Source organism: Anomalospiza imberbis, chromosome 1, assembly GCF_031753505.1.
Source record: "Anomalospiza imberbis isolate Cuckoo-Finch-1a 21T00152 chromosome 1, ASM3175350v1, whole genome shotgun sequence".
Classification (NCBI taxonomy): domain Eukaryota; kingdom Metazoa; phylum Chordata; class Aves; order Passeriformes; family Viduidae; genus Anomalospiza; species Anomalospiza imberbis.
The window spans coordinates 3,982,394-4,052,957 of record NC_089681.1 but is presented as its reverse complement, the minus strand read 5'-3'; the positions used below and the strand labels follow the sequence as shown (position 1 = coordinate 4,052,957).

Sequence of the window (70,564 nt, the reverse complement as noted above, 5' to 3'; positions counted from 1 at the left end):
TGGTGCAATTCCTTGGAAATTGATGGTGAAAACAAAACTGAGTGTGAGGACACCTCAAATCTCTCTCTAGGCTTGACCCAGTATCCTACTCTTCTATTTAAGAGATGGGAGGGGGCTCCAAAGCATGCCTAGGAAAGGAGGTGCTCTCAGAGGTCACTGTGGTGCTGTCTTGACATATCAAAATGGGAGTGAGAGCTTCCATAATCACACAGCATTGGATGTTAGAGCTGGCACTGGGGAAAATTATAGTGATTCCTGGTATCAAGCATGGGATTTTCACTGTTCAGACTTGTGCTCCTGGCCTGTGCTGGATTGGAGATGCATCTATCCAGTGGGGACAGGAGAGAGAAGAGTAATGAACACCAGAGAAGACCCTGAAGTGTATCCAGCCAGAAAAAATGTAAAGAAAGGCAGGAAACAATTTTTTTTTTTCTTTTGGCAGCCCCTTCTGAAGTGCAGGATGTTTAACTCTGAAATATGTCTCTGTTGCACTCACATGGAGTAGCCTTGGCAGGGTGATGGGAGCATATGGGGGACAGGAGCTGTCTGTGGCATTTCTGTCAGCATCTGGGCTCTGTGGGCTGGTGCAAGTGGCCGGGGGGTGGAATTCACTAGTCTGGAGGCAGAAGGAAAGCTGAAATGCAGCACAGTAAAGATCATGCCTCTGAGGCTGATGTTTCCCACTTTGCCTCATGTAGCTGTGGTGCTTTAGGGCACCCTTCTGCAGCCATTGCCCCGTGGTGTGAATGGGCCAGCTCAGGCTTAGCCTTCCCCATGCACCCAGAGCAATGCCCAGCATCACCTCCAGCCAGGCAAGACACCCAGAAGACCTCCTAGACATCAGACTCCTGGCAAAAACAAGTATGATGAGTTCTGGGCATGCACCAGGCCTTGGTGCACCTCTGAGCCTGGCCCTGGGCCACAGCTCTGCTCTCTGGGTGAGGCTCGTCCATGCCCTGAACCCCACTGACTCACACAGGGAAAGCCACTGGCTCAGAGGTGGATGTTGCCTCTTATCCCAAATAGTTTGGCATAGGATGTCAGTTCTGTGAGGGATCTATGCTAATCAAACCAGCAGACAAAGGCCTGAAATCTCCTGTTTTCCATGGGCTGCCACCATCCCAGGCCAAGTCTGTGTCAACCACAGAACTTGCCAGAAAAATTGTTCTTGTCTGGAGGCAACCTTTCTCCCTAGTTGCCTCCAGAAACTGAGTCAGCTGGCATAAATCCTTCAGCTCAGGAGCAGATCTCCTCTCTATGTAGCATTTTCAGTTGCTGAGCTGCTGGGTGGGAATTGCTTTAGTGAAATAGGGTGTCCTGGCTTGTAAGATAAGCATATATTCTATTTGCCATCTGTTGGAGGTGGGGCAGGTATCTTCTGTTAAGTTCAGCAGTTTTCTTAGCTCTTCCAAGAACAGTGTCTCCCTCCGAGGAGATATCTTCTGTTAATGGGCCATTGAATGACTCACTGCATGACTGATGGGGTTACATCATCCCACTGTGAGATGCTCCACCCAGAGGGAGGAGCCAAGCATCCCTACCTGCATAAAATCAGCATTTTTTGGGACATCAGAACAGCCTCTTCGCTGGATTCCCAGAGGAGCAGCTTCTTCTCCGCTGGATTCCCAGAGGAAGACCAGGCCCATCTACTCTATCACCAGACCTTCAGAGAGAACTACACCCTTCTACCGGACCACAGCTTCAGCAGCATTTCATCTGCCACTCCAGGAGAAGCAGCCACCACTTAACTGGACTATCACCAACACCCTGACTCCTCAGGGTGTCAGGTTTCTGACTCTATCAGTAGATTTGTTTGTACTAATTAATTTTTTTTTAATTTAGTTTTTTTTTTTCCTAGTAAAGAACTGTTATTGCCATTCCCATATCTTTGCCTGAGAGCATTTTTATTTTGAAATTGTGATAATTTGGAGGGAGGGGGTTTGCCTTTTTCATTTCACAGGGGACTCTTGCCTTCCTTCACAGACTCGTGTCTTTTCAAACCAAGACATAGAGTATCACAAGGGGTGGGAAGTGAGGAAGGCAAAGTTCTGGAGTGTTACATCAGTATCTGATCCTGATCTGTGATAGAGCCATCTGTCCTTGGAGAACCTGGGATCAGTTCATATTATGGATATTAGACAAGTTTATTTAGGGAATGACAGGGAAAGAAATCTCAAGATGTTTTGAGATGGTGGCAAATCCTGTAGGAAGAGATAAAGCTGTCCTGTGGGGAGGGTTGGGGGCTGCCAAGCAGGTGCCCACTCTGTTCTTAGTATTCACAGTATCCTTCTGCTGGCAAGAGAGGGTTTCTGCCTTTATTTCTGAAGTCTAGCTTTTCTTATTATGGTTAGTTTAGAGGACTTGATTTATACCTTTCTCCAGCCTCTCAAAGTCCAAGTGGCTGGTGGATCCCAAGAGGTGCATTGCTAAGTGAAGTCCACACTGTATCAAAACCTTCCCAAACCAGCTCTTAGCTGCTCTTGGGGCACTTTTCCTAAGAAATCCTCCCCTCCCTGCTGAAGGCGGTTCTGAAGGGAGGGGAAAAGGCTTCAGATCAAGGCAGAAGAGAGGAGGATGCACAACTTGGCTCCGGAGAAAGGCTCCTTGGCTTGCTCCCCTGCATTTGGATGGTGCTGAAGTGCCTGAACTCCATCAGACACCTGCATGGGCTGTGTGGGCACAGCACTTCAGTCAGGGTCCTGTGAACATCCAGAGATTGAAGGGACACGAGGAAAACTCCAGCAAGTCTCAAGAGCTTTGACAGGATCCTTTGCAATTCTCTGGGCATGCTGGAAATTGATGTCCTTGCCAGTCAGGAAAAGACAGAAAGAACCAGATCTCCAGGAAAAGAAAATCTCCAGTGGCTCATGGAAAACCAGGAACACAAACTGATTTGCAGCAGTTGAAAACCTGTTCTCTACATCCTATTAAATATTGAATTATGTCCTTCATCCCCAAATTTTCCTTGTCACCTTGGTCAATAATTAACTGCTAAACTCTGCCAGTGCACCTCTGTCTGCTGCCCCTTCAGTGGATCTGAAACACAGGTGCCCAGACCATGGCAGACCCTGCCTTTGTTTCTCACATTTTAGGGATTTCCTGATGTAGAAGTCACAGCCAGACCACTGTGCTAAGTTATCCCAATGAAATCCTCCACAATTTTTAATAAATCCTTTGTAATCTCATGCATAATGTTGGCCTTCATAGCCTTCTTTGGTAATGAGTCCTACAAATTAATTATATGTATTGTGTAGAAGGAAAGCCCTTTCCATTTGCTGTTATCAAACCCTTTGCCTGCCTGACTCTGGACACTGGTTGGGTTCTAGTACAATCAGCAGTCAGAAAACATTTTATTTTTGGCCATATTTGGCCCTAACTGGTTCCCAGTTTGAGGAATTCCACCTCAGAAAGCACAAAGGGCTTTATTTCCAAAAATCTGTAGCCTTCATTCATGATAAAGACTGGCTTTGTCTGCTATCTGAGATAATTTAGACTGAATGGGAGAAACTGAGAAATAGTGTCCTAGAAACCAAGAAATTTATGTGGAGCATTCACAGGAGAATGTTTTAATCACTGAAGTTTTTAAGTCTCCGAGTAATTTGTGTTTATTTTAGCCTATCTTTATCCAATGAATAAATAATGCTGAGAGGAAGGAAGTCTTTATTAAGGATTCAGCCTCCTTTCCCTGTTCAGATGAAGAATTTAGAGATTGCAATAAATATGCCTTTGAATCCAGAAAAGGCTTTTCAGCAGAACAAAGGCAGGCCAACACTAACACTCCTAATCAAGGAAAGACAGACATATTAAAGTCATAAATCCAAAGCCTTTCATGCCTTGTTTCTACATCAGAAAGATTGCTGGGTATAACCTGAAAGCCCAAATATCTTGTTAATGAGACACAAGTCTGCCATGAGTGTCTTTTTTGGGTAAATATTAGCAAATTTGTCTAGATCTGACTGGAATGTTTTCTGATTAATTTTTTGCCCCATAAAAAGTGCTGATATAATTGAAACTGAAACTTTCCATGGGAACATATTCATTTCAATGAAACCTCAGTTGAGAAAAATTTCTCAGGTCTCAATCTGAATTTAGGGCCCAGAGGGGCAGGGAGTTTTTGTGCCATTTTATCTGAGCCTGGAGGATGTGGAAATCTCACAGCACAGGGATCACAGTCATTGAAATACCTGCTGCTGTGAATATCAACATTTAGAAAAATGGAGCAACACAGACCTGACAGTAGAGATTCTTTGCAGTAATGATTAACCCATGTACTGGGCTCTGTTATCTTGGCTGAGCAAGGCTCTGAGTCCAGCTTTGGGAAAGGCTGGTAGCCTTCCAGACAATGGGATTCTGGAATAACAGGAGTAAATATGGTTTCACTTGTGGCAGTGGTTGGAACTTGGTTAGCTGGGTTGGATGAGGGTGGAACAGAGATGTGAACTCTGGTAAGTGACCTGTCTGTGGGCTGGGTGAGACAAAGTAACCACATGAGTCCCATTCCCTCTGATTTTCTGGGGACAAAAATGATGATTTAACTGTTTTGCTTAGTCAGAAGTTCTGAGAATAAGGAAATCATGGTATTACCCATTCCATGGAATAAAAGGGAGAGACAACTCTGTGCAGTATTTACCTCCCAGCTGCCTTCATCCTGCTCTCTTTTCCTTTCATCTCTCTTCCCTGAGCTCTTCCTGTGTTCAGATGTTGCTTATCCTGTCATGCAGGGGATTGACACCACCTACAAACACATCTGCCTGACTGAAGAGATCAGCTGGGTCATGGCTGAATTCCCTGAGAATTTCCAGAAGAGAAAGGTGGATGAATTCCCAGTGAGCTCTGTCTCCAATTTATGTAGCTTGGATCCATAGCTGCTAAACAATGACTGATCAGGGTTTGTTTGACAGCCATGGTCTAAACCTTTGCACATGTTAATGTTAGGACATATTTTGGTTCTGATGCAGAATTCCCCTGGGATCAGGCTGTGCTTGCAGGGGCAAGTGGGTGATGGAAATTTTTACTGGCTGTGACCTGGCCTTTTAAACCATGGCAGTGTAGATCAGGTAATTATTATTACAGTAGCAATGGCCGATGTCACGTCCGAGTGAGGCCAGACTGCTTTCCTCAACCCTGACGCCTTCTTCCTGCTTCCCCCCAGAGTCTACCTTCACCTCTGCCCAGGAGGGTGACCAGACTCCCATCTGAACAGGTAAATCACATTCACAGTCTTGTTCAGGTAGAAATAATTAGTAAAAAAAGCCGGACAGAGATGGGCCAGGCTGGGAAGTTGCATCTTTCAAACAACTTTCAGCCTGTGCATCCCCAGTGTGATAATGGGGCCAGTCCCCTCTTACTGGCTGCTGCTTTTCAGACCAGCATGTCAGAGATCTGTGCAGAAACAGCTCAGTTTTCCCAGAGAGTGTCTTGACAGGTCTGTTTTATGTCCAGCTCTGCTCATCATGCTTTTTTTTGTCCATGCAGGTGTTTCTGTGTGCAGCCCACAGCTCTGCTCATGCTATATCCCAAACCAAGCCAAAGTATTGGCAAGAGATGAGGTACAGAGCTTGTGGCATGAGCTCTGCCTCCCATCCTTTGGGTTGCAGGGCTGTGATCCCACCTGGACAGAGACCAGATGGCACGTGCAGGGTCTGTCCTTTCACCCTGCCAGCACTTCCCATCCAAGAATGAGCTTTGTGAATCCAATTGCTCTTTACTGAGCAGCTCCCTGGCAGATTCTGGGAGCACTGAGAACATACATCAGGGTGGTAAAAATGCTGCTGGCCAGGCAGACTGGGATGGCTGCAATCTGCCTCTGAGAGTGGGCCCTTGGGAGCTGCTGGATGGGAGTCCTGAAAAACTCAGAGACTGCAAAATCTGCTTAACATCACTGCAAAGTCAGTGCTGCAGCATGTGGGGGATCAGAGTTGTGCATTTATTAGGGTTCTGTGCAAGCTGCTTTTAACCCACTGGGGTGGGAATACCTACATGTCTATTTGAGGTCAGGGTGGCCATGGCCTGACAAGAACTCAAGGAGCATTTGGACAACGCTCTCAGGTACATGGTGGGATTCTGGGCACTGTCCCATGCAGGGCCAGGAGCTGGACTTGATGATTCTTGTGTGTCCCTTCCAACTCAGGATATTCCATCATTTTGATTCTACTGGGCCAGGGGACAGGACAGTTTCACCTTTGGCTGCTCAGCTCTGACCTTGCTCTTGACAGCCTCCATCCCTCTCTGCTCTTACTCCTTATATCTAGCCATGTTTTAATACCTGCAAATGTTTCCTTGCCCTGAACACAGTGAAGGCTGTTTTCTCTCCTGCCTGTCTGTTCCCCACAGGATAATGGCAAGATACAGCAGTGAATTCCTATGGCAGCACACCTTAGCAGGAAACATTGCAGTGGGAAACCTGCCTGGCTCAGGGATTTCAGCAGGCATCAACCATTAGCACACAAAAAAACCCCAAACCAAACACTCCAGGGAGACAACCCAGAGTTTGCCTTTTCAGGGATGAAGCTGGAAATGGGCTGGCATCGCCATCTGGTGCAAGTTCCCAGAATTAACCGAGCAGCTCCAGCATGAAAATACCTGCCTGGGATTGAAAAACTGACCAGAAGAGGGGTGATATTGCTGGTCCAACACAGAACTGCTGCACTGAACGGCTCAAGGAGAGATGACCTTCATCCTCAGCATTTTCAGCCTGATTATCCCCTCATAAATATTTGGGACATCAAAGAGCAAGTTGATGAGTGCTGGGATAGAGGAAAGAAAGAAAAGTAATGGGCAGTGGAGGCTGGATCCCTGTTTTTCATAGGGAGCATCTGAGTCTATGGGGTTGCTAAAAGTTTTCTAATTTATCTTTAAGATAAATGATATTTTCTATTTAAGATGGAGAGCTGAGATCACACCAAAAAAATAACCAGTTTTATTTTCTAGTCATGGGGGCAAATAATGACAGAAGTTGCTATATAATATAACTCAGTTGCCAAATAGCCAAATTTTTATTTTCTTCAGTCTCAGTATTTTCATCTGCTTCTTTTCTGTCTAAGGAGAAAGCAAAACTGTGTTCACAGGCATCACCAACACAGCTCAGCTGAAATAAGGATCTGGGGCTCTGTGCGTGTCATGGCACAAAGTTAAAAGCAAATGTTTGGCACTAACCTTATTCAAATAAATATATTTTATTTGAGTTTTCTGGGAAGAAAAACAAACAAAAAATTTTGAATTATTTGAGCAAAACCACAGCTTTTTCTCACAGCAAAACTTGATTTTGCATAACTTGCCTTTCCTGCTGAGCAATTGTTCCTGCAGACAATTCCTACAGCCCTTTCAGAAAAGCAGGGGATCACCAGCTGGCATCTTCTGGGCTGTATGTAGTCAATTAGTTCAAACCAATTAGGCAATTATTGGGTGTTACTAAACTGGAGTTAATTTCAACAAATTGGAAACAGCTGAGGAATTTGGCATCAAAAAAGCAAATCTAAAGGATTTCCTAAACCAGGTACTTCCCTCTCTGCATTCCCTTTCAGAAAACTTACCTGGGATGTTGCCCTTGGCCTTGTGACAGTGAAAGAATATCATCACCTTCCTAGGCAGGAGATCACAGAGGTGTGACTTCATCACAGAATGAGGCAGAAAAGCCTGTCCTGAATACTCTCTGGAAGGGTGGATCAGTTGTCCAGATTGCTCCAGCAGGGTGCAAAACCAGCCAGATTATTTGGGGAGTAGACTGGGCACCCATCTGGACGTTGTTCTAAGAATATTTTCCCTCTAAAACGTTCCCCTCCCTCCCTCATGTGGCATTCTTTCCAAACAGGAGCTGGCGCAATAAAAACAAGAACTGAGACTTGGAAATGAGGCTATCCCTAACTTCACAGTGCAAGGCCCTAAATGGCATAAGTTTTTTCCAAGTTTCTGGGGGTTTACAGAGAATTAAGAAGTTGTCTAAACATCTGGTACTGTTCAAAATACTTCAGGATACCCTACAGATATTTATGGAAGGCCACTACACCCTTCAGACACCCGTATCCTCTTGTGGCAGCTGGAGGTTGATGGGAACACCCCATCTGGTCTGAAAAACCTGTGTTAGGACACTAAATTGCACCCTCAGCATAAAGTAAAGCCCATGTAGACAATTCCATAGCCAGTCCTAGGATATCCTGAGGTGGAAGGGACCCACAAGGGTCCTTGTGTCTAATTCCTGGCCCTTCACAGAACGGTTCAAACAATCACACCATAATTCCTCAATCAAACCCTCTTCAGCTCTGTGCACTCCTGGACACCTCATGTTGTGCTGGACTTGGTCTGGACCCTGGGAAGGTGCAGAGTTGTTCTGGTGGGACTGGAGAAGAAAGCACCCAAAAAGAAGGACTGGGTTTGTGCCAGATCACTGTAAGGAGTGACCTGAAATGCAAGGGAGGTTGAGCTGGAGCAGCAGACAAGCACATGGCTGTTTCCCAGCACTGACTTTGCCCAGGGTCTTCAAATGACCATATGAACAAATCCTACAAGATCCCAAACATCCTCATCTTCCTTCTGATCAGCTGAGAAGTAATTGCAGAGATTTATTTGAACTGAAGTTCGCAGTGGCAGATGTTGGCGACCGTCTCTACTAAACATCCTGTTTCAGGAAAAAAAACCCAATCCTGGCATCCAATAACCTGGTCTGCAACAGGGTCCTTCACCATTCTGTGACCCACTAGGTGGCAAAATATCTGTTGAATGCAGTGGCATGGATTTGAATGGTTGTGAAGAGGGATCTTTTCAAAAGCATACAGAGAGAGTACAAGGGGAGTGACTTTAGGCTTGAAGGACGGTAGATTTGGACTAGGTATGATAGAGAAATTCTTCCATATTAGGGTGGTGAGGCCCTGGAATTGGCTGTCCAGAGAAACTGTGGATTCCCTATCCCTGGAATTGTTCAAGGCCAGGTTGGATGGGGCTTGGAGCAACCTGGGATAGTGGAAGCTGTCCCTGGCAAAGACAGGGGTTGCAACAAGATGATCTTTCACATGTTTCCCAACCCAAAATATTCTGTGATTCCACGAAGGATTTGATCAAATCAATATGTGACTGGAGACAGAAACCTGTGTCTGGTCCCAGTGTATTAATTTTCAAGGGGGAATCACTAGGGAAAAAGTTGTGAAGGTTCACAGTGAAACAGGCCACTAAATATATTCCAGCACAAAGCTGACAACAGCTAGGGCCACATGTGATATGCCTCTGGAATTCTAGCAGGGCTGATTTATCTTGGTGTTAGGCCTAATATACTTAAAAGCCCTTTATAAATAACCCAGGACCTTTTGCACTTGCTGTTTTACAGACTTGCTTTGTTTATTTGACTGGTTGAGCTGGGCCTGTAATTTTTAATGAAAATAAACTCCTTGTCAAGGACCTTTTCCTTTTGGGACCTTTCAAAGGACACATAGAGCAATTCTGTGCTTCTTCCCTGCTTCCCAGCAGTCTCATTAGTGTTTATCTCTTTGGCTTATGAAAGGCAAGGCATGGGGAAAGGAGGGCTCATTAACGGAGCCCCCGTGGGTTGTGTTTCTTCGGGCCCTCAAAGCAGAATCATAAAAATCTTAGAATCACAGAAAGGTTTAGGTTGGAAGGGACCTTAAAGACCATCTAGTTCCCTGCCATGGGCAGAGACACCTTCTACTATTCCAGTTTGCTCCAAGCCACATCCAGCCTGGCCTTGAACACTCCCAGGGGTGGGACATCCACAGCTTTTATGAGCAAGAAGTCTTCTAATTTTGGGTTTGGTTTTTCTGAGGGGTAGACACTCAACATGCAAGTAGAGCTTAAGCTCACTCTGAAGGATCAAGAGGAATCTACAGGGGAGGGTGGGTGAGAGGCAGCCAGGTGACCTTGGTCATGGTTTGGAAAGGAGGTAGGAGGGTAAATCCCATCTGTTCCTTTTCCTAATATCCAGCCTACACCTTCCCTGACACAGCTCCAGCCATTCTCTCAGGTCATGTTGCTGGTCACCAGAAGGAAGGAATCAACTGATAGGAGGAACTATATTTCCTATGTCTTCATTTATCACTGCTTTTTCTCTTCTGCCCTCTAAACTTCAGGTATTCTCCACCTGGGACGAGTTGGTTCATTTTTTGCTATAGAGCTGTTTTCCCCCTGTACTTTGCTTATCTCTGGCACCAGCATTTTTCTTCTAACAGATCCCCGGGATCAGCAGAGGGAGTGCAAGAGCAAGGAAAAGAGAAATGCACACACTGAATGCGAGGGGGTTTGATCTGAGTACTCCATGAGCCTGGCTCAGGGATGAATCGAGCCCTCTGGAGAAGAGACCTTCTGGGCACCTGCTGAGTGAATCCTTCTGCTTTTTCACACCAAAAAAGGGACATCAGATGTTCTCAGTAATCTTTCTTCTCCTTATGCATATGAGAAAATCTCCTGATTACATTACAGCAGCAGTACAAAAAGCAAATCAAGTAAGTCTGAACTTAGGATCCAGGTTAACAGATTTTCATCCAGGTAATTTAGAAATCAACAGCATTCACACACAAACACACACAGAAAAAAAAGGAGAAACTTGTGAAAATCACCTAGTCAGCTACTATTTCACCATTTCAGAGAGAATAAAGGGGATGAAGGGCTTTGTGCTAGTCAGCAACGTGACTCGGTGACCCTTGGTTTGGCAATGACAAATGTTGTCTTTGTTATCAAAAAATCCAAGGTCCTCACATCTAGCACATTTCACAAGGTTGTGTTTAAATGCTACTGAGGCCAAGGAGATTTGAGCACACAGCTGAGAGTGCTCTGCTGAACCACAGCCCCAGCCTGTAAATATTTGTTAACTTAGCCCAAGAGCACAGGGAACACAACTCTTACAGATCCAATGAGTGGCTGGTGTAGCAGTCAAAAGCACTCGACCCTTTCTCTCATTTAACAAAAACAGAAAAAAAATAGTACTTCACTATTCAAATATCTACCCTTCATTAATCTTTTCCCAGTAATTATTAGCCCAATAAGCAAGCACATCATATAGCTACCTATAAGCACAAGGCATTATTGCCCATTCAATTTGCACTGGAAAAAAAGCAAAAAAAAAAAAAAAAAAAAAAAAAAAAAAAAATCAAAAAAAATCTCCCCAGAGCATTTAAAGGGTGTAATTAAGATAAAGCCCAAAAAAATCAAAGGCCTTCTCTCACATCTATCTGCCTCACTGTGTGATGGGACCGTTTTTTCAGCGTCAGCTCCCCAAATAATGACACAATAGTAATGAGTACAAATAACCTAAAGCAGAAAAAGACCTGAGCCAACACTCACAAGGTATCTCAGGGGTTTCAGCTCCCCTCACCCAGTTTGATGTAGGCATCATGAAGATCTAGACCCACCTGTCAGCTGAAAGGGTGCTTAGATATTTTGCTGAATTTGGGGTGCACCCAGCCTAAGCTGTCTGATCCTGACAATGCCTCTTTCTGTACATTACTACTGAGAAATGCCCACCAGGAGACAACTCCTAACTCCTCAGCCTCTGCACTCCTGTGAGGCTGGGAACACCGAATGTCCAAGGTGAGGTGTGTGGCCTTAGTAAGAGGAAAGTGTTCTCAAGATGCTGTGGTTCTTCTCTTGGAGAGCCTCTGGAAGAGCACTCTCCCTGGTACAGCTTCCTAGGACCACTGCTCTGGAGACTGTTGGGCTTCTTAAAAGCCAGGATCCAGGAACAATTTCTTGGGCTGGCTCTGAGAGAGTTCATTCAAGAAGGGTTGAGTCCAGCTGCTCCAAGCAGTGAAGTTATTTCATGAACAATCTCCTGTAATGATTGTGACAGAGATGTCCCTTGCTGTGCACAGGATCTGCCCACCAGCCCCAGGGAATCTGCTCCCCTCCAGGCTGCAGAAGACCTTTCTGCAGAGCAGAGCCCAGGGAGCAGCAAACCTGTGCCCACAGAAGCTTTCTACCCTTGTGCACGGCACCATCTGGAACAATCCTGGGGCTGTTTTTCTGACACCAGCTGGTTTTCCAGCACCAATTTGCTGTGAGTGGCTGCAATTCTCCCAGAGCCTGGAGCAGCAGGCGAGAAACACTGAAGAAAAATCATTGCAAACCTGCTGTGAGTGCTACAGCAGAAAGCTGAGAGCTCTGGAGTGTACGGGGCTGGAAAAGGCCTTGGCCATCCCGATGGGAGCCTATGGAGGGCTCTTGGTTTCATTTTTAGATGTGTTTTCCTTCTCTGATGTCCCAGAGCTGTGGTGCTGGGAGGTTTGTTTAACCACACTGGGGGTATCCACCTGAGCCAGGAAGGCAGGAGATGTGGAGGAGCCTTGTGACATCCCAGCGTCCAGGTGATCAGCCATGGCTCATCCCTGACACCCTCAAGCCACGTGAGTTGTTATTCCCATTCTGAGGGCCAGACCTGTTTTACCACTCCCACATTTCCTGACAGCACAGGGTGGTGGAGGCTATCAACAATGATTGTTTGATGTGTTTAATTGGCCTGCAGTTAATTATATAATATTTCTTTATAAAGAAACTCATGAAAGAGAGCTGCCAACATGGCTGATGCACTTGTCATTCACATGGCCTGCCTGAGGGATGGCCAGGTTGGCCTTGTTCAAGTGTTTTAGGCTTGGCTCAGGAACAGTCCATTCCAGCTGAAGTTACAAAGACCTGCTCCCAGGTGTTCTCTTTTGTTCTATTTACTCTGTTTTATTCTATTTAGCCTTTTATTTCCCCCTGCTGTTTTCTCCAGGGAGCTTTGTGGGGAGGAAAGAAGGAGCAGTGAGTTTGCATTGAATTACATGAATTATATCCCTTCTGCCTCCTTCTCTCCTCTAAGACCACAGAGTTTGCCTTAGGACCCTTCCCTGCTTGTCCCATGTGGGGAAGCCCAGGGTGGGATGGTGCTGCAGGGCTCCTCAAGAGGTCACTGATACCCCACACGTGGCTGGGCCAACGCTGGGCTGGCCTGAGAGCAGCTGGGCCCGCAGCTCTCCCACCCCAGCCACATGTGCCAGCCAACCCCACTGCTCCACTGCCCACCACGGACAAGTGAAACCGTGCTCCAGAAATGAGTCAGGCTGCTCCAAAAGAGGAGAATTGATTTACCAGCAGAGCAGTGGCTGTGTGAGGCTGCACCTCAAGCCTCCAGCCTTCTCTGTCTCTGCATCCATGCCCTTATCTGCTACCTTGTCCTCCACACTGGTGTTTTCCTCCCCAGACTGGTGGCAGGGCCTGAGATGCCTCCAGAGGGAAATAGGTGTTCCCAAATGTAACTGAGCATCATCATGAGGCCACATCCTACAGCTCCTCCTTCCCAATCCAGCATGTATCCCACCCTGACTTAGCCCCAAACCTGAGGCTTCCATCTTCCTACATCCTCTCTCACTTTTTATTACAGACAAGTCTGGTGTGATGGAAAATGCACCATAAACCAAAGCACAACCGTACAAGGCTGTGCAGAGACTCCACAGTGAGGTGCCCCTTTTCTTTTCAGGGGTCAGAGCTGAGAAATGGTCATGAGTCCTTTTTTCCTCAGAAGGAGATGAATCCACAGCTTGTCCACCCTGCACAGCAGCAGGGCTGGGCTCAGAGCAGTTTGTGTAGGTCTGCAGAGAGGACATTGTTCTCCATCACCCCTGGGGCTGGCAGTCCCCAAAAACATGACAGGCCAGTGATGGTTTATGGTCTCCCCAAAGTGACAGTGACAGAGAAGAGTTGCAAGACCCCAGGGAAGGCTTTGCAAAGCCAGCAGGGATGCTCTTGGCACAGCAAAGTGCTTTGACACCACAGCCCAGCTTTTTTTTTCCTTGTTTTCCTAAAGAAGCAAGATTTATGTGAGTAATCCAGGCAGTTTCAACTCAAATGATGCTGAGTAGAAGAGCCCTCAAGGAGATTTTGTTCCCTCCAGATTTGGAGGGGAAAAGCAGCCCTTGCCCTTGGGATTGTGGCACTGAGGGGCCCCTCCTTGTGCTTGGAAGGATGGAGGACAGAGAATCACTGGTGCAAAAATGGGCTGAGCTGTGCCTCTCCAACCTGAAGGATGTGCCTGAGGGACATGGTGCCATCCAGAGGGACCTGGACAAACTTGGGAAGTGGGCCATGGGAATCTCATGAGGTTCAACAAAGCCACGTGCTGTTGCTGCACCTGGGTCAGGGCAATGCCTGTTATCAATCCAAGTACAAGACAGACATGGACCTCTTGAAGTGGGTCTAGAGGAAGGCCATGAATAAGATCAGAGGGCTGGAGAACCTCTGCTCTGGAGACAGCCTAGGACAGTTGAGGCTGTTCAGCCTGAAGATGAGAAAGCTCTGGGAAGACCTTTTCAGTGCCTAAAAGGGGCATATAAGAAAGATGAGAACAGACTTTTTAGCAGAGTCTGTAGTGATGGTTCAAGGGGTAATGGCCTTAATCTGAAAGATGGTCAATTCAGATTTGATATTAGAAAAAGTTTTTTTACAGTGAGGGTACTGTAACACCAGCACAGGCTGCCCAGAGAGTTGGTGGATGTCCCACGGCCCAGAGAGTTGGTGGATGTCCCACTCTTGGAAACATTCAAGACCAGGTCGGATGGGGCTCTGATCAACCTTGTTTAGTGGGGTCTGGACTAGATGACCTTTTAAGGTCCCATACAACCCAAACCCTTTTATGATTCAATGATCCATGGAAGCCTCTCTACCACCTGCCTCTACTCAGCCTCCATGCAGGCATCCTCATCCATGGCACACTGGATTTTAAAACCCCTCCCTGTCTCCTGTGCCAGGCTGGATCAAGGCTTGTGGAGGGGTGGACACTGGGCATCACCTCTCTTGGCTGTTCACAGCAGAACACTGATTTCCATGAATCCCATTTGCAACGGCAACAACCTGTTTTTCAGAAGGGGACAATGACACTGGAGTAAACCATGAGACCAGGTGGTTTTTCACTAAGCTGTCTCTCAAACCAAAGTGGTGTTCCAGGCTCGTAAGCTGGCACTGAAGTCTGTCCTGGAAAACGTGGTTGAACCTCTCCATGGTCTCATGGCATCTCCTCGTGGAGACCTCATGGAGACCTCACGGCATCTCCTTTCACCTTCAGCAGGACAGGGAGGCCTGGACAACCTCTGCTTCCCAACAGGAGGACACAAAGGAAATGCTCCACTTGTCAGGGTTCATTCCCCATCCGGGGGCATTGGCTTACGGCCATGAGTAGATGATGGGACCAGGAAAGCCCGGCCATGTGTGATGGGAGAAGGAGAATTGAAAGGGTAGGACGCTTGGATTCATCCCGCTAGGCTGTCATCTCCCCCCTGGATTTATCACTCAGCGCTAATGAGAGGCAGCCGGTGCTGTGTGATGTGGACAAGCCCCGGCTCCGCGCTCGCAGGCGGGGAGGGCAGGGTTTGCCACGTCCTGGCAAAGAGCTCTCGGATGCTCCAGCTCAGCTCGTGTCCTCAGGAGTTCTCGGGCTGAGCCGGGGGTGGTGGGGAAATGTGAAGGGCAGCAAAAGCGAGACAGGCTCTGCTGGGGCAAGCACAGCCCTGAGCCAAGCTTTTCTTCTGGCAGCTGACTCCAGGCATTCACAGGGGATTATCTTTTCTTTTTCTCCTTTTTTTTTTTTTTTTTTTTTTTTTTTTTTTTTTTTTTTTTTTCCCTCCTGAAGTGTCTTGTATGGGCCCTGGAGGGGAGAAGATTATTTAAACCTGACGTGTCCCCTCTGGTCCTTCTAACGTTGCCAACCCCGCAAGGCTGCGGATGCTTTTCCACCTTCGCTCACTGCTCCGTCTGCCAGAACTGCGGATCCCACCCTCCACTGAGCCAACCCCCAGCACCTCCTTGGATGGAGGAAGAGGAAGCCGCCCACACCACCCCGAGAATCCCCCCATTGTCTTCCTCACTCCTGGGAAGCCCCAGTGACACAGCCAGGGCTGCGACTGAGCCCCAGCAGGGAGGGGAGGAATCTCGGACAGGATGCAAGGAGCGGGAAGGACCCGCAGCGCGGGTTTGGTTTGGCAGCCCCGTTCAGACAATAAAAGGTCAGGCTGCAGAGAAGCTTGTTTTGTTGAGTTTTTTTTTTTTTTTTTTTTTTTTTTTTTTTTTTTTTTTTAAATTTCCCTGGCTTTTGTTCAAGGCTGTGTCCTTAAGGACGGGGATTCTCTACGCCGGTGGCAGGCTGAGAGCACGGGTGGGCGGGCGGCTGGGTCTTTGTCTGGCGGGGTTTTTTAGTGTGCAAATGATTTTGCTGAAGCAGTGAAGCAGCAGCTGCGAGAGGAGGAGGCTGAGCTGGGTGTGAGCTCAGGGAGAGGAGGTGAAACTGCACCAGGATTTGGTTTGGTTCAATATCTGAAGTATCTTCTTTTTCACACTGAAGTTTTAGAGGTTTTCAGGGGACCCGGAAGATCAGGAATTGAAGCACATGCTATGGAGGAAGCTGCATATGTGGAATAAAATGAGGGCAAACAGCCCCCAGCAGAGCCTGAGATGAGGCAACAGGAGGGTCTGTATGGAAATGGTCATGCAGGGTTTGAGAGCATGCTTCAGTGGTCTCAGCAGATCAGCTGCTTCACCTTTTGATTTTGAGTAGGACTTGACGTTTTTGGGATTCTGCTGCTGCTTCTTAATCTTTTTGGGGCAGGATTCCTAAAGCTGTGCATCCTAAAGCTGTGCACCCTCTACTGAATCACTGACCCTGGAAGTGTTCAAAAGACACGGAGATGTGGCCTTTGGGGACATGGTTTAGTGTGAACACAGTGATGCTGGGTTAATGGTTGGACTCAGTGATCTTAGAGTTTTTTCCAAGCTGAACAATTCTTTGATTCTAAAATCACACCCAGCCTGATCCCTGCTGTCCCACAGCCCTAGGGTCAAAGACCACAGCACTCTGTTGTCACACAAAGAGGTTTGCAGGGTCACTGTGGCTGTGCCTCTCCTCCAGCTCAGGGAGGTGAGCTCAGGCCTCACCTGGTGTACCCTGCCAGGCTCCCCACAACCATCAGCTCTCCTTGGCCATTGTGCAAAGAGATACAATGAACCCTCATGAGTTTAGATGCTGCCATAATATCTGTCTTCTGTCTCAGTTTCATACAAACTTAGGGACAAAGTAAGGAAACCGGTTTTTGGATGTAGAACAGCTGCCTCAGGCTCAACCCAAGCAAGCCTGGAGCTCAGATCCTTGGAAGATGCAAAGGCCTTGATGCATGGACCAACATCTTCTCCTGGTCTCTGGTACCAATGCTAACGTGGTGCTGAGCCTCAGGAGCCTGCTGAGTAGCAAAACTGCCTTTGTGGGCCAGACATGTCTAGGGGTGATGTCAGGCTAGTAATAACAACAGGCTGATTGTTAATAAAAACAGTCTGATCTAGAATCTGATTCATCAAAGCATAAATAACAGAAATATAAAAAATGCCAGTCAACGTGGTTTTCTGGAACAGGGGTCTTGTTGTACCAGCTTGATGCCATTATTTTAGATCATAAGGTTGGCCCATAAACATAACTGTGTATTCAATCTGCTTGTACAATATTAAATTTGTACAGTGTGGTGTTCCAGTGGGGGGAAAAAAGCACCACACATCAGTAGAGCATGTGTTAAATGAGCTAAGAGTTGGCTGTCTGACAGATCTCAAAAAGTGATCAGTGGGCAATCACTAGGGCCTGTATCTGTTTCTTCAGTGGAAAATCCTTGGCCCAAAGCTGCGAAGCCTTTTCCTCCAATGAGCTGGAAATAAATGTGGAATTGCCCCTGAAGAAAGTGTGAAGGGAGAAAAATGGGGTAGAAAATGGACAAACACCCACAGGGACTGGTTAATCCATCTTAGTATGAAACCATTTCACAGAATCATAGAATCATTAAGGTTGGTAAAGACCTCTAAGTGCATCAAGTCCAACCATTAACCCAGAACTACCATATTCACCACTAAACTGTGTTCCCAAGTGCCACATCTACATACCTTTTAAAGACCTCCAAGGATGGTGAATCCTCAGCTTCCCTGGTTGGCCTGTTCCAGTGCTTAATCACCCTTTCTGAAAAGAATTTTTTCCTGATATCCAATCAAAACCTCCCCAGGTACAACTAGAGGCCATTTCCTCTTGTCATTTGTAACTTGGGAGAAGAGACCAGCCCTCACCTGACTCCAACCTTCTCATTTCCTCCAGGCTTCAGCTCCCTCAGACACTCCTCATCAGAGTTGTTCTCCAGACCCTCACTCAGCTCCACCACTCTTTACTGGACAGGACAGGCTTTGGTACCTGCATTTCCATGCAGACTTCAGTCCATCCAGCTGGAAAGGACCCCAGTGGTGGATTGAGGGATCAAAATGTGAGGTGCCCCAGCTCAGCCTCTTCAGGACATAGTGGATCACTCGGCAACAGCTGATGGAGACAGAGACATCTCATTGCAAGGCTTCGAGAGTGGTACATCTGCATCTCGTGATAGAAACACTCTCAAGAGAAAACAGAAGACAGGTTGAGTTATGTGTGCATGTAGGGAAGCGATTTAACTGCTTTAGATGAGTCTAGAATCCACATCTGAGGAATTGTGGATGTTGAAATCCTCTGACAAGCTGTGGCTGCCCCATCCCTGTAAGTGTTGAAGGCCAGGTTGGACTGGCTTGGAGCAACCTGGGATAGTGGAAAGTGTTCCTGCCTATGGCAGGGAGTTGGAATTGGATGATCTTTGAGACCCCTTCCAACTCAAATTATTCTGTGATCCTTTGAAACTGCATACAATCACACTTTAGAGAGGATGCTGAGCTGTCTGTGGGGGGAGCAGCCAGTCTGGACATAATTCCCTCTGCAGCCATGGACATTTAACCACAACAGACGGAGCTGGAGGAGACAGGTGCAGGTACATGCCCCAAGGGGAGTATCTCTCTGAAATCTCCTTCAGTGACCCAGTTTTGCACCCTATGAGCTATAAGATAACCTTTTCTTCTCTGGGATCTTCCTAGGACTACAGAATGATTCAGGCTGGAAGGAGGTCTCCTGCTCAAAGCAGGGCAGTTATGGGGGTCAGCCCAGTTCCTTACAGCTTTACCGTGAAATACTCCCAGAATGGAGACTGGATAGAGCAAACTGAGGAACTGCAAACAGAAGGACTAGACTTCTCTTCCCAGGTGTGTCACTTGGCTGCAGCTGGGGTAGTCACAGTCGTGCCTCTCTGCGTTACCCAGCTGTGTTGTCTCACTCAACCTGGCAGATTTGCAAAGCAAACAGAGCCACAAGATGGCATTTGGCAGCTCCGGGTGAGTTTTCACGATAAGCCCTTTATCACAGCCCTTGTTTTGAGTGCTGAGCACCCATCCTTGAAAACCGAGTGCCCCGAAGTGGGCCCCCCAAAACCAGCCTGGCCGTCCTTGCCTGTCACCCACGGCTGCCTGCGTGCTGCAAAACAAGGCGGCGTTGTTTGCTTTAAAGATCAAAGCTCATTTAAACGCATTGCTTCTCCCTGTCTCCACCTGATATCCAGACAAGATGCCCTGGTTTAGGTGAGTCAGCCCCCGGCTGAAGTCAGCCGCAGTTATCTCTGCGAGGCGGAGGCAGCTCTTGCGTCGTCCTTCTGCCAGCGCCGACCCGCCAGGTCTCTCTAATCCCCTCCGCCCCCGGTCCTTGGACCGAGCCCCGGCTTGGCCGTGACACGTCCCTGGAGGCTGCCCGGGTGCTGTGGGAGAGCAGCGCTGCCTCCTCTGCTCTGCGAGCCCCAAGGGAGATGTTGCAACAGAAGCCAGCACCTGCAGCCAGGGAAGGGCATTTTTCACAGCCACTGCTTCTGCACGGAGCTCCCCGGCTGCGTGCGGCACATTCAGCTCTCCAGTGGGATGCGGGAGAGGCTGTCAGTTGAGATTTTTTTTTTTTCTTTTTAAACGGTGAGCTGACAAAGGTCCAGGTGGCTGTTTTGCAGTCACGCTTTTTCTCCTCAGTTGCTGACGCCGACAGCGAGTGACTCAGCCCTTTCCAAGCTCCCTGCAAGCCTCTTCTCCTGCCACTCAAATGTTCTTTCTCTCCCTAATCATAGTTAAAACAAATTCTGCCCCGAGGTCCTGCCCAGCGAGTGGCTCAGACAGGGCAGCACGGCTCCTTGCTGTGGTCACGGAGTGGAGCAGGGATTTGCAGGATTCCCTTTCTGAACCGTGGGCGTTGTTGTGTGAGCCTGGGCAAAGAGTTTCTCCTTCTCCTCCTTGTTCTGTTTCCCAGGGAAAGCTCCCCGCGCAAAACCCACCCCTGGTGATCCACGTTCCTGTACTTTGCCAAGCAGTGCCTAATTCCCCACCTGACTTTTCAACTATATTTGTTGCAAACATTTTAATTTGCTTTCCAACCCAAGAGTTGCCCTACATTTTCATCCCTACCAGCATGGGAGTTTCCAGATCCTGCAGTGCAAGCAGGGCAGCACCTCCCACCTTCCTGTGCCACCTTCCTGTGCCCACCTTCCTGCGCCACCTTCCTGTGCCCACCTTCCTGCCCAGACCCATGGGGTCTGCCAGGTCCTGGGGGGAGGTGAGACCTTTGCCCCTGCACGGCTGATGGTTCAAGACTCCCTGGGCACAGAGGGAAGTGGGGAGACCCTCTGAGCCAGCAAGACGTCCTCAGGTGGAGGTGTTGCGAAAGGGCTGATCCCAAGCAGGTAGATGGGATCTGTGATGAGAGCTCTGCTGTGCCTGGGAAGAGCCAGTGTTGGCCATGGCAGCCAGCAGCAGTCTAAAATAATCAAAGGAAGGTTTCATCATGGTTCAGAATGTATCAAGGCAGCCCTCAGAAAACATTTTTTAATCTAGTCTTATGAGTTTGGACTGTGGCTAGTCTGGACTTTACTGAAGACCCTGCAATCTTTGTCTCCTTACTCTGGCTTGCTGAGGTGTAGGAACATGGACAGGGAGAGTTGTGAACCACGGCTCATCTCCTAAGGCTTTGGGGTCTCCAGCATGGATGTGTCTGTGTGAGCTGAGAGTTCTGGAGGTCCCTCTGTGGTGGTGGAGCTCTGACAGGAGTGTCCACGAAAGTCTGAGATGAGTCCCTCCTGAATCTATGGTGTTGTCCCTTGACCTCTGATGACTGGAAAGGGAGTCAGCGATAAAGCTAAGCTGTGGACGTCCAGCTTTAAGGGGCTGGGGGGGGTTCACTGATTTTGTTGTTGGCAGGACTGAAAGCACTGCAATATGTGGCTGCGTACCTTGCAGGTACCAACATCCTCTGCTGAGAGGGGTTTAAGGCATTATGGACCATGGCACCAGTTGGGAAGAAATCGGAGAATCATAGAATGGTTTGAGTTGGAAGGGATCTTAGAGATCATCCAGTTCTACCCCTGCCTATGAGCAGGGACACCTTCCACCAGACCAGGTTGCTCCAAGCCCCATCCAACCTGGCCTTAAGCACTTCCAGGGACGGGGCAGCCACAGCTTGTCTGGGCCCATCCCTGTGAGTGGCCAACTTAGCCTTTCCCAGAACCCCCCAGTTTAATGAACTTTCACAGTACTCCTCTTAGGGAGGGCAGGGACTTGTGCACGGAGTGGCAGCAGCCTAACTTGGAGAGTTGGGATCTGGCCTGCAAAGGGGTGCACGTTTTTGGGTGACGGAGAGCAAGGAGGAATGCAGCAGGTAGGAGACAGCATGTACAGACAGGAGCGCGGGTGGGTGTTTCTCCAGCACACACGTTGTGTTCAGCAGTCCCCCGGCCCTCCTGCTTGAGAAGAGAGGCAGCAATTAGGCTGATTGAAGGCCCAGTTGCTTCTTGCACAAGGAGGAGGCAGTGCCCCTTGCAGCTGCGGTTCAAAGCCTGCAGGAGATAAGGATCTGCCGTGCCAAGCACTTGGGAAGTGCTGGGGGAATCCAAGGACAGCTCTGGCCACACCACCCTGCTTCACTTCTATCATCTTCCCAGCTGGCATCTGGCTTAAAAGCCTTCCTGAGCCTAGAGCAGCACAAAAGGGAGTTTCCTCCCCACTCTTCCATGCAACCCCATGTAATTACTTGGGAGCTCATACAACTTTGTGTCAGCTTTCCTTGCTTACCAGCCTGTTTATGCAAGCTCCACTCCTCAGCCTCCATGAAGACTCTGGTCTTTGTCTCCTTTGGTCATGGGGAACAGAGTTAAAAACCCAACTGATTTCATGAGATCAGGTGAGGCGTGTGTAGTGTGTCCTCTGGGTGTATTTTAGGGTATCCAATCAAGGTTAGGCTCTACTGGACATAAAATCACGGAATGGTTTGGGTTGGAAGGGGCCTTCCAGATCATAGAGCTCCAACTGCCCCACTATGGCCAGGGAAACCTTCCCCTAGATCAGGCTGTTCCAAGCCCCATCCAAGCTGGCCCTAAACACTTTCAGGGATGGGGCAGCCACAGCTTCTCTGGGCAACTTGTGCCAGGGCCTCACTACCCTCACAGGCAAGAATTTCTTCTTTGTACCTAATCTAAACCACCCTCTGTCAGTCTGAAGTCATTCCCTGTTGTCCTGTCACTCCGAGGCCTTGCAAATTCTCTCTCCAGGTCTCTTGTAGCACTGGAAGGTGCTCTAAGGTCTTCCTGAAGCCCACTCTTCTCTAGCCAGAACAAACTCCCACACTTCCATCCTTGGCCAGAGTTCAGCTCTGCCTTTGTCTCCCACATCCTGATAATTCCTATTAGCAGCACCAGGCACACAGGGATGTACAAAACAGTGGACGCTTTTTATTTCGCTGCTGGAGTGTAACCACTGTAATTTCATAAAACTCAAAAAACAAAAAAAAAGTGATTACTGAAGGCATACATTTTTTTTCCTTTTTACACAAGACGTTAAGTAAACAGACAAGTTTCTTTTTAAAAAGATTATAAAGTGTCAAGATCCTATACCTCATCTGCATATTCAAAGTGATGCCATCTGATACAAAAAGCATTGGGTACAATAATTTAGCTATGGCTCAGACAAAAAAAAAAAAAAAAAACAAACCCAAAACCAACCAAACAAACAAACAAAAAAAAAACCCCAAACAAAACAAAAAAACCCAACAAAAACCCAACAAAAAACCCCCAAAAAACCCAACAAAAAAAAGTCATCTGGGCTTAATCTACACACTACTATGGTTGCCCAGGGGGTTAAAAAGGAAAATATGCAGTTCTTTGTTGCACAGAAAGGAACAACAGGGAAGTGGAGAGTTCATTGGGAGATCATAGTCTGAAGGGAAGCAGCGGAACGCCCCCTCCCCGGGAATGTCTGCAAGAGCCCGGCCCAGGACTCCCCCTCTGTGCCAAGAAACCAGCCACATTTGTCTCCCACCAGACAGAATCCCATCCAAACCCACCCGCCAAGCTGCACCTACCCAGCATGCTGGCAGCAAATAAGATACAAGACCTTGGAAACTGCATGGAAGTCACGAATCTCCCTGTGCGCTTTCCCACTGGGACTAATAAAAACCAAACAAACCCAATGAAAAAAATAAAAAAGGAAACTACTTGTTCTATTGTGGGTAGAGCCAGACTCTGCTTTCTCGGGAAATCTGTTGCCCATAAACCTCTGAAGCTCCCAGCCCAAGCACCACAGTGTCAGCCTTACTGCAAGACTCATAATAAAAAATTACAAATGTAAAGTCTTTAAATGTGTGTCACCAGAACTTTCTTAAATTAAGAGCTGGACATTTGTGATGGCCACATTTCCTGCCTTCCCACCATCCCACCCCTCCATGTGCTCCATCTGACTGGAAAACAAACAACAGAAGGGATATTTGAGGGCCTATGTGTGCTGTGTGTCACTGGTGAGAGGACACAGCTACAAGTTCCTGCTCAGATTTATTCCCTCACACGAGGCTCAGACATGACTGACTCCTGGGTGAAGGCTACAGGCTCTTGGTTTGATGGGTGGGGCACCTCTGCTTTGCCATCCCTTGGGTCTCCAAAGTTCTTGTACCAATTTGGAGCCTTGTCTCTGCAAATTGTGGTGGCTTTCCATGGAGGGTCAGGGGGTGGATAGGGGTGAGAAATTATTAAAACCCAGTTTGAGCCTTTGCTTTGGGAGGAGAAAAAGGCAGGATGAGGTGCCTGGTTTGTAGCCAAAGCCATGGGGGTGTCTGTTCCCTGTGACATCTGCCAGGACTCACAGAAAAAACTGGAGCAGTGGCAGCATTGGCAAATACATCAGATTTTTAAGCCTCTCCTTTCAGCATCTTGGCATTTGGGGTGAAACGAGGATTAGTGTACAAGGAGATAACCCAAGACCAGCCCAAACCATGAGCCCTTGGCTGCTTAGACCTCGCTCTGGTGCTGTCTACTGATCTTCAACCTTCCCCCTTACCTGTCTCAAGACTTTTGAGCTCTTTGAGATTCCTAACCCAAATCCCCCTTGGAAGACCCCTCAATTTCCCCAGCCTGTTGCTTCTGTAACCTTCTCTAGGCTGAAACATCGAGGAGCTGGTAACTCAGAGGAAGGAGCCCAAGTCCATATAAAAAAAATCCCAAATATTTGGCAGTCCAGCCCAGAGAAACTTTTGAATTCAGCCCTTCATTCAAAACAGCAGCTCTTGGGCTGCCAAGGTAGCCTTTCCATGGAAGCAGCACATTTTAGGGTTAATGGGGAAATATCCATAAAAAAAAAAAAAGAAAAATATCTAGGACAATTAAATCAGCATTATTTGGTTTTTTTGTTTTGTTTTTTTCAGTGACTCATAAACTGAGGAGGATCAAGATGCCACTCTGCCAGCCAGATGCCCTCAGGATTTGGCCACATGGCCAAATCAAGGACTGCTTTTATACCAGAAGCTCCCTAATTTTAAGGTGATTGGGTTGATGCTACATAAAGCGAAGCCTGTCCCCTTCATGTTCCCCCCAAGCCAGCCCCCTAAGCTGAGGCCTAAGTGAAGTCTTGCTCAAGAGCAGCCTAAGGAGGCTGAAATCAAATCCCTCTGTCCCCAGCCTGACTCCAACTCAAAGACATCGTGACTGAATCCCAGGACCTCTTGTCCTGGGCAATGTTCCAGGTGATGCTGCCATGAGCATGGGTGAGGAAAACTCATCTTGCCAGGACAGAAACATCTCCAAGCCCATAAAGCAACAGTTTCCACAAGGAAGGGCATGGGATCAGGAGGTTTCCTGGATAGCAGGGATTGGGGCTGTCACCAACACGATGCCAAGCCACCTCCTACATCCCTGGGGAAGAAGCAGCACCTATTTTAGCAGCAGGAACAGACCCAAGCACGAAGGGGATGGTGACCCACCCAGTAGGGTGCTCTAATACAGGGTCAGGCCTTTTTATCAGCCCAATCCACACTATTCTAAATCAACACAGACCCTTTGACCATTGCTGCCTTCTCCATGATTCATGGGAACCAACAGCCTGGGATAGAGCAGAAACTCAAGGGACTGATGGCTGTCCCACAATGCTGGACAGGCCCAAAGTGTGTGGTATGACAACTCCAGGGCCACATGTGGAGGGTCCCCACCTCACTTAGCACCACAGCTTATCCCAAAGGATGACCTTCCCTGCCCTGCCGTGGGGTTGGCCCCTATCAGGACTGGTGAAGTGGTGCTGGAAAGAGCTCCAAACACCTCCGCTGCTCACCCATGTGGTGGTACAAAGCAGGCCCCAGTCTTCTGCAGGTACTGAAGGTGTCTAACCATCCTTCCTCACCACCTGTCCCGAGAGATGAACGCCCTGAAGCAAATGTCTCTGGATACCTACGTTTTGGAAGGCACACAAACCTTTGGAGAGACCCAACTCAGGGTCAACAGGACACTGAGGGCATCTCAGGCTGCTCAGCCTAAATCCCAAGAGATGGATGATCCGCCCTCCTTGTCCCAACAACTGTGATCCTCTGCAGCTGAGGTGTGAGCAGCAGTGAGCCCAAAGGACACCTGCAGCATCGCCTAGGCCACAGGTATGTCCTGACAGTGATAGTGATATGTCCTGATAGTGACAGTGGATGGCAGCCAGCTGTGACAGTGCTGGGGACCAGTCTGGGGGACCATGGGTCACCTCCTGGGCTCTGCTGGGCAGTGACAGGAGAAAGAAAGGCCAGAGGATGTGCGGAAGACAACAGGGTATTTTTAAAGTTTTTTTTTTCCTTTAATTAGCAAATTTCTTGTTATCCTCATTAAAAGAAAAAAAACCCACACCCCCTACGTGCCCACTGCTCCAGCTGCTGCAAGCATTCAAAGGCAGAAAGTTGAGAGGTGTTTAATGTCCCAGCTCAGGGGCAGCTCTGAGCCCACCCCACCTGGGTGTGTGCCGGGGGTGCCAGGCGCCTCGGTACAGACATGGAAAAGGCAGGTGCAAAATTAGGTGATGTGCTCTTGCCAGGAACACCCAAAATCCCCTAGGAGAGCTGCAGCCCAGCCCCTTGGCCAGCAAACACAGTGGTGGTGGAGAACATGGATGTGCCTTGAGAGGCACACTGTGTCCCCAGGGCACTGCAGCCAGAATTGGGATTTGTGCCACAGCTCAGGGGTGGGGACAGGACAGCAGAGAACCCACCACCCTGGGCACTGAATTTGGAAGCTATAAGTAAGAGCACCCCACACTTTGGGGGACCCAGTGCTGATCCAGCATCCCAGCAAAGCTGAGTGCCTCAAAGCCCTGCTGTGGCCCCCGAGGTTCCCAGTGGCTCTGCCTTCACTGGAGCAAGTCCCCAGCGAGCCCCATCTGCAGCATCCTGGCTGGCACTGAGGCAGCAGGGAGGTGGTGAGGTGACAGAGGGACCAGAAGAAAGGGAATGCTGCTGGGGGTCTTAGCTCAGCCCTTCCCCTGGTCACAAGGGTCACTGAGCTAAGAGCCCCTGTCACCTCTCCCTGCTGTCACCACCTTCCCCCCCCGAGGCCACAGTGCCATCCCCACCTCCATCCCTGCTGCTGCAGCCCTTATTTATGGGGAAGAGGTGGGGAAAGGTTTTTCTGGGGGTGCTCTGGCCCTTCTGCACCCCATCCCTTCTCAGCTGGCAGAGCCCTGCCTGCATCACCCCAAACCAAGCACCCCTTGCCCAACCCTCTCAGTGAGTCCAGGGAGGGGAAAGAGGGGAGGAGGATGGTGATGAAGAACAGTCACACGAGCTCATTGCCTGCTAACACCAGGAGTCTAAGGGCAGTGCTGCCTTCCCTCCTTGGGGCTGCAGCTGGAAAGAGCAGCCTTTTTTGGGGATCCAGCAAGATGAGTGTGCTGTGAGTGCTGGAACACACTGGAGATGCTCCACGTCCCCAGCCCAGCCCTGGCAGAGGGGTGGCACGTGGGGAGCACAGGGCTGGGCCAGAAGGTGAGGGGGTGGGATGTGTGCGAGTGCCCGGGGGTCTGTGCACGGATTTTGGCAAGAGGTCATTGAGGTTACATGATGCAGCATTTGTTCTTGTGGTTATGAGGGTCCTTAAATCGGAGTCTCTGCTTTGGTCGGTATTTTTCCAAGTATGTCAGCTGCTTGCTGTTGATGGCTCCTCTGCGCTTCCTGTGGGGACAGAGAAATGCCAGAACAGTCAGAGGTGTGGCACGAGATCCCCCCCACCCCAAACCACTCTTGTTGGGATGCTGAGCCCCCCTGCTTGGAGCAGAAAGGGATTTTGGAGGCTGAAGCCAGGTGAACCCTCTAGGGATGGAGACAGGCACTGACCCCAGCAGCTTTCCTTGCTCATCCACCCTTTGAGTCCCAGGACATGGAGAGCTGGGGAGGAAACATGTGGGGCAGAGGTGGGGTGACTGCCAAAAGCCCCTCAGGGATGCTGCCAGCTGCTGCCCCAGCCTCCTGCAAAGGCACAGGGTGTTCCATGCCAACACCTTGTTTTCCCACTCCCAAAGGAGAGAAAAGCAACCCCGGTGTCACCAAAAAAAAACAAACCCTGGGACATGCCAGATCTCTCCATTCCTTCAGAGAGGGATTTTCTGCCCTATAACCACAACACTGCTCCACTTACTGTCGGATGAACTGGATGGCATCTTCATACTTCATCCCACTCTCAATCAAGGCCAGCGCGACAAGGACGGGTGCGCTAAAAGGCAAAAGCAGTGGCTGTCACTCCCCAGTCACACAGCCCAGAGACTGATATCCATCATTTAAAGTCCAAGGAGAAGCTCAGGTAGCAGATCCCCCCCATCAACACCTATTCCCACTAAGGTTTCACAAAACCCTGCTCAAAGAGGGACTGGGAAAAGGAAGGAGAGTACCGGCATGGCTGCCCCTCTCCTGCCTTCGTGGGGAGGTGGCAGCTGCGACAAAACCCTGCTCAGAGAGGTGCTGGGGAAGGGAAAGAGGAGAGCTGACATGGTTTTCCCTCTCCTGCATTCATGAGGAATGGCAGCTGAGGTGCTGGGCTCGGACTCACCGCCCCAGGCCGGCCACGCAGTGCACGGCCACGCAGCAACCGGGGTCCTCGCAGAACTTGGTCTTCAGCAAGTTGAGCCAATCTTCCACAATCTTGCTGGGAGGAGGTGCTCCATCATCAAATGGCCAATCCTGCAAGGTTGGGAAGAGGAAAACGCTGTAAAGTTTCTGGGGAAATCCTTTCAGGGTTGATTTTTACTTGGGGTGATGATGTTTGGGGCCTCAGCTGCAGGGAGGTAGAAGAGTGCCAGAACTGGGCTCACAGCATAGCTCTGTGGGGATACAGGCAGTTTTGTGGCATCATCTGGCATACAGGAATTCCCTGGCTCCTTTGGGTCAGGGTTTGAAGCCACACAAATCTAGGTCTGGAGTCCTTCTGCCTCTTATGGACAGGTTAAGCCTGCAGGAAGCACCAGTAGGATCTGCAACATGGTCCCCATGACCTCCTGCTTCTGCAGACCAGAATGGCCACCCCATGCTCCATCCCCATTGGGGATCTCCCATCTCCTTCTGAGCTTCATCCTCAAGTTGCAGGGGTTCAAAACTGGAGCATGGTGAGGAAGTCAGTCAAATGGATTCTGCATTTGATACCCCTCAGCCCTGGGCTCAGTTATGAGGAGTAAGTGTCCCAAAATGGAGATTTCTCTCCCAAAATAGATTTGTCAGGAGGAGCGTGGGCACTGGCTGTGCAGTACTGGAAGAGAGAGACAGGAAGGGCAGCATCACTTGGAGAGGATATGGCTTGGTGAGCCCCGAAGGGTGCAGGGCAACGGGCCCTAATCCTAGATTTTGAGGAGTGAGTCACTAAGCTGCTGTGCTGGAGTCACTCTTGGTGTGAGATGGCAAAATAAGCTGCTTCACTTCAGTGTTTGAACAGGTGGTGAGATTTCTGTTGGGATTTGATAGCAAAGGAGCACGCTGGGCTTCAGGGTATTTGCAGTGTTTGAGCTAGCCTCCCTGGCTGGCCTGTGTCTGTCCTGCAAGGGCATCTCCTCCTGCAAGGCCATGTCTTCCCTGCAGCCATGAGTGCAGGTCAGGGGCTCACACCAGGCATGACACAGCACCCTATAGAATCATCCTGTGATGGAATGGCTTGGGATGGAAGGCACCTTCAAATATCATCTAGTCCAACCCTCTGCCATGGCAGGGGCACCTTCCACTATCCCAGGCTGCTGCAACCTGGCCATGAACATTTCCAGATATGGGGCAGCCTCAGCCTCTCTGGGAAACCTGTGCCAGTGTCTCACCACTCTCATGATAAAAATCTTTTTCCTTATGTCTTATCTAAATCTGCCCTCTGGCAGTTTCAAGACATTCCCCCTTGGTCTATCACTACATGCCTGTGTAAATAGTCCAGCTCTCATGCAGCCCCTTTAGAGACTGGAAGGGGCTTTAAGGTCTCCCCAGAGCCTTCACTTCTCCATATATAGACCTGTATATGGTCTATATATAGAAGCATAGAATTGTTTAGGTTGGAAAAGCCGTCTAAGATTGTCAAGTCCACCTGTTAATCCAGCACTGGCAAGGCCACCACTAAACCATGTCTTCAAGTGCCACATCTACAGCTCTTTTAAACCCCTCCAGGGATGGTGACTCCACCACTTCTCTGGGCAGGCTGTTTCAATGTTTGACAACCCTTTCAGTGAAGAAATTTTTCCTAATATCCAATCTAAATCTCCCCTGGGGAAACTGAAGGTCATTCCCTCATGTCCTGTTGCTTGTTACCTGTGAGAAGAGACCAACCCCCACGTGGCTACAACCTCTTTTAAGGGAGTTGTAGAGAGGAAAAGATCTTCCCCAAGCCTCCTTTTCTCCAGGCTAAAAACCCTCAGCTGTTCCTCATCAGGCTTGTGCACCAAGAAACATTTATATCCCAAATATATATAAGAGGATACAGATAAATATATGAGGATACAGATAAAAATATTCCAAGTTCTGTATATAAAATAAAAATATATACCACGATATCTCAAAAATATATAGATATTTGATATAATTACAGAGATATTTCTGTATCTGCAGAGATACATCTATCTATAGGAAACCAGGTTATAGATATCTCTTGATTTACCTTATATAGTTTCTATATCGTTATAGAAATGTTGATATAGAAGCTATTTAGTTTCTGTACAATGTCTTGTATAGTTTCTCTCTCTATATAAAACATATCCTAGATATGTATCTCTCCACATAAGAGAGATATAAGAGATGTAAAGAGGTATGTATATAAATATAGAAACTCAGATTGAAGGCTCCAGTTAGAAATAGGGTAAAATGCAGAATTCGGTGTGTAAGTGAGCAGATATGATCTCCAACGTATGGATTCTATATATGTAGGATACAGTGATCTTTCCAAGATATATCCAGTAGAGATACAGATTGCATCTATATCTAGAGACATCTGCATCTGGAGGATCTGTATCTACAGAGCCATGGGATTATCCACCTATATCCCTGAGGATCTAAGATAGAGCCTCCTCTCTCTAGGATATACATTATACAGACAGACCTATATAAAGAGGTCCTACACAGAGGACCACCCCAGGAGACACAAGGCATTTCCAAACCCTTCCTTAAATAATGAGCAGAGCCTCACTTCCCAGATGAAGCTGAACTCCCTGGCAGGGCTATCATGTCTGACATCATCTCCAATTACCTATCAGCCAAGATACAGCCCAGGCAGCTGCATGCTCTGCCTTTCCCAGCTTGCTGCCTGCTCCCTTTCATCCCCCCCAGCTGCACCAGCCAGCTGCTGGAAGAGCAAGAAACCCTCGCACCACCCCCCAGGATAAGATAACGCCAGGGGTAATGGGAACCACGCGCATCTTCCCCGTGGGATCAGGCGCTCTCATCCCTGGATGCTTCTGATCCTGAGCAACAGGCAGGGAAGGCAGCTGCCGACTCAGCCGGGTGAGTCACAGTTTCGGCTGCGTGGGCAGCACGTCTCTTTTTAAAGCACCAGCCTCAGCTCAGCTCAGCTGAGCTTCGAGCTCTGCTCCTGCCTCGGTGTGATGATGTGCTGGGCTACTGGGGTGTTTAACAGCCCCAAGGGATACGATTTTTAAGTGTGGTGTTGGGGCAGCCCCCCAGTGCTCATCCTGCTGCCCACCTACCATGACAGTGATGCCGTCCTTCTCCAGGGGGGTCTTGTCATAGGTCACTTCACACACTCGCACGACCGTGGTGGCACCATATTTCTTCAGGTCCTGCGGAAGGAAGAAGGAAGGGTCTGAACAGACCCTGCCAGATGCACCCCAAAACCCCAAGCCCTGCTATGACCATGTGGAGTAGTATGGACCCTAAAACAGTGCTGTGCCCCTTCTCTGAACCCTTGACCTGTGGTCCATCCAGCCTGCCAGGCAGAAAGAAACATGAAATCCGAGGACACCAAAGCCACGTGGCCTCGTAGGATTTTTAACCAGCATCTTCATGACTCCTCAGAGTCACGAGTACCAATGGGGCTATTTATTTTTAAGCCCTGACAGCCTCATCAGCAGGGATTTTATACCTCAGGCAAAGAAACATCCCTGACATGGGTGCCAGTCCTCTGAAGGAGAAATTGTTTGTGCCTGGTCACACTTCTGATGCAGAAATGCATGGAGGTAGCTGTGGGGGAGTCGTAGCATGCCCCACCAGCTGAGCTCAGCATCTCACAGATGGCTCAGGGGCTCCTTCTCCACCTCGCTGCCGTATCATCACTCCAACACGCTGCAGGCTCAGGCGTGGGACTTGGGATGCTTCCAGCATGGCTCATTGCCCGGCGCGAGGATTGCCCCCGGATTACGTGCCTGGTGTGCCGGCCTCGCCGGGCACCGTGAGATCATCCCCAGTGATCCACCTCCTTTGTTCCCCATGTGCGCTCACCAGACCGTGGTGAACCCCACATGCTCAGCAGCCTGGCCAAAAGTCTAAGAAACTGGAGGAAAGGGGAATTTTTCTCCCTTCTCACTGGTGTGGTCCCCATCGCCCTCTGCAGTATGCAGAGTATGGGCTGGCTGTCCCCAAATCACAGCCACCTTCCTGTCAACCCTGAGGCAGTGGCACTCACACAGCAGCTACCAGTGCTGGCTCTTCAACATGAAGCTCTCCAGCACTACCCAACACACTCTGGGCATTGGAAATACACTGGGATATTAGGGATCAAAAGCCATTACTGAGGTGCTGGGAGGGACAGGGCAGGTTGTGTGCACCCATGTGCATTACTCCAAACCTCTGTGACATGATGGCTAGTGGATGCAATGGGAATGGGGAAACTCTGCTCCATCTCCTGTGCCCAAACATCACACCTGGGGTCCTGAAAAACATCCCATCCCAAAAAGCTGGCAATGATTGGACCCACTGCCCACCAGGTGCTATGGTACCAAAGGGGATGTGTTGCCCTCTCATCAACATCAGCTTTTAGCCCCTAAAGATACAACTGGACCCTGGTCCCCACCTTCCAGTCTCCCCTCCTTACCTCCAAGAAGGTGCTGAGTGTGGCATTGGTGGGGTTGTGGGTGATGAGGAACCTCATGTTTTTGTAGCAGACCTCCACGGGTGCAGGGCGGTTCATCCGGGCCATGGTGGGGACAGTGGGAAGGTGAGGTGGTGCTGACAGTGGCAGGGGAAAAACCCAAGAAAAGTGTGGTGTGGAGGGGCAAAAAAAAAACCCAAACAAAACCCCAACAGCCCCTCTGCGCTTCAAAAATAAAAATAAAACAAGATCGAGAACTCAATATACAGACGTTGTGCAAATAATCCCAACTCCTGGGAGCGCACCGGCTTCCTTGACACACCACAAGCCTCCCAGGGGGGAAAAAAAAGCCAGATGGGGGAAAAAATATAATATTAAAGAAATAATAATAATAATAATAATTAAAAAAAAATCCCTTTGCTGTAGTGTTGGCGTCCTCCGCGTGTGTGCGACGGTGAGCGGCTGCTGCCTCCGGTGCCGCGCGCTCCTGGGCGCTCTAGAAAGGCCTCTGCATATGGGGGGTGGTGGTGGCGGGAGGGTGGCCCCCGTCACGTTACCCCATCGGGGTATGTGGAGTACTTGGGGGCGGCACGGGGGGCCGGGAGCCTACGGGGCGGCGTCGGCGGCGTCCGGCAGCGGTGCCTCGCTGGGGCGATCCATGCACGGGAGCCTTGAATGGTTGAGTCGGAGGGTTGGGGTGCTGGGCAGGACGAGGAGAGGCGGCCAGGGGCTGCTTCACAGGGCGGGCTGCTGGGGGCTGCGGGGCTCACAGCTGCTCCTCAGCTCCATAAATCCCAGTGCAGAGCGAGGCTGTGGAGGAGAGAAAGGGAGACGTGGTGGTGAGAGTGTCCTACTCCCCAAGGAAGCCCCTGCCTGGTGTTGGTGCCCCTGAAGGCACCATCACTTTCTACATCCCCTGTGAGCATCCCCGACCATCCTCATCTTCACAGGAGACCATAAATTAGAAAGTGAGGTGGTATTTAAAGCTAAAGCTGAAATATCATCTGGAGAGCTGAAATGGCACTGGAAAGCCAGAAGGGATAACTCACATTTCCCCCGCAGAACTGAAAGCACATGGCGGGGAAGGCCTTGCTGTCATATACCACCCAACATCTGCACCTGCTGGTGGATTTAAGCACCCAATTCACGGCAGCTGACACCCCACACACCCATCCAGACCCCCCAGACCTCACCTTTGTGTCCCCAAAAAGCATGATGTATATCTCCACCCTAAATGCACGCTGTGCCTGAAACCAGCTGCTGCTGCTGCTAATCGGCCACATGCTCCTGGCGCTGGGCTCATGTCCACTAAATGCACCTCTAATGCTCTTAGGAGAATTAAGCCGCCTGCAAATGAGCTATCTTGGGGAGGGGGGGGCCAAGGAGGGGGTTGCATGTGTGTGGTTTTGCCAGGGTTAGTGATGGATGTGTCTGCCTGCCTGCTCATCCACATTCCCACACCGCTGGCACATCGCTCCCAGTTACAGAGCCCAGCCCCTCCACCCTTGGCATCTTTGCTTTCAAGGGTGGCAGTGGGAAGAATTAAAAAAGAAAATAAATTCCCACTGTGGAAATACCCAAATCCACGAGACGATGGGCCCAGTGGGGAGGCAAGGGCTCTGCCAGCCCCACTCAGAGCTGAGGGAAACCCAGCCAGAGCCTCCCCAGGTTGTTCCCCACTGGACTCTTGTTTTGAAGCTGGTCCTTCCCTCAGGTCAGTGGCTGCTTAGTGCTGGGTGGCCAAAGCCTCAAAATAGACCATAAGCACATAAGTAACCCGAGCCAGGCCAGCAGGCACCCCCTTGCCTCTCCTCACAGCAGCCAGAAACTTTCCCCTCTGGATTGTTTCACCCTTATGCAATGAGACAAGGTGGGAGTAAGGAGATGAGCTGAGCCCTGACCAGCTCATAACAGCACCTAGGTGCTGACAATGGGTTTGTCCAGGCCTGAGCATAATTTACAACATGTTTAACACCTCCCGCTTCTCCAGTGGTACCCAGGAATGAAAAAGTTAAATAGCAACAGGAAAAAAGCCAGGTGAGGTGCCAGGGGAAGCAGAGCTGCTCTGCTGAATGTGCCCAGTTTGGCTGCTAAAATCATGGACTCTTCCCAACAACCATGTTCCATCACACTTGACTAATTTATTTTTTTGCCCATAAAGAAGGGGATAATGTTATCCCAGAGTCCTGCAAGGATGTTCTGTGACGTTCAAACCCTGCCTGGGCTATAGGGGATGAGTGGGACATTCAGGGGGGACGACTTTCCAGTCCCCATTGAGAAATCAGATTTTAGCAGCTGATGGAGGCTGGGAGCTTGGCTGAGGCATGGGAGTGAGGTAGGAGCTGCCTCTCTGCAGCATTTCAGATGTGATTCAGAACAGCTCAGCCCACAGGTGATGCTGAACCCCCCAGGGTAGCTGATCCTCCCCACCTGGACCACAGGAACTGGAATTTTTTCTCAAAGCTTGCAATGATCCTGCAAGATGGGCTGGGAAACCTGCTTCCCCCACAGTGTTCACCATACTTTTTCAGTGATGATCCCACCTATCACTTTGTTTGTGGGGTGTGCTTCTTCTCACCATGGCTGGGTAAGAACCAATTTCTTATTTCTGGAGGGTAATTCTGGGCTGGTTTTGGCTGTGTGGCTCCTACATGTCCAGCTGCCAATCTGCTGGCCAGCACAACCACAAAAAGGGATGGGAGGTGGGAGAGACAGGCAGCCACAGTTGCCTGCTCAAAGGGAAGAGCTGATGCAAAGTAGGAATTGCCCCAAAGCATCACCTTGAAAGCCCAGTTTCTCTGAAACAAAGGACTTGAGGATATTTTGCTTTTACTTTTCATGCCTTTGCTCTTCAGGCTTCCAGTGTGTTTAATGCCATCTGTCCTAATGATTTGATCTGATCCTGATGATTGATCTGATTTGACACACCAGCACCAGAGGTGCACAAGGGAAATTATCAAAAAATGACTCTTCCCCCTGCAAACAACCTTATACCTCATTTTAACCGGCTGCCAGGGACATTAATATGAACTGTGCCCATGTTTACCCATGTCCTGGATTAAATCCCACCTGCTGAGCAATCCCATGGGGCTGGGAGCTGCTGCCAGCACCAATGCCTGCGCTGCCCCCTGTCATCATCCAACACACAGTTCATGCTCCATTGGTGCTCTGGATCCCGGACAATTTTTTATTGGCTTGGGCGTGCTCACTGCCAGTAACGGAGGCTCAGTGAGAACCGCCTGCCTACGAGAACAGCGAGTGCTCCTTTCCCACAAGGTCTCCTCTCCAGTGGAAGCGTTTCAAGTATTTTGGCAATCACACATCCCAGCAATTCAGTCCCGAATCCCATAAATCCCTAATGGGTATTCAATCACAAATCATCCCCGGCGTTTCAGGCTGTGATGCTGATCTCCATATTAAGCGTGGCAGAACAATGTGGAAAAGGGAATTTCAGCTAATATTAATAACCTGCCAAGTGGAATATAAATCCTTCTCATTTGAGCACTCCGGGGCATGCAGAGGAAGCATGTGAGGACACAGTGAACAAGCCCTGGATGAGGATGCTCAGCAATGCAGTGCTGGCCTGTTAGGCTCAAAACCATCTTGGGAAAGCCTGATGAAAGGAGGTTGTAGCCAGGTGGGGGTTGGTCTCATCTATGTAACAAAGCAACAGGACAAGATGAAACAGCCTGAAGTTGTGCAAGGGGAGGTTTAGATTGGGTATAAGAAAAATTTCTTCACTAAAAGGGTGCTCAGACATTGGAGCAGGCTGCCCAGGGAAGTGGTGGAATCAGTATCCCTGAAGTGTTCAAGAGGCATGGATGTGGCACATAGTTTAGTGGTGTACCTGGCAGTGTTAACAAACTGATCTCAGAGATCTTTTCCAACTTTAATGATTCTATGATTTTATTTTCACCATGAGTGTGGAAATTTCTGCTTCTTACACAAGAATTTTGCAGCCAAGAGCCCACTAAGGATCCAGTAAAAATACACACCAGTGTGGCAAGACAGCAGAGAAGGTTGCTGCTCTTGGGGATGGGGACCACTGAGCCATCATCTGCTTGTCTTACACACCCATAGCTGAGAGAATCACAGGGCTCTCCGAAATATTCCTTTGCAGTGTGGCAAGATCATTACAAATGTCTTGGCCTCGTCCCAGATGTCCAGGGACTGAGCCTGCAACAGAAGGATGAGGCTGATCTTCCTCATGGCAACTTGATGGAAAATAAAGGTCAGATCTTCTTCACCCAATGAATGGAAGAGCTTGGTTGGAGAGGCAAGCAGATGCCTGACCCAACGCTGTGCTGCTGGTACCCGGCTAGTGGGACACAGATGGTGGAGTCAGGTTTTCCTAAACACAGCACATCCCCAAGAGAAGGAAAAGGAAGCTTTGCAGAGCCAAAGTGTCGCTCCACATGAGCTTTAGCAGCAGGACTCAGAACAAAGGCTCCTACCCAAACAATGTGTATCTCACCCATATATAAATATAGCGATCTCGGAGTGAGCACATCTCCTGTTCAAAGTTCATCTTCAGAGAAATCCAACAAAACACCCAGCTGTGTCACACTTTCTCGACCTCTCTCCCGCTTTCAGCTCACATAGCAAGACACTGACCAGCCCTTTCCCCTTAAGGCTGATGAAGTCCTGCTCTCTCTGCTCCCAACAAGCACTTCATCACCCTGAGAACTGAATCCAAGTTTCTGAGTATTTCCAGTTATCACCATGCAGAAGTTTCTGCGCACATCTGTTGCCACTGACATGAGTGACCATGGGGAGCAGGTCTATGAGGCTCAGCTGCACACATAAGATCTGTACCAGCACTACCACCGTCACCATTGCCACCAGCATGAGCAGCACCACCAGCATCATCACTACCACCATTCCCACCAGTGTCACCACTGCCACCACCATCACTGCAACCAGAATCAGCAGCATCACCACTGTCACCATTGCCACCACAACCACAACGACCACTGCCATGAGCACAACTACTGCCACCAGTGTAACCACTGCTATCAGTAGGAGGAGTAACACTGCCATCACTACACTGCCACCAGCATGAGCAGCACCATTTCCACCAGTGCCACCAGCATCAGCAGCACCAGCAGCAGCACCAACATTCCAAGCACTGCCACCAATGTCACCACTGCCACCACTATGAACAACACTACTACTGCCACCACTGGGTCCCACCAGCATGAGCATCACTGCCACAAGCACCACCGCCTCCACCAGCCCGAGCAGCATCACCACTGCCACCATCGCCATCACTGCCAGGGAGGACAGGTCCCAGGACACCGAGAGCCACAGTGCTGTCCCCAGCCTGTGACTGCAGCTGGGACACAGCCAATGTGCTGAGACTTCCTCCAGTTGCATCCGCATGGAAGGAAACAGGAAAGGTCCGGGAGGAGAGCGACGGAAACAAAACACCCAGCAGGAGCCGGCATCTGTGGGGAGAGGTGTAAGCAGCCACTGGCATGTCCTGCTCCATGGCTAGACAGAGCAGATGGGATGTCCTGGAAAAGCCATCCTGGGTACCGTGGTGGCTGTGGGGTACCTGCTGCCAGGAGTGAAGCAGTGCCTGGCATCATCTGCCAGGGAAGCATCGTGGGGTTTTTCCTCCAAGGAGTTATTTTTTAGATTGTTTGTCTTGCTGCATGTGATGTTTTCTGAGCAAAACACAACAAGGAGAATTCAAAATGCACAGGCGTAGAGGGAAAGCAATGAGGGACTCCTGGCAGCCCATGAAAACACACCTGCAAGATAAACCAGGTCATGCATCTTTCCCCACATCCTTTTTGGTGTGCAATAAATACTGGCTAACACAAAATTTTGCCACAGAGAGCTGTGCAGCCCTTGATTTTACAGCTCCAGTTGGACTTAAGGAGTTTGGTAGCATTTAGAGAGCAGAAAAAGATGTTGGCATGGACATTTGCAAGCCGGAGGCACTCAGGACACCAGGAAAGAGGGAGGAATGGGGAAAATGAGGCAGTGAGTCAGCCAGCCAGACAAAAAGAAGAGCAAAGTCTTCCCAGCACTGTGCAAGCTGGGAATGCACCGGAGGCACAGGTAACATGATCAACCCTTTCTTATCTTGTATTTGCACCTTTTGTCTTTGAAGAGAGGCTGAGGCACAGTGTGGAAAGTGTCTGCAAAGGTCCTTTGGGAGTTGTTTTTCCCTCTCACCCAGATTCACAACCCCTGGACACGGACCCTGTGCCCACATTGGAATTCCTGTGATGCCACCAGTGTCAGGGCTGCCTCTCCTGTCCAGTGCTCACAGGGCAATGCCCTGGAGGAAACATGATGCTTCAAGCATCCCTTCAACAGCCCTTTAGCTGGAATTTCAGCTTTTCCCTTCTCATGCAGCCCCCAAACAACTTGAGTTTGAGGTCTCCATGAACAGCTTTTTAACTTAATTCCTTCTTGTACCAGAAGAGATTCAGCCATCAAAGGATCATAAAAACCAGAAAAAGGCACTAAACCTTCCACACTGTAGGGAAAAGGAACACCCCCAGCTGAACACAGTCCCTCATCCATCCCTCCCACCCTGTCCCCAGCAGTGCACGACTCACAGGCAGCCACCGGTGGCCCTGCTCGCAGTGAGATCCTGGTTTTATGATCCGGGATATCCCCTCCACTGCCTTCCCCCAGCAGCCACGAGGAGCTCGCAGCCGTGCTGCCGACGTCAGAGGTTTTTCCTGGCTTGGATTTGAAGGGAAAGGAGGAAAAAAAAAGAAAAAAGAGGAGGGAGGAAGAGAGGCCAACTCCACCGGGAAAAGTAATAACAGGCTTGGGGCTGGCTGCCTCCCAAATCTGCAGAGGGTGTGCCCTAGAGGGTTTTTTTTGGGGAGGGGTGAAAGGCTCAGTCGTTTGGGGATGGATGGTCCCCACGCTCTGGCACCAGATGTGCAGGGAAATCAGGCCCCCCAAATACTGGGGGCCAGATCCCCACATCCTTCAGGGATTTCTTTTGGCCAGAAGAATCAGGGGGAAAAAGCAATGCTGTGTGTGATTGGGCACTTCCAGGCTTCAAGCCTTGTCCAACGGTATCTTTGGAAAGAAAATAATCCCAAAGCAGCATCTTCACCCCAAAACACACACTGGGGGAAAACTCACCCCAGTGGTGACCCCCAACAAGTGGCACTGCCACGTGTCTCTCCCACCCTGAAACTCTGCTGCAGCTGAACATCTGCCCAGCTTTTTTTCTTGTGGTTTCTCACAGTATTTTGAGTGATTTTAATACTTGTGGCAGGTGGCAAAGTTTGGGGGTGGGGGTGCAGAATGATGTGTTTTTTGGGGGAAACACGAGAAACAGCAGCACACTCCTGGGAAGGGCAGGGAGGAGCTGCCATGACCTCCCCTTTAAGGTACGGTTTGAACCTGAACCTCTGTCCCATGAGACCTGAACTTTGCTATTTGCAATGTCCCTTCTCGATGGGGGGGATTCTGATGGGAAGTTGTCCCTACATTACCTGGTCAGGCCACCAGGAGCCCTGACCCAGGGCCACCAGAGCCCTGTCTGCGTCACTGGCACCTCTTGCACAATCCCCAGCCCAGGCAGGCTGCGGTGGCTTTGATGGAAGTTTGCTGATGATGAAGGGGGCTACAGGGAACTCAAATCTACCCAAAAGGTGGATTTTGACCTGCAGACAATGTTGAAATAGTGTTCTGTGACATGCTGAGGATGCCACACAGGACAGAACATGCTCTGCCTGTGATGTGTCCCACGGAAAGATCTCTGGTGGCATCAAGCTATGGTCAGGATTGTCCACAGAAGCCAAGCTCTGGAGAAAGGCAGCTCTTCCAAGTCAATGGCACCAGGTTTAGATAATGTTTGTGAGTCTCTGAGCTTCCTCCACCATCCAGACCCTGTGCTGCCTCGGGCTGTCTTCCCAAACCATCTCGCTCTTACTCTACATTATTTGGTTTGCACATTTCACCCCACGGAAACAGGGTCACACAAATCACAACAGGCTGCTGGGAGGTGGCAGCACCACCTGCCCTCTCATGTGTGGGGGACACCAAAGCACTTCTGAAGGCAGCCACCAAGCTCATGGGGACATGCAGGGAAACCCTTTGGGTTGTCTCCTCCTCATCCTCTCCAGCCATGGCTATTGTCACTTTAACAGCAGAAACTGCCCCTTGAAATAGCCCCTCCAGGGATGTCCCTTTTCCAGCAGGATGGGACAGAGATGCTGCATGTAGGTGAGAAGTGAACCCTCAGGAGTAACAACAACTCAGAGAGGTCCTGGGGGATACACAATTAAGTGTCAGCCAGGATAATTAAAAGCCATGGAGCAAGTGAAGGGAGATGGGAAAACAGGCTGCTCCTGGGTAGGATGTGGCAAGGTCTGGCAGTGTTATCAAGACCCCCCAGCACATCACCCTCCTGGCTCCTCCCAGCAAGCCAGGTCCTGCAGAGATGGTTTTCCCTAAAACCCTCTTCCAGAAAACTCCTTAGCTCCAGCAAAAAGCCACAGCAGAGCTCTGTGGTTGCCACAGGACAAGTGCTCTGCAAAAGCAACATGTCAACAAAGCTCTAGGGACAAAAGTGGGTACTTCCAAGCTGCCAATTTTGGATGCATGGCTACAGCATGGCCTGATCCCACACCCTCTCCTGCTCCCCTGGACCCTCTCCTACCCTCCTGGGCCCAGACATCCTCAGCAACAGGGACAAAATCCTATGATCCTGCCACCCTTGTGCAAAACCCCAAAGCTGTGCCAAGAGATGTCCCCCACCTGTGGGAGCTCACAGAGCAAATGAAGGTGGTTTTCTTTCAAATAAAAGATCAAAGGGCATGAAATGCTGAAAGTCACAGCTGTTCTTGCTGGAGGGACAGCAATGTCTCCACTCACTCTGCAGAGCCTACCTGGTGTGTAAAGCACTGCCTCACGAAGTCAGCCCAATTTGCACCTTGTCCACATGGAAGATGGAGGACTAAACTGGAAGGAGGAGGAGGGAAGATCAAACATCACTTTGAAGGAAGGAGATTAAGGCAGTGTAGAGCTCAGGTTGCTCAGGGTCTGCAAACCAGAATAATGTAATTGTAGACAGAATTGTAAAATCATTCAGGTTGGAAAGGATCTCCAAGCTCATCAAGTCCATCCTTCAACCAAGTACCATCTTGCCCACCAAACCACATTCCTGAGTACCATGTCTACCCATTTTTGAACACTTTAGGGATGTTTTGCAGCACTTCCCTGAGTAGCTCATTCCAATGCTAAGTCACTCTTTCAGTGAAGAAACTCTTCCTGATATCCAACCTGAACCTCCCCTGGTGCAACTTGAGGCCTCTTCCCAACTACAAAACTTCTGAAACTCAAAGGCTCTTGGAAATGCACCTTGCAGCTGGGCTGAGATGGGCATAAAAAGCTGAGGATGCGGCAGTGGCTCTTTCTCCAGCTCAGGAACTGGTGGTCAGGGAGACCTCATTGCAGGTGTTCACTGTATTAAAGAGAGGTTGAAAGAAAGAGACTGAAAAAGACTTTTAAATGAACCTGTAGTTATAGTACAAAAAGCAACAGCTTTAAATCGAAAGAGGGCAGGTTCATATTGAACATAAGGAGGAAATTTGTTATGATGGGAGTGATGACACACTGAAACAGGTTGCCCCCAGAAGCTGTGGCTGCCCCATCCTTGGAAGTGTTGAAGGCCAGGCTGGATGAGGCCTTGAGCAAGCTGGTTGCAATGGAAGGTGTCCCTGTCCATGGCAGCATGATTGAAACTAGATAATCTTTAAAGGTCCTTTCCATCCCACACCAATGCGTGATGCTCTGAGTACCTGATGGCCAGAGTGGTTGAGTGTCACCATGACCCTTCCCCTGGGTTCTCCACATCAGCTCCCACCCAGCTTCCCAACTGCAACTTCATCAAGTGGGGTTCAAACTGGATTCAAGTTTAACCAAGGTATTAAAAAAAACTTGCTGGAACAGGACACTGAGAATTAGGAAAATGGGATGAAAAATCCTTTGGGCTGGAGCCCTACAATGCTGCAGCTTGCGAATTGGTGATTTTGGACTGCAAAAATGGGCTCCCCAATTACCATCAAGCCTGTCCCTTTCTGGGCTGCATACCAGAAGCAGTGAGCAGCTGCTGCAGCCCCACATGAGCAGATTTTAAATCACATCCTCACTTGTCACACAGAGATGCTCTGGCCTGCCAAGGCTGCTTCCAGCCACTGTTGGAGGTGAAATCAGCTAAAAAAAGATGGCAAACTATACAGATCCTGGCACTTCTTGAACTTGAATGAACCGTCTTTCGATACAGAAGATAACAGTCATCCAATCCTGTTCCTGTCATTCACAGGAAGGATTTCCAGCAGTGGCTTTGTAAAAGCCAGCAAACACCCTGGTATTTCAGGAAGGGAAATTGCAATGATTTGCATGAGCAAAAAGCTCATGTCAGAGACACTGTGGGATGATGATACTTGGTGCTCTTCCCATCCTGTCAGGGAAAGCAAGGAAAAGGTCATGAAGTACTGCCAGCTGGCTTTGATGGACTGCGCCCAGGTGATTTTGGAGATGACCAAAAAAGAAGGACCATATCCTCAGGGGAATGGCAGGATGAGGAAGAAATCCATCCTGTCTAGAGAGGAAACACCACCTGAACACCCTAACAAGAGGGAATGGTGCACCCAGGAAAAGCAAATCCAACAGTGGGATGTTGCAACCTCAAAGCACCTTTCCAGATTGATACCACTCTTGGGACGACATGGAGGTGAAATGGTCATCACCAAGTGTTTTTGGGGCTGGAGGAACCTGCAACCAGCAACACTTCTCCCCAGAATGCCAAAAGGTTGGAAGGAGAGGGTCTGACTGTTCAGGAAGTACCCAGGAAAGCTTACTCACAAGCATGCTTTGCCTTTGACTCTCTTTCATCTAGATTTTTGCATAAATCCAGTGCTGCCTTTGGGGAAATGCAAATTCCCTGGAGAAAGGGGAGCGTTTGAAGGTGCTGGCTGCTCTGACATGCCAAGCAAGGAAGCGACGCTTTTATCACCTGAAAATTAAATGAAGGCTGAGATGTGAAGCCTCCCCACCCTGCTAAGCAGGAAAACTTCCTCAGCTCCTACGGCCGGATCCAGCAGGGATGGGACAGGCAGGATGCAGCGTTTCATCCGTGCTCTGCACATCCTCCCCAGCCCCAGGGGTGAGCTTTAATGGCCTGGAGACACGCAAGATGCTCCGGCTACGCTTAGTTTCCCGGCTCCTCTTGGCTCCCTGGCTCCCGGATGGCTTCTGAGGCATTTTGACACCCCAGCGTGGGTGGCATTTCCTAGCCACCCTTGCTGCGCTGGAGCAGGCTCTAATCAAGCTGAAAGCAAATGAGCTTCCCTGGGTAAAAGAAGCTGCAAGCCCAAATTCATCATTTATGATGAAGCTGACTGATGATAGTAAATATTTCTGGGGATGCAGACGCACATGTTCTGCCTCTCAGCAGGGAAAAATGGAAAGGAGGTGAAAGAAAAAGCAGCACCAGTAACAAACCAGTAACCAATCTGGGTTAAATACTGGCTTTGAAATCCATCCAGAATGGTCCCTGTCCCTCTGCTCCCAGGGGCACATAAGGGGGTTTCATCTTGGGGAGGAGGCAGACAGACATTCCCTATTCTGTTGGCCATGGGTGTATCCTGGGAGGGTTTTTCTCCATCTCTTTTTCATGCTGCTTCCTAAAGAGCCAGGCTGCTGCAAACAGAAAACAAAACAATGAGGAATATCTATGGAGGCTTTGCAGAACACCCAGTGCTGACTTAAGGCTCAGTTAATTCCCCCATTGTAAGCTCCTTTGGTACAGAGAAAAAGCAAAATTAGGGCATTCCTATTAATATACCTGGCTCCATGCTGAAATCCATACTATTTCAACTATCCTAGAAGAAAAACCCTACAGACACAGATGTGTACGCAGTACTTTGGCAACCAACGCAAAGGATGTTTTGCTACTTCACAAATAATTTAAATTTGGCATTGCACGTGAAAACCAAGAGCAAAACCAGCCTGATGTGGGCTGGACCACAGTGGGACAGAGGGAGCAGAGACAAGGGACACTGAAGATGTCCCCTCCAGCCACAGGACATGGGGCTCATCTGCTCCAGTGAAAAATCAGCAGGTAATGGTTTGGCTCGGCTCTACCAGCACGAGGCCATCTTGGCAAAGGCACTATGGAGTCGATCTTGCCTTGGGGGAGTTAAAAAGAAACAAAAAAAGTTTATTTTCAGCTTGATCCATTCCCAGCCCATCTCTCTACAAACAGGCAGCTGTACTGGCAGGGCACTGTGGGCAGCACTGGGACAGGCAGCCAAGGGTTGCTAAATGAGCACTGTAATTCAGTGCTGAAGCATGGGGTGAAAGTCTGCCATGTGTTCCCACAGGGGAATTTCTTTGGCATTTTCTTTTATCAGCTGGTCGATAAAACATCCCCATCCTGTTTCCAGATCTCCCCGAAGTGTCATTTGTCACGCAGATGGAGCACATCCTCTGCTGTCATTAGCACGTCCTGGGCTGGCATTTACTAGAAACACAGCAGAGGGACTTCCCTCAAGCTCCAGCAGATAGTGGCACCTGGAAGATTGTAGGGACCTCAGCAAGAGACTTGGAAATTCCAAACAACCTGTCCCATGTGGCTGGACCCACAGACTCCCTGTGCCTCGCCAGCTGGCAGGATTGTGGTGATCTGCATCTGGCTGGGTGCACCCATGGAGCCATCACCTAACTCAGAGAAACTCCTGCCTCAAATCTGCTCCCAGGACACTGGCACAGTGTAGGAACAAGAAGTTTTAGTTAACACTAAGGATCAACTCTGAGCTCACCCCACTTCTCCAGCACAACCGCAGGCAGGAGCATCATTGTGGCATCGCTGCCTCCAAAGCTGGTGACACCACCACCAACTCCTCACCAGGTGCACATCCCAGCCCCCACTCCAGCTTGCAGCCACAGCACCAAGCATGAGGAAGATACACAGCATGCAGGACCAGTAGTGCACCTCTCTGATGCCAGGACATTGATAAAACCCTGGTCTTCAACCTGTCCACTTCAATAAAACAAACAAGAGCACCATGAAATTCTCCCCTAACTTTAGTGGATACCAATTTTAGCCCAGCTGCCTGCATGACGCCTCTGCTGCATTTTTATGCCTAGCTTCAGGCAATATTCTGATTTTTTTAATGCCTGAAGACAGCTGTGGGGAATACACAGCCATTTTTAAAGCAATGGCAAAAATAAATCAGTGTTTTAAAGGGAAACGGGGGGGGGGGGGGGGGGGAATAGCCTTGTTCTGAAAAAAACAAAACCTATTAAGATTTACTGACAAAAACCACCAACACGTGAGACACTCCTATTCTGACCCCCATCTCTGAGCCATGAAATCACAAAGCTGGATTGTGGGCTGCCCCACTTGTCCACAGTTCACCACCACTCTGTGCTTGTTATCTTGGGGGAATGGAGTAAGGTTACATGGCTGTCCTGTGCAAAAGCTTTTTACACATTTGTTGTCATTCAGATGGGTTTAAAATCTGATTTGTTTTTTTCAACTTTCATTTTTGGAAGTGATTTATCATGCCTCTGCATTTTAGCAGAGAGCACTAAATGGATGGTGGATGCTCAGGAGCAGCTCTGGGATATATACAAGGTATCTCCATGTCACATTAACCCAGCCTTGTACAGTATGAGAATTTGAGAAAAACTTTGTCTCCAAATCACGCCTTTCTCAATGAGTTCATTTTCAGGAAGCTGTCCCATCTACTAACCTCAAAAAATGTCTCTGGCTCGCATCCATTAAACCAGATAAATGAGAGTTTGTAAGTTCGTAACTTGAACTGATGTCAGAAAGTTTTGTCTTTCGTTTTCTAGAGCTGATTCATGGCCAGCCTGACCCGAAATGTGGGCTTGCTTCAAGTTTTTTGTCATTTCAGGGTTCATTTGCAGTTTAAAGTGATGTTCTCTTCTTCTTTAAGTTTCCCTTGCTCTCATCCCAGCTCAGTGCTGGCACAGCTTCTCTCTGCACTCCCCAAAACCTGTGTGGACAAACTCTTCAAACTTAATCAAGTGAAATAGCCCTGAATTCACTTCTTTGCCAGAAATTCAGAGGGACATCAAGCAAGGATTTTAATCCTGGGCTGCCTGAGCAATCATCCCTGATGCTGAGCACAGGCAGAGACCACTACCTTGGACTTATTTTTATCTTTAGAAAGACATTTGAGCTTTTCCCCTCTCTGCTACACCAGTACAAGAATTGTGAGCTTCCTTATTTCACTGAACCCAGCTGTATTTCTGGTCTGCAGAATCAACAAGAGGAGCAGCCAGCTTTTTGGCTCCCTTGGAAACTCTGCAGTCCAAGAAAATCAGACGAAACATCTGAATGTGCTCAAGCTTGTTCGTCAACAGTCTGATTTCTGAGGGACCTGACCCTGCGTCCAGGCCGGCCGACGCTGCACCGACAGCAATATTTTTGGGTCCTGTGTGGAATACTCCTGCAACAGCCCTGCTGCCAAGTCTTGCAAAAGTTCCCAGGCTGAGGAGCTGGACTTGAGGAGCATCCACTGCAGGGTTCATGTGAGTTGCTGAAACATCTCAGCTCACCAGGGAAGGGTCAGAATTGGGGAAGGACATGCATCATGTTGACTACAACTCAATAAAAGCAACAAAATACCTACAGAGGACTGTATGACATCTCACACTGACTGTCACAGGAGGGCTGAGGTTGGAAGGGACCACCTCCAACCTCCCCATGGGGTGAAGCATTGCTATGGGCATCTCACCACTCGTGCCTTGGCACCCTCATGGACATCCTACAGATCAGATGGTCACTGCAGTCACACATTACCACCATGCCTGGATTGATGGATAAGATTCCTGGTCCTGGCTACTTGAACTGTGCTCCTCTGAGGAGATGGAGCATCTAAAGCACATTTCTAGAGTTAAAGGATGTCATTTCTTCCCTTTACCCTGCCCAAGGTCACTGAAGGACATGGACCTGCATGGAGACACAGATCTCCCTTCCCAAATGCCCTCTCTCAGCTCCAAAGAGCACCAAACTCTTTCACTAGGGTCCTTCAGAGACAGGAAATGTACCCTCAATCCCAAAATGTGGTGATCACTCTGGATCCTCCAAAGAGGCTCATCCACAAGGCCCATCTAGGTGCAGTGACTGGTCATAGCCCAGGATGAAGCATCTGGCTGAGTCTGCAAGGTGGAAAGTTCAAGTGGCTGTTGTTTATTTGGCTTTGCAGAGAGCAGTCGCCCAGGCTGAACATGGGCCAAGCACCTTCCCATGGCAGGAAACACTGCTGGAGTCTTTAAATAACCACCAGTGGTCAGGGATTTGGTTTACAGCTTCTCTGGATGGAAAACCATCTCTCACTCTGTGTCTGCTCCAGCTCTCTCATGGGTAAATGTCAACACTTCTTTTATTACCTCCTAGGTCTTCCATGTCCATATCCACCAGCCCCATGTGGAAGCTTGACAGAAGCAGGAAAAGTTCTCCAAGCACAGGCATAAAAACACATGAGGGCTTTTCATTCTTTGTGAAAGATGAATTTTATGTCCTTCAGTCAAAGCTTCCCTTTGCTTTTGTGTAAATTTGTAGCTCCCTGGGGCTCTCCTCACCCTCCCCATCCTGCTTTAAGGTCCACACACATCTCCTCACACTCCAACACTGAACTGCACCACCGTAAGTGCTCCTCACCTTCCTGCAGCTGGACCAGTGTGTTACCAGTTCATATTATTAAAATCAAGAATAAAATTCTTCCTCCAGGGCAAGTAGAAAATGCCAAGATCTCTCCACAAAGGCTTTTCTCAAGTATTTCCCTGGGATACTTGAAATCAGAAATCTTGCCAAGAACCTGGATAGAATGGGTCACCCAGTAAATACTGCTTTACTGATGGAAAGTTCCCAAAAGCTGTTTCACTGGGAAGCCTGGCTACTTGGGGATTTTGGCTTGCCAAGACTCCGAGGAACATAATTTTTTTTTTTTTTTACCTGTAGCTGTTCTAAAATGATGGCTGGTGAGAGGAAGCTCTGTAAATAAGCAAAATAACATTTTGCAGTTGGAAAACAAGCCCCTGTCCTGACCTCCCCTCTTGGGCAGATTCACTGGCACACAGCAAACTAGTATTTTATTTTAAATTCTGCTTGTAAAAAGTTAAAAAAAGCTGCTTCCTTGACATTTAAGTCAGGTAAGGACACAGCAGGCCAATCTGCCATATAAATAAGCCTGCTCTTGTATACACATGTGTTTTAAAATAAGCTTATGAAATGTAAACACATGGGCTTTAACAAAAAATAATTCAGCCTCACTGAAACCATTTAAGTGGGACTGAGCCAGGCTTCAGAGATCTGCTAACTTTGACCCAAAAACCCCTTAGAGACAAATAAAACACTTTCATAAACATGCAAAAAGGAGAAAAATTCAGTATTTTTCTGAAGGATCATCCCTAGAGCTGCATTTCTGTCTTGGTTATAGGAAGAAGAGATTGGGGGGGAAGAGTTACTCCCAATCCATGTGAGCACGTTCCACACTGCTCACCTTCTTTGTACCACTGAGATGGGCAATTTTTCTATTTGTCCCTGGCCTGTATACCCCAGGAGAGGAGCCAACCACCTGGGCTTTAAAAATAAAACACAGCCTCAGCTTCAGAGGGGCAGGTGCAAGGGGAAAAACTACTTTTAACCCTCATTCTGCAAGAGGGGAATGCTGGGACCCCTCTGAGTGGTGCTTGTCTGAGTTTAGAAGATTTATTTGGAGTTGATAGAGACGTCTGACTGGTGGTTAATCCTGGTGCTGGGCACTGGGGCTGGGGAAGTGGACATCAAAGCATTCCTGCATCTGTTGGGGAAATGGGAGAGGCAGCAGACAGAGCTATGCCTCCTCCCTGCATGGCTGCTGGGGCTACATGCAGCATTGACCTGAGCTTGGGGCTCTCCAGGACCCAGAAAAGCTGTCTAGATGTCTGAGCAACCCCTTGAGGATGGATCTTCCTACTTGATTTGCTGGGTTTCCATCCTGCTGCAAACACAAACATAAGGAGATGCTCCAGCCCTCTGATCATTTTTGTGGTCTCCTCTGGACCCGCTCTGATAGGTCCATGTCTTTCTTGTGCAGAGGACACCAGACCTGGGCACAGTTCTCCAGGTGGGGTCTCACAAAGGCACATTCTGTGATTCTATGAAGATGAGCTCCCAGCAAGCTCACGAGATCAGTGACTGCTGTCCCTAGATCCATCCATCCTGGGATCCATGGTGGAAGCTTTTCCTACCACTGACAGAGGATGGTTCAAACCTCTCATGAGCTGGTTTGGCAGCAACCCAAAAGTTAGCATCTGGCCTGAAGATGAAGAGCACATTAAGGATTTAGCAGGACCTGACAGCTCATAAAGGGCAGCTACGGTAACTTTGTCAAAGGCTGGCATTCAGGACTTCTCCATCCGAGGAGCCAAACAGCCTCAGGCAAGCTGTCTCTAGGGAGTTCTGGGTACACTGCATAAATCTCCAACCTTATTAAAGCTCCAAAGACCACAGAATCCAGCTCCTGACCTTCCCCAGAGCAGAAAACGACAAAACGTTTCCTGTTATTTATAGCAGCTGGAGAGCCTGATGGGAAAACCCCACTTGTGAAATGTGGGCTGCATGCCATGGCTGCTCTCAGAGAACGGTCAAGCTGCTCTGAACTCCAGCCTGGATGGACCATTTCATCCCTGGGACCACCTTAGCCTGGACAAGACCACATCCAGAGGCTGCACAAAAGGAAAAGGCAAATCTTGCTCCTGTTGGCTCTTCCAGGTCATGTTTGCATGGCCCAACTTGAATTAGACAAGGCTGAGCATCCCAGAGAGGTGGCTTCATCTGTGGGCTACAGGCACATGGCCACCTTTGAGGAACACAGTTAACCTATATGAGGCTCTACCTGGATGTGGCTGACCTCACCTAGGAGGCAACTGTCAGCTTTTTAGGGAAACTGAGGAGGTGGGCCCCTTTGCCCACCTCCACTAGGTGCCACCCCCCCTCCTCAAAGCACAGCAGGACAGGCACAGGCATGTTTATCTGCTGGCAGTTGGATTTCCAACACTCTGGCATGCGTGGAAGGTGCTTTCCAGCACGTTCAGTCACACAGGTACAGGAAACCTTGCAGCCCAAGGCAAGCTCTTCCTGCACTGGGATGGGCTTTGCTGCTGGGAGCCTCCCAGCACCGGCCCTGCCGGAGAGGAGCATTTGCTGTCATGCTGTCAAGGAGAATTCCCAAAGCTTCTGTCTTGGGCCGGCGCCAGCGCGGGTGTTCTGCTCGCTCCCAGGCCGAGGGAAGCAAGCTGTTCCTCACGCAGGGCCGTGAGATGTGAAGGAACTCACCAGCCACGAGAGAAGCAGCCGTGATGGTGGCAGTCTCTGGAGCTGCCGTGACGGTGGCTGAAAGGCTGCGATGGCACCCAGGGACATGCACTAACCACTGCCCTGCCACAGTCAAAAATAAGCCACTGGGCTGCGGGTAAGGTGACAGTGAGTGTCATCACTGTCAACGCAGCAGTGAGCAGCTGCTGGGATTTAGGAGCACACTGGGAACAGCACAGGTCACACTCTGGAACTTCACCTTCATCATGAAGCTTCTGCTCCTGTCCAGGCAATGATGCTTTGTATAAGATTCAGCTTGAGAACAGAAATCCGAATTTAGGGTCCCAGGAGCCTCATTACAGTCATCACAAAAATCACAGAATGGTTTGGGTTGGAAAGGAACTTCAAATGTTGTCTAGCCCAAAAGTACTTACTCTTGCAATGGGCAAGGAGACCTTCCAGTACATCAGGAGACCATTTCAGTCACCTGGTCCTGGGCTTCTTGACAGGCTCCTCCTGTCCTTCTCTGCTGCAGCTCTGCTGTTGGTGAATCTGTCTGGCCCCATGACCAGTGTGGGAGACTGAGACCCTGACACATCTTATCCTCAACAACAAAACCCCAAACCAGAGCCATGGCCAAGGCCTAGGCGCACCTCCACAGAGCCCAGACAGATCTTCTCCCAGGGAGATCTCGGCCCTTGTGATGGACAAGTTCCTTCTAAACATCCCCAGGCAGTTTGCCTGCAAGTCCAATTAATAACTGTATTTTGTCAACAAAGTCGGGTCAGCAGCAATTCATAGACTTCACGCTGGTTAACCTTTTCCCACCAAACAAGCCCAGGGATATTTTGACTCTCTGCCCTAGAGAAGTTTATTTGTGTAGGATCCATCCAGTTACCAGCTTCCGGCAATGAAAAGACACACAAGGAGCGTAACTGCTTTCTAATAGTTGGGAAAGACTTGACGGCTGTGGCCAGGGCTCCCTGGCACTGGCACTAGAAAAGCAGAGCACTTGCCAAAGCCACCTGAGAGAGTCCAAGAAGGCTTGTAATTAGCCTGGGAGAGAAATCAGAATGAGAGCAACAGCCAGACCATCCCCCAAGTGCAACAGTATCTTCTACAGAGAACCTGGAGGTGTTTTACTTGCTGGAGGCAAAATGCGTGGACCGGGATTGTGGAATACTGAAAGAAGACTCAACAGAGAAGAAATATAGAAGAAAGCCATCCCCGCTTTCAGCCTTGTCCATATGCCATCACCCAGGAGGAGATGACTCAGCACCAAACCAGTTCAAGATTCCCCACTGCTTTTCACTGTCCAGGACCACATCTCATCATCTGATGCTCACAGGATTTTGAAGCAAAAGCAGATGAGTGGGATCAAGGAAAAGGGTTACCTTAGCCTTGGACTGGTGAGGATTTTATGCCTCTTAGAAGAAGGACCATGGAGAAAGATTTCTCACCTTCCTCATGAGATGTATGGGATGCATCTCTCAGCCCAGGATCCCAGGCTGCTGCAGCTCACAGGTTGTTTCAGCTCCAGGTACCCCAGAAACCCTTACTGTGATTCAAAAGGATGAGCCAAAAGGGATTCAACTTGAGACACCCTCACTGCCTGGACTCTCCTGGCAAATGATTAACAGATGCTGCACTGGCTGGTGAGCTCTTCACCCAGACAGAACAGCATCTGGCAGGCCCATTACTGCCTTGTGTGGCGGGTGTGCCCTAGAGAGTCTGGAGATTTATTGCCCAGATATAAAGTGACTGAGCTGTGTCCCAGGAGCACTTTGAGGGAAAAGCAGAATTTCTTCATAAAAGAGCCTGCTTATCACAATTTCAATTATTTGCACATGAAGAGGAGGCCAGGAGGGCAAAGACACCCCAGGGTGATATGGAGAGGTGACACAGTGCTGGCTCCAGTGGGTGCTGCCAGCTGGAGGAGTGTGTCTGGTTCAGTGAAGGAATGGCCATCCCAGAAAGGGGTAGGGAAAGCTGTGCCTTTTAACAGCAGTTGGGATATTTTCTTCAGCACATTCCTCTCCCTCCAGTAATCTTGTGGGAGCTTGGAAAGATGGGTTGTGAAATGCAATTTCTCCCTGCTGGCAGCTTTGTGGGGATGCCAGGAGCCAGAGCAGCCTTGCACGGAGGCAGGACCAGTGTACATTACACTGCAAACATGAGACACCAATAATTAAACTGGGAGGTGAGGAGAAAGCCTTTCCCACCATATACCTCCTCCCTGGCCTGACTTGCCCCTGCATCAGGATGGACTCAAGAGCGTCTCAGACTGGGTCAAAGGATACAGGGCGTGCTCATCGTGATGCAATATTTACCTCTTGAGATCTGGGTGAGGTCACACATTTGCATCACTTTGGGCTGTCTTTGCTTTTGGATAGAGAGTAAAACCCTTCAGGTTTCAGAGTAAATCCCAGTTTGGAGCAGTAACTGGGAGAAGAGCACACTGTGGGATGCACTGGCTCCTGGGTGGCTCCCCCAGGCCACATGAGTCCTTATTTGGTGCCTGAAATCTCAGTCCATCCCATGGATGGGCAGAACATGGGGCTGTATCTGGCAGCAGTTTGAGAGGACGATGGTCACAGCCACGTGCTGGGCTGAGCCGTGCATGCTGCAGTGTGTCTGTGTGACGTGCCTTCACCCACCTCTGCTTTCAATTAAAGCCACTAATGATTTTAGCAAGAAGAGACTGAACCAAGTGCACCCTGGCAAGCTTGCTAATGCTGGCCAGATGTGCTGCTCCTGGCAAGTGCCACAGTGGTTGCAAGTGTGCAGGTGGCTTTGCAGCATGAAAGTTAAAAAAAAAAAAAAAAGTAAAAAAAAAAAAAAAAAAAAAGTCATTGCCGTCAAACCAAATCTTCCAGACTCAGAAAAACTGAATGGAGCTGGTCCTGGATGCTTTGTGGTCTGGGCTTGGGTGAGGCCCCAGGGCTGTAATGGTTTTATTTAGGGCATGCAATAACCTTTGGCTCCTATTGTACTTGGGTTTGCCAGAAAGGCAGTTGGTCTGGCTGGATTAAAGCTGGTGGTAATTACATGCCAATGCCTCCCCTGTAGCGAGGAGGGGCGAAACCTAAAAAGAAAATCACCTGTACATCCTATTCGCTACTTCATGTGAGGACACCCCTTAACCTCCCATGAGCAGAAATCCAGCTCATACTCAGCATTAGTGCTTTGGAAAGTTATTAACAATGCAGTCCAAAAAGGAAGAGAGATGTGGGAAAGCTCCTGGTGTCAAAATGCATTTCGTAAGCAACCAGACTCATCCCCTGAAGGACATCCTCTGCCTCGCCCTGCCACCAACCCACCCATCAGCCTTCCAGCCTTCCCCGCTTCCCCCAGTGAACATGCCAAATACAAATCAGATGCTTCAAAATGCCTGCTTGAAGACATTCCCTTTCATCTGGTAATTGCTGCTTCCAAGGAAAAAGATCTTAAGTGGTCCTCAAACCCTCCTGAATGACCCAGATACCTATTTTTGTTCCTTTTGGGCATCTGAGCATCTTTGGCTTTGGCATCTGAGCCACCCTGCTGCTCCTCATCCCCGCTTCCCAGCAGCTGATGGCCAGTCCCAGCCTCCTTGGCAGCATTTGCACCCTTAGGACTGGCTTATTGCAACCCACTTTCCATCAGCCACGTGCAACCCAATCCCACTGCATGGGATGCCACGATGCCACTGAGATGGGCACTACAGCTCCCCCAGCATCAGATGAGCATGGTGCAACAAAGTCAGGCTGTGGGGTGAAAAAATGAGGCACAGAAGGCAAAATTAAAATGCTATTTGCAGTAATGGCACTGGTAACAGCTCCATCTAAAACTGCAGCAGGAGGAAATCCATGCCCCTCCCCCAAATCTGACTTACACAAGCCTAAACTTAAATGAGGTAGATCTGCATGGATGATTTTCTCTTGTCCTCTTCAGTCACTGCAGTTCTACTTTGACAAATAAACAGCCAGTCCTCAAACCTCGGGCTCTTTATTGCTTGTGGTTCCTTCCCCTTTGTTTCTAAGAAATTAATAACAGGAGGAGAAGGTTGCAAAACACACGCTGACCTCTCCTTTAAATACAGTGAGAAATCAAATAAATAGGCAGAGAGGAACAAGGAAGATCCACTGCAGGCAGAAAATGCCCAGCTGTACCCACTCTGAGTGCTGGAGGCTGTGGATGCTTATTTAGGCAGCGAGAAAATGCAATGCACAAAGCAAACCCAGCGATGAGCCCAGGATGTGACGCACTCCTGTGCTGGAGCTGCAGCTGTGAAGGAGCCCACAGGCTGCTCAGAAAAGATTCAGGAGGGGAAGTTAATGTCCAGCATGGTGTGCTAAACAACCATGGCCTGGAGGAGAAGAGCTGGGGGTCAAAAATCACTTAACGTGGAAAGATGCGATGGGCTCTGCTGGTTTCCTCCTGGTATCTGCTGCTGATGCTCTGTGCCCCATCAGTATCACTCTCCCTGACAGTGGAGATGAGCGTTACTGGAAATTGTGTTACACCAGCCCAGCAGCTTCACTGGAAACGGGAGATGAGAATAATCCTGCTAATAACCGCAGAGACCAGCTCCTCCTCGATGACGCCAGTTTACGTGTGGTTTAATGAGGGCACAGAATGATGGAAGGACACTGCAGGGAAATACGAAATCCTGCCTCAAATGGACCCACGCTGGTGAAGTTTGGATTGGACAGAAGGAAAAAAGAAAAAAAAGGTTCTTAACTAAAGGGAAACTTGGAGGAAGTAAGGAGTTGGTGACTGACAGCACCTAGAGCATCCTTCCTTCCATCAAAGGTATCACTAAAGTTCTACCTGCCAAGGTGAAGGCAGAGGTCTAAATTGGGATGGATAAGCCAGCATCTCAGCATCACCAGGAATAAGCACAGAGATCCCAAAGAAAGCACATAAAAAGCAAAGAAAACTCATGGAAAAGATGCAGCAGTGAAAAGTATGGTGAAAAATTATCATCCTGGGGGGAAAGCAAACACCTTGCAGTCCTTCCCATACCATCCTGGATAGTTCTATACCTCCAGAAGGGGACGAGTAGTAAGGAGCCATGTGTGTATTTTGACCTGAAGAACTTTCACATTTTAAATTTGCTTCAGCCTTTGAGCAAAGCACCTGGCACAGCTGTGCATGCGAAATGTCTGCTCCACAACACCAGGGCTGAGATTAGCAAGGGCAGAAACATGAGCCCTGGCACTACCAGAAAGGAGAGGGAAAGGTGCTACTGAAGGCTGCACCAGGAAAAAAAAGCTTATCTTCTGCCAAAAGAAGATGCATTTGCATTGCAAAAGAGAAGTGTGCTAATGAAATTAGATAATGGTTTCAAATCAGAGAGCCTTTGTCAGCAGAGAGGATGGTTGGGGTTGTCCTTCTGCAGGCTGGGACCATCCCCAGTGAGGATGTCGAGAGGCAGCATGATGGATTTTCCTTTTCAGTGTGTGAGCTGCAAATCAAGTTACTGGGGCTGTCTCCACTGCAGGAATGAGGAAGCCTAGATGCCCTTACACCCCTTCTAGCCATGCTCCACCAGGAGCTCTGGGGTTATTTAGGTTGGCAGACCCACAGCACTTGGTAGAGCCTGCCAGAGGATAAATACCAGAGCAGGGAAAGGAGCCATCCAAGCTAAAAGCCAGTGCGGGTACAAGAAGAACAAGGCCAAATGGGTACGAGTCATCCACAAATAAATTTAAGCTGGAAATGAGAGCAGTTTGTATCCGTGCGAGCAGCAAGGCTCTGGCAACAGCTTTCCCAGAGGACTTGCCAGGGTCAAACAGCTCATTAGTTTTAAGAAGGAAGCTGGCAGGGGGTTTGTGTCATGGCTGCTTGTAACAGCGGGGGGGACCAGCCAAAAATTGGTGGTGGCCCTGGGGCTGCCTTCAGCAGGACATGGGTCTGCAGCCACAGCCCACATCCCACCTGTGCTGGTGGGATACAGAGGGATGAAACCACATCCGCTTGCTCTCGGAGAGGGAAGCTGCACGGGGAAGAAAATAAAAATGCACAGCTTCGTTTTTCCAGCTGACAGGAGCTTAAACACCGGCTGGGAATTGGGCTCAGGGCCCTGTGTGAAATTCAGCGTGGTTCATCTTGAGACAGCAGCTCTACTCCCTGAGCACCCTATGAGCATTTCGGTAATAGCAGGGGGAATCAGACCTACTTGTCAAGCATGTTGCTATTTGTGCAAATGCTGTGTACCAGAGGGAAGCTTGAAGAACAAGTCCCCTTTTTATAGCGTGTTGGATGCTGGCAGTGAGCCTGCAAATTAGAAGGAATTCAGAGAAGAGCAACAACAACAACAACAAAAAAGCCTAAGGGGCTGGAAGGATTAGTTTGGGAGGAAAAAAAAAAAAAAAAAAAAGCTAAGTGTGTGGTCCAGTAGATGCGACTTTGGGTTGGGTACAACCCAGTGCTATCCCATCCACAGCAAATCTCCCTGTGCCACGTGCAGGTTTCCCTACCTGTCCTTAAGAGGCAAGATGTTTTTTCTGCCACCTCAGGAGACAGCTCTGTCATGTCCACACAGAAAAAAAAAATATTTTAAAATTACATATGTGATAGAAAGTTCAGTAAGAAGCTGCCAGAGTAAAGGTCAGCCCATGAATAAAATCTGTTTCAGCTGAGAACAACTCAGCCATGGCAATGAAGGGTATGTATTGAAGAACCCCCTGCTGCAATGGTTTTTTTAGGGTGGTTTTACCCCAGATTAGCTCAGCTCATAACCAAACCTACTGAACTGCTCAGAGAAGTGCAACATCCCCAACTGGATGTAGTCTTGCTATCAGCATCCTTATTTTTTGGGGCACTGAGAAGGGCAGGGGTGACCTGGATCATGGGTTTAATCATCAGACTTCAGCATGGCTGCACTTGCACTGGTGCCAGGGCCCTGGAGAGGGGACTTGGGCAAGAACCCAGAACTGTCTCTGCAGGGAAAAGCTTGGCTGTCCCCAGCTTGGGGTACTCAGCCTCATAGGGACATTCCCGTGACCAAAAAATTGCACCAGTCGGGATGCAGCAATACATCACCCTGGGGAGCATCAGCACAGGGACATCCAGAGCCTTTCAGGGATGAGACCAAATTTCCAGTTTGTTGACCAAACCTCCCCCTTTTAGTGCCTGTCACACAAGAACGGATCAAGCTGTAATTTGCCATGACGGGATGTAGGAGAGGAAGGGACACAGAGGATGAGACAAGCCTTCCCTTAAATGCCCCCTAACGCCACCTTAAAAAATAATGAACTGAGGGCAGTGGAGGTTACTGGTTTGGTATGAGAATTTTCATGAGCATGAGAAAAAGAAAGACCACATTGCTCCAAAGTATTTTTTTTAAGCAAGCTTTAGGGGCTCTGGGAGAGCAAAGCTTGCTGCAAAGTTTGTTTTCTGTTGTGCCCACGTTACCAAGCAGAGCCGGCCGTGGAATGTGCAGCCAGGGGCACCCAGACGTGCTGCACCCCTGGGTAAGGGTGGTGGCCAGGTAGGATGGCACAGTGAGCCTTGGGCATTGCCTCCAGCCCAGGACATTGCCCAGCCACCCATCTTCCCAGTTTAGCACAACTTTGCTTCCACCAGTGCCCCATTTTCAACAGTTGTGTTGCACATGCAGCTAATAAATAAACATCATACAGACATCAAAAAAGTGTTTTTTAGATGTTGGGATAATTAGGGCAACTGCCCTGGCGCCTTTCCCTGGTGTGCCAGGGTGCAGCGCGGTAGCCGGCAGCTCCCAAATCCTTCTCCGGAAAAGTTCAAACCCTCAAATACTTGGAATTGCTCTTTGAGGGAATTTATTTTAAAGCCGCTTTAACGGCAGCTGGGAATTACCAGGGAGGCACTTTGCTCTGCTATTTCCCAGCTGCTGACCCCGTTCGCATGAAGGGGGCCCCGGGCAGCCGCCCAGCTGGGACGCTTGGGGACATGTGCCGAGCCAGCACTGCCTGGAGTTGCACCCAAAATTCCCCTTGTCCCAGCTCACAGCAAAAGCACAGAGAGGGGCTGTTGTGCATGGCAGGAGCGAGAAAAATTAACTCCCACATCCAGCAGTGAGGGTGTGAGCTGTGATGTGAGGGTGATCTTTTAAGACCCTGCTCCCATGAGGATTTAAAATTGCACCCAACCATGTTGCTTCCTCCCCAGAGCAAAAGCAGAACTGGGGAGAGGCTGTGAGCCTCCCAAACACTAAACCAACATCCCAATGTATTGGTGGCATGTTGTTTTTTAAGCAGCATTTTAGTCTTAAAAAGAAAAGGGTTACTGAGCAAAATCAGTGACAGCAAGTCAGCAGCTAAATGTCATCAGGACTGCGAGCGACAGGTCCTGATGGAAGGTTGGAAAATGCCACCCCCAGAGCTGTGGCTGTTCCTCCTGCAAACCTTCCATATCCCTATTTGCCTGAGAGGGTTACGGAGCCCTTCTCCCCTGCACACCTACCTAGGGACACCATGGCCACCCCGCCTGACTCAAGCCCTGGGGATGAGCTGGGAGCCCTGGAATAGGTGCAGGTGGTCGGGTTGGGTCTAGTGGCAGACAGAAGCAACTCCAAGCCCAACAGCTGCCAGATGTGAACCCACCTGCAGCCACCAAGTCATTGAAGTGAAGGGCCCCCCAAAGCCACAGGCAAGGGTTGGCCTGATAGGCATCAGCCCCCTGCGTGGCTTTCTTCTCCCTGCTGTCATGCTTGAAAAACATTTGTGGAAAAACACAGCAGAATGAAGAGGGTTTGAGTGTCAAGTTGGAGGAGGAGTTGGGAGAAGAAAACAACTTGGCAAGGAAGGAGGAGCTGAAGGACACAAGTGTTCCCATTTTGGTTCACAACTCCCTAGGGTGCTGCTTGGAGCATTTATTGACCAACTCGCCTGCCCTCGATGAGCTGGCCTTGCAAACCGTGGCAGGAGGGAGACTATTCCTGGTCAAGGCATGTACAACATCAACACTTTCTTAACTCCATAATCAACCGGTGACACACAAAACACACAGTCAAGGACTTCCCTGGAGAGGGCTCCGGCTCTGCAGTTACTGCACCTGCAGCACCACCACAAAAAGTCATCAGGTGCTCTCATGAAATGCTTCAGTGGTCCCCAAAAAAAGAGGAAAAAAAAGAGCTAAGTCCAGCCAAGCAGACACAACCTGCTTAAAAAAATCAAGGTGCATCCTTGACTCCAGCAATGCAGCAGATAGAGGACTGACTTGCCTCTCTCAGTATTAGAAGGAAAAAAAACAATAAAAAAAATGAGATACAGCCAGGTCATGTTCATTAAGGGTGAAAGGCAATGGTTTGACTCCAAACCCAGCTGTTCTCCCCAGCATTGATACGATCTTGCTAGCACAAGTCTGCGCAGGAACTCGCCATGGCCCCCTGTTCCTTGCAACACGATAGCACAGCACATCGCCCCCAGCTCCCAAGTTAAACATCTTATTAACTGCAGTGACGTAAAAGAGGAAATCTCCGAGAACTATCACAGAGATGAGAGGGAACACATTTACCATCAATAGGCAATGATACTGCTGCAGAGGGATCTGCACATAAAGCAGCACCCAGCCCCTCCTTCCCCTCCCTCCATGTCATGGGAAACTAAACCTGACAACCAAACAGCCCCGATACAAGACACTCGCTGTAAAAATATTTTTAAGATTGAAAAACAACAAAAAAACTTGCCTTCCAGGAAACCATTTGGATACAAACCCTGTGCAGCTGCAGCCACCCTCGGTGTCGTATTCATCCCTCCTGCTTCGGCTTAGAAAACAGGCAGGGTGGGGAAAGGGAAAGGAAATAAAAAAAAAAAAAAACAGGGAAAAGAAGAAGTGATATTGCAGCTGATGAGCTGCGAGAGGCTGTTGGCAAAGTGGTCCAGCAATCATCTGAAATTCAGACGTCACGTGTGGGTTCTGTCTGCAGCTCCCGCGCAGCCCAGGCTCAGCACTTCGCCCAAGTGCACACGCAGCAATTCCCCGTGCCGAGCTCTCCCGCCCCACTCCCACACGCTTCCCAGCCCGTGCCCCATCCCAACCATACCTAGCAGGTTTTGGCACTGCAAGGTGACCCATCTGCTCTGGCCACAAAGGTGGATTTCTGCCATGCAAGTGCACGGCACACTGAAAAGCATCACTAAGCTGCAAAACCACCCTCTCTTGCAGCTTCTCCACCTAAATCCCAGCCCTGCAGGCAGTGCTGTCTTCACTACCAGGGTGTGCCAGTGGCCATCACCCCACTACATCATCTGGGGCTGGTGGGGGGTCCCATTGGCCTGGAGGAGTGCCCAGAACATGCTGTACCTGCTCCCGAGGCCAGTCTGTCCCTGGGCAACCCTGGGCATGTCCAAAAGCAGCCCTTGAGCTCCCTGAGCTGCTGTGCTTGCATCAGAGACCAGTGGGTGAGCCCAGACACCTCTGGGGTGAGGTGGCAGCCAGCTTCTTTCTTTTTCTTCCCTTTAATTTTCATCTGGGACATTGCTTTAGGGCCAAGGGATGCTTCAGACTCCATTCTGTGCAGCCCCACAGTGTAGCAGCTCCTGGGAACTCACCAGGACCAAGCAATCACCAAAGGTCCCTCTGCAAAAGGCCGTGATGTGGATGCAGAGATCCAGCCCCACCATCCCATCCCCAAAAATCTTCAGGACAACTAAAACAAGTTTTTTTTCTCTGCTTGCACCCATTCTTCACACAAATTAGCAAGAGGAATCAGGAGACTGAATGTTCCACACCGCCTCGGCTTCATCACCCGCCTGGAGATGCATTGCATGGCACTAAAGTCAGGCAGATACAGTGGGACTAAAAAAAGAGCATGGTTGCTTTTTTTTCTTTTAAAGCCGGATTGCCTTTCACGGTGACTATATTTATAGGTAGAGCTGTTGAAATTTTAAGGGCTCCTTGCCACAGGAATCTGGTTGTGTCTTGTGTTCACAAAGTGGCGTAACTTGGCAAAAATGAACATTTAATAGACCAATGGGTGCTGCTTCCCTTCCTTAATTTTAGGTTAAATCAGAAAGGGAAAAAGACAAGATGTAAAATTAGCCACGCACGCTGCTGCCATGTGCCACAGTCTCTGTTTTCCAGATTAGGAGTGTAACGAACACGGGATTTCACACCCTCCCCTAGACCAGCACTTTCCTTTTCTGTCAATGACCAAAAAAAACCCAGCTTTCGCGGGTGTTTATTTTTCCTTTCGGTTTGGTTATCCGTGGCACACACAAAGCCTCCTCTGCACTTCATTTTATGGTTGAAAAACTCCGTCAGGGCTCAGCTGCAGAGTGGTCAAACTCGCTCTCCCCGTCCAAAGCCGCCCGGGAACACCACCCACCAACACGCCACAGTGCACGATGCCCAGAAACCACGCAGTCTCAGCCCAAAAGTTGGCAGTTTTCTTACACAACAGCATGCCACGCTGCTAAACCCCTTTTTTTATTTTAATTTATGCTATAAAAGCGTGTTACACCCTGTCCAAAGACGCTACCACCCCACTGAGCACGTCTGGATGCTAAACTTTGATTCCCTATGACAATGTGTGTCTATTTAGGACAAAACCCAAACCATAATTAAAGTTATTGATAGGAGACGATGTTTGCTATTTTAACATCAAGTGCTGCTGGATTTCAAGCCACTGATTTCCATGGCTTGTAGGGGATGATGAAGCTGGAAACTCGCCCTAATGTTGGGTTTTTTGATGTCTCTCTGGGCACTTCTGCTGTCAAATCAAAGAAATTCACTTAACAGGCAAATCCCAGTGGATGCTTCTCACCCAGGATTGCCTTGACTGGAAGCTGAGTGATTTTTGAGCTATCAAGGCACACATAAAAATAAAACAGCTGTAACAAAAGCTTTTTGCTTCTGTAAGCAGCCATCTCTTGAAGCAGAGCCAACAGGGTGATGGCTCATGGCATACACCTTGGACACAAGTTAACCGAAGTAAAAGTTTTAATATTCCCAAAAGGAACAAATTTCAGGTTGGAGCACTCACAAAAGACTAAAAGTTGCTTCACTTGCTCAACTGGCAAATTTGGTGGCAGCTGAGATCCCCAGAAAGCGGCTGTGTCAGGGACTGTGCTGCATCAGCCCCTGCCAGCCAGCATCTGGGCAGTTAACTCTGAAGCCAAGTGACAACACACTGTTAAGTCCCTGGATATGTATAAATATTAGTGCAGAACATTGGTGATCCCACAAGGCCCTCAGCTTTCAATCCACCTGCAGCATTTTTAACGCATGCTATCAGCAATGATGTGATAAAAAAATCAGTGATCCTGGTAACAGTGGAATTTAAATCCAGCTCACAACCTGGTAGGGAGATTCATGACATTTTGTACACAAACAAGCCACTAGCCCCATTTATCCCCTTTACCCTTCTTCCACTGCTGCCAATAAATATACGACTTCATTAAGGCTCAGTTTTCTTGCTGATCCTCCTTTGGCCAGAAGGATGCACATAAACTCAACCCAGCAGCACCAGACACTCGGTTGCCCTGCTTACATTTCAGTTCCTTTGAGCAGAAAGATGAAGCTGTAACCAAATGAACTGGAGAAATTGGCAGCAGCACAAACTTGACAGATTCTAGCTAATTGCTTGGATTAGTAATTCCAGTCGCATGCAAAAATCCACTTTACCTACGGCAGAGAAAGGCATGGCATGGGGTGTCCTCCTGTTATGTGACCTGCCTGCCCAGGGAACGGGGACTACTGGCATTCCCAAGCCCCCATGCCATAACAAGGCCAGGAATGGCTTGTTAGCCTAAAGAGACATGCTCAAATACGGAATCACTGAATCATCCAGGTTGGAAAAGACCTCCAAGATCACCAAGTGCAACCATCAATGCACCACCGCCACCACCATTTTCACCACTGACCCATGTCACCAAGTGCCATAGCCGCGTGTTTTCTGAACACCTCCGGGGATGGTGATTCCACCGCTTCCCTCGGCAGCCTGCTCTAAACACGACCCAGGAGAGGCCATCCCTGCCGCGGCTACCGCTGCAGGGCAGCCCCATTCGTTTGACGAAGAGGGAAACATCCTTAGGGATGGCGAGACCGGACAGCCTGGAACACGGCGCTTCCCCCCTTGGGCCCCTTGTGACACCGATCGCTGCGTCCGGCCGCGGACGGGGGTGGAGAGGCCGCGCGGAGCCCGGACGGTGCCCACGCTGCATCCCACCCACGGAGCGCGGCGGGATGGGCTCCACCGGGATGCCTGCTCCGTGTCCGCACACGGGGTGGGGGACTGCGGCACCGCGCGTGGGCTCCCAGCGGGGAGGAAGCAGCGTGCGTAACGCCCGCACACCGGGGCTGCAGCTCCCCTCCCTTAAATTTGGGTTCAATCTGAAGGCGCTGTAGCCTCGCTGGGGGCCGTGGGGACCGCGCACGCTGCTGCCCCCCCACCAGAGCCCCAGGATGGCTGCAGCGGAGCCATCACCCCGCTCCGGGGGGACATCGCACGGCGTAGCCTCCTCCGCACGCCGCGCTGGCCCCGCAGCCGGCGGCGCACGGACCCCTCCCGCCCGCATTGTTGAGCGGGCGGACCCACGTGCGGCCACCGCCGCCGCTTCCCCTCGCCCGCCCGCCCTCGCGCCCGCGCACTGACCTCCCCGCCGGCTCCGCTCGGCTCCTCTGGGCTGCACTCGCCCCGCGCCCGGCTCCGCTCGCCGCCCGGCCGGCCCCGCTCGCCGCCCCCCGCCCGCACATGCAGCCGCCGCCGCCGCCGCCGCCGCCCCGAGCGCACCCGCGCACCCGGCCCCGCCCCCGCGCGCGCCACCGCCGCGTCACGTGGTGCCCGCAGGAACCAATGGGGAAGGAACAGAAGGCGGCGGGGGCGTGGTCTAGCGCGGTGTGGGCGGGGTTGGAGAAGGGGCGGGGCTTGTGGGACTGGGCGGGGTCAAAGGATGAGGGGAGCGTGAGGGAAGGGGGAAAAGGAAAAAGAGAAAGAAATGGAGCAAGAGGCGCTGGAGCAGCTCTGCTGTGGAAACAGGCTGCGAGAGCTGGGGTTGTTCAGCCTGGAGAAGAGAAGGCTCCAGAGAGAACTTAGAGCCCCTTACGTTGCCTAACGGGTCTGCAAGAGAGCTGGAGATGGACTTTGGACAAAGGGCATTAAGCTGCAGAGGGCAAGTGTAGATGGGATATTAGGAAAAAACTCTTCCCTGTGAGAGTGGTGAGGCACTAGCACAGGTTGCCCAAAGAAGCTGTGGTTGCCTCATCCCTGGAAGTGTCCAAGGCCAGGCTGGATGGGGCTTGGAGCAACCTGGGATAGTGGAAGTTGTCCCTGTCCATGGGAGGGTGTTGGAACTGAATGACCTTTGAGGTCGCTTCCAACCCAAAATATTCTGTGATTCTATGATTCTAAGAAGAAGAAAATGAAGATGATGAGGAGGAAGAGGAGGGGGAAGAAAAGGAAGAAGAAAGAAAATAATGATGACAAGGAGGAAGAGGAGGAGGAAAAGAAGGAAGAGGAGGAAGAAGAAGAAGAGGAAAGAAGAAGATAAATATAAAAAAAAGTGATGAGAAAGAGGAAGAGGAGAAAGAAGAGGAAGAAGGAGGAGGGAGAAGAAAGAAGAAGGAGAAGAAGAAGAAGAAGAAGGATAAAACAAAGATGACAGAGAGGAAGCTGAGGAAGACAAAGATGAGTCTGGGGGCAGAGTCAAGGGGAGACAGCACAGGCAGTGCAGCAGTGTCCCCTCTCCTCTGGGGTGAGATGCCCTTAGTCCCCCAATGGAGGGTGGAGGCTGCCCATTCCTGAGGCTATAGTTGGTGTGAGGCACAGGGGTCACCCAGTGTATCACGGACTCCAGCTGGCACAATTCAGGAGCTGTTGTCACTTTACAGCCAAGGCCCTCACCTCACGTTGTCAACCTTTGTGTCTACAACCCGTGTCTAGATCTGTGGTGTAAAGAACCACCATAAATTCAAAGGAACAGGAGCAGAGCACCTGACACCATGACAAGTTTTCATTTATTTCTAACTTGTTGAGGACTTCCTTCTCTCTGCAGAAGTCACTGCAGAGGCAGCCAAGGCCTTCAAAAAATGAAAAGAATAATAGGGGGCTTGGGGTCACAGGCAGAGAGGGATGTGACACAAACACATAGAGATGAATATCAGGAGATCCTCAGATGTTACTGCATTTTAAGGATATTTTTACCTCTTCCCTGAAAGGCAGTAAGCTGCTGTGCTCTAAACCAGAATGGTCTGAGAGTGCTTTATGTTTCTGAGAACATTGTTCAAAGTATGCAGTCCTCCTCTCTGGTTAAGGGATGACCTGGAAGCACAGATCATAGAATATCCTCAGTTGGAAGTGACCCACAAGGATCATTGAGTTCAATTCCTGGCCCTGCAGAGGAAAACCCCAAAAATCACACCTGACAGTGTTGTCCAAATGCTTCTTGAACTGTCAGGCTTGGTGCTGTGACCACTTCCCTGAGGATCCCATTCCAATGCTCAGCCATGCTCTGGCTGAAGAACCTTTCCCTGATATCCAACCTAAACCTCTCCTGACACAGCTTCAGGCCGTTACACAACACAGCCTTGACATCCCAACCTGTTAGGACCTACAGCAAGTCCTCCAGCAGGACTTGAGAAGGGTATGACTGTTTGAAAAGAGTAAAGGAAATAAGTGAAATTTACCAGAATTTCTTAACACTTATGAATCTTATGTAACTACAGTGTTATATGTGTAAATGTATAAAATGGATCCTTGGATAAAAACTTTGGAATCTGCTGATTGATTTCAAAGGATTTTCAAGACATTTGGTGTCTGCAAGTTTGAAATGCACTGCTGGATGAAAGGGATTTTCATTCTCTCCTTCCCCTTCCAACGCAGAGCATAAGTTTAACCTTGGTTAGGCATCAGCAAATTCACACCTTGCAAAGAAGTCTGCTGAGAACAGAAAAAAATCCTGTGACTTCCCTTGCTATTGACATTTAGGTTCTGCTGTCTGACTCCCTGCTACTTTTTCAAAATGAGAAAATTATCTGGTTTTCACATCAACATTTTTTTAATGAAAACTCAGAGCGTGACTTTTGGTGGTGCTAAAGTCAGTCTGGCAAAGCCTGGGGAAAGCTCTGGAGGGCAGAGGTCCCTCTGCTAACACTGGTGATTGTGGGACCCATGGAGAAGTCTGCCTGTGACTGCTTTCTTTAAAACCCAAAAAAACCTGAGAACTGAAACAAACAAACAAAAAATACAAAGAGAAATGTTGCAGTTGCTTCATTTGGTTGGGTATTTTTGGTCAAATCTTCTTGTTAAAACAGCATTTCCCTTCCACGGGGATTCCCAGGCATGATGGGGAACTGTGCTTGGCTCTGAGGGGATATGTTTGTTTTTCTGCATCCTTTATTGTTTGTAAAAACGACAGACCCGCCTTTCTCTCAGACATAGCAAATGTCAGGAATCTGGTTTTTATTTAGTGAAGAACCTGAGAGCGGTGGTTGGCAAAGCTGTTCTTTTGCTTCCCATCTGAAATGCCACATGGCAAATTGTAGCACTCTAGCACAACCTCAGCTTGACAGCTCTGGCAGAAGAAAAAGGGCCAACAGCATGAGGCTCTACCACATTCCCTCAGAAGTGCTGTCAAACCCAGCTTGTTCCCTCTTGCATGGGTAAGGCTGAAGGGTTGCTGTGCCTGGGAGTGTTGCTTCTTGGCCGGGGGTGTAAATTCATACCAGTTTGGCTGATGTTCTTGGGCACCACAGAATCAGAGAATATCCTGACTAGGGGAGCTTTTGTCCATTGTGAGCTGGAGGGGAAATGGAGGCATTAAAAATTGATGGGCAATGCAACTGGGGAACACCTTCAGGTCTCCTGGCAAGCCTGAATCCATCTTCAGTCAAGCCTCTGCCTTGCTTCTTTGTATTTTAGAAAAACAAGCAAAGAGAAATGTTTCCACAATTAGGTCACAGACTTAAGAAGATCAAGTAGGCTTCATATTAGCTGTAATTTCTGAATTTGAATGGATTTTCAGCACAAATATCAACAATCTCCTGTGCACGTGAGCATCCTTGAGCATGTATTTCAGCCTAATGCACTGAAAAGCAATGTGGAAGGATTGTAACCTCTACACAGATGCTAATCCCAGCGGGCTGTGTTTGCCTTAGTGTTAGTGGAAAGCCTGGCTATGTTTTAATGTGTGCTTGTCAAAATGCTTGTATTACAGCTGGGACACTTTCCTGGATCTAGCCCATGCAGCCTTCGTGTTTGCAGAAAGGATAGACATGCAATCCATACACCTGCTTTGTCTAAATTTCTGTAATCTTTTTTTCCTGCCCCTTCTGTCATTTCCATTTCAGCCAAACTCAACTTTCTTCAAGCCAGGACACCATTAACAGTGAACTGATGGAAAAAAACAGCTCCGTTTTTTGCCACCTGCAGACAGCACTTCTCACAGCTGCTGTGTTAGAGAGGGAAGCAGCAGAAAAGTGGTAATTCTGGGTTGGAAAGGTTGCAGGAGGAACCACTCCTCCAGGGTAGGAAGTGAAACATGAATTCTTGAGATGTCAGTGTTGGTGTGTTCCAGCACTCATACCTCCTTTCCATACACTAAATGTTCAAATGGAGCAAGTCCTCCATTGAATTTCTCAGCCACTGGAGCTTGTGTCTTGTCCCTCTACACCAAATACTTCTGGTCCTTTGGTGATGCAATTATCACATCATATTCCTCTGGGGCTGCAACATCTCAGTGAGGTTTCTTGACTCAGACATCACATTCATGGGCATGACAAGCAACCTGGATTTCTCCAGCCAGCAACTGCTGTGTGATGACTACTGGTTACTTTTTATTTCTGGGAGAGATAAAAAAGTTGAAAAATGCAAAAAAACCCACCCCAAAACAACACACCAAAAACCCAACCCCAAAGCCTTTGCAAAAGTTCTGATTCAAATATTATTTTTTAAATTTAGTTTTCCTCCAGTAGAGGCTAAAAATGGAGCACTTAGCTCTTCAAGAAGAGTAATTTAATAGCTAGACCAGCACTTGGAATTCACTTGAAGGTACTGACTAATTCAGCACATGAGTGAAACTGAAGTTCACTCATACGTGGTAACGCCTTTCTTTTTCCCACACTCATCAAAACCTTGTTTGCCTGCTTCACAGATTCCCCAGGTATTAATAGCCAGTGAAGGCTTCAGAACAGAAAGAGCAAGGTCCAGAGACTCCAAGGGTGCACTTGCATGTGAAAGAGATGGGGTAGGCTATGAAGGGAACTCTACCACTGCTGCAGATATCCTGGTTTCTTACAGCTGCCCTCCTACACAGATGAAGCTCAGTCCTGCTTTCTCAGGCACAGGGCATAGTCCAGGGCTCTCGTCTGGGCTGAGAACATCATTAAATCCTTTCAGGCACCACAATCTGGAATGGCATTTTAACCACATCAGGGAAGGCGAGATGGGTCTCCCAGGGCAGGGCTTCTTCACATGCGGTCCCTGCACTACTGGTGGTCCCCAGCATGCCTGAAGGTGGTCTGCAGGATGATTGCAATTAAGAAAATGAAACCATACACGTTGCACTCCCATGCATGCGAGCCAGCAATCAGAAAGGAGGATGAAGTAACAGTAGCAGATAAAGATTTTGAGTTTTAGGTCCTGATGATTGTTCCTTCATTGATGTTGTCCTCAAATTTTGTGGCTGGTTTTTTTTTTTTTTTTTTTTTTTTTTTTTTTTTTTTTTTTTTTTTTTTGTGAAAGAAGCTGAATTGGTCATTTGGTTTAGGGAGGTTGGTGTGGGGCAACTGGTTGCCCCACTTCATCTGGCACTGAAAACCAGGGTTGGTCCATGCTGCAAGAGCCCTGCTGCTGCCAGAAGTTACCTGCAGCCAACCCCACATACCTATTCAAAGCACCTTCCTTATCTTCATAACAGGACATTCTTGCATAATCTCCCTTGTATGATAAGGAACAGTGCCTACTTTCTGTCTCACGCCCTGGCCTCCAGACTTAGCCAGGCTTAAGGAAAGGACTATTCTGTGTAACCAGCTCCACCTGGGAGTGTAGACACATCCTAAGGACATGATACTATCTGGATGGGGGGAGAGGGTGCTGCCCCAGGCATCGAGCACTGGGGCTCACAGGCTGGTGTGGAGACAGCAATTTGAAAAGGGTGAGAAACACAGTACTCAGAAATTTCTCTGTGCTTCAGAGGAATTTCCTCTTTGGTCCTGTTAGAGAAAAAAAAAAAACAACCCACAGTGCTTCATTTCTTTTGTTTGGGGTGACTTTGCTGTTTACTCTGGGGAGGTTTTTCGAATGGTGCTGCTGAAAATTGACTGAGGGAAGGGGGTTTGCCCACCTTCAACTCAGTAACGAAGTGTCTGCATTACCAGCTGAACCTCAAATAAATTGACCTGACACCATTCAAACCAGTAGAGTCCCGAGGCTGTACATGGGGTAGACCTCTGGCCCCAGGCATTTATTCTCCTATGAGGTCCATAGGATCCCACTTGGCTGGTCCTGCATTCACCCCTCTGTAGATGATCTCAGTATTGATAAAAGCATCTTTGATGGGGGTTAGCTCAGACTATTGAGATGAAACTTAAAACTTTGTTAAAAAAACAAGCACCTGGAATAGAATCTGGCCTTTCCCAGGAGGTTTGGTTGCATTCAGTAATGAATGTGAAAGAAACTCATGGTTCCTGG

At 49.2% G+C, this 70,564-nt stretch overlaps 1 protein-coding gene and 2 long non-coding RNA genes across 4 annotated transcripts; 2 read left to right on the top strand and 1 right to left on the bottom strand.

Annotated features, from left to right (window-relative positions):
• The first annotated feature begins 11,639 nt into the window (after positions 1-11,639).
• Positions 11,640-16,011, top strand: LOC137474491 (uncharacterized). Its single transcript, XR_010999392.1, has 3 exons — positions 11,640-12,639; positions 15,038-15,203; positions 15,599-16,011. It is a non-coding gene; the product is annotated as an uncharacterized lncRNA (long non-coding RNA).
• Positions 16,012-25,937: 9,926 nt separating this feature from the next.
• Positions 25,938-64,687, bottom strand: PTP4A3 (protein tyrosine phosphatase 4A3). Its single transcript, XM_068179823.1, has 6 exons — positions 64,532-64,687; positions 32,652-33,458; positions 31,309-31,401; positions 28,197-28,327; positions 27,789-27,863; positions 25,938-27,325 (listed from the first exon to the last, which is right to left on the bottom strand). The coding sequence occupies exons 2-6, from the start codon at positions 32,754-32,756 to the stop codon at positions 27,208-27,210; spliced, it is 522 nt and encodes a 173-aa protein (XP_068035924.1). The 5' UTR covers positions 32,757-33,458; positions 64,532-64,687; the 3' UTR covers positions 25,938-27,207.
• Positions 40,291-44,034, top strand: LOC137468278 (uncharacterized). 2 transcript variants are annotated; one of them, XR_010995842.1, is made up of 3 exons: positions 40,291-40,491; positions 41,126-41,202; positions 43,103-44,034. It is a non-coding gene; the product is annotated as an uncharacterized lncRNA (long non-coding RNA). The 2 variants fall into 2 exon arrangements; XR_010995844.1 differs by having other exon boundaries at positions 40,291-41,202; positions 43,103-43,368; positions 43,534-44,034.
• Positions 64,688-70,564: the final 5,877 nt, after the last annotated feature.

What these genes read in the sequence shown, in the direction of transcription:
- PTP4A3 (XM_068179823.1), bottom strand. Translation starts at nt 32,756, where the DNA reads ATGGCCCGGATGAACCGCCCTGCACCCGTGGAGGTCTGCTACAAAAAC. An exon ending in AGGACGGCATCACTGTCATG is followed by an intron (nt 28,328 to 31,308) that starts GTAGGTGGGCAG and finishes CCAACCTTGCAG; the next exon opens with GATTGGCCATTTGATGATGG. An exon ending in TGCGTGGCCGGCCTGGGGCG is followed by an intron (nt 27,864 to 28,196) that starts GTGAGTCCGAGC and finishes TTTGCCTTTTAG; the next exon opens with CGCACCCGTCCTTGTCGCGC.